Source organism: Podarcis cretensis (genome assembly GCF_951804945.1).
Source record: "Podarcis cretensis genome assembly, chromosome: 8".
Lineage (NCBI taxonomy): Eukaryota > Metazoa > Chordata > Lepidosauria > Squamata > Lacertidae > Podarcis > Podarcis cretensis.
Window position 1 is genome coordinate 56,329,325 of NC_137177.1, and position 60,948 is coordinate 56,390,272.

Genomic DNA, 60,948 nt, shown 5'->3' on the forward strand with positions numbered 1-60,948 from the left:
CTCATTCCATGCATGGGAGAGGCCTTTGTTCAGTGGTAGAGTATCTGCAGGGTAATGCCAACAGTAAGGAAGGGGAAATAGCACAACAGGGGTTTTTTTGGCTATGGAAGTGTGTAGGGCATATATCAGGGCTATAGGACTGCTTGGGGGCAGTATAGGGTTTTTAAAAAAATTAAAGATTTGCCCTAAGGCTTCCGATCAGGAGTTTGCAAGGTGACTGACTGCACTTCATCCCACCTCCTCAGGAGGTCACTACCCAACTTTTTCCTTGGCTCTCTCAATAGACCTTAGGAAAGGATCCCCATGGATTTTGGGTTCTGTGCTATTTCCAGGTCTCACCTAGAATACATTCAGGTGATTCCTTAAAGGCTGAAACGATCAAATTAAACCCAGCAAATTAAACCCCCTTTCTAGGCACAGTCCCAGGTTTTCCAGGTCGACGTCTGAGCTGTTGCTGTTGTTATTGTTTGTCCTGGTGCTTTTCCCAGGAAAACCCAGGTTTTACCACTGGGTTGCTGTTTGCTCCAATTTGGTGGTAAAATGTGGGTTTCCTTGGGAAAATGCCGCGAGAACACACACACACACACACACACACACACCCCTGCTTGGAAACAGACCTGGAAAGTCTGGACCTGTCCCTTGAAAGCATTGAGCAAAAGTAAGGGCTTATCAACACTTACCTTTCCTATACTCTTTCCAGGCATAGTCCACAATTTAAAGCTCTCTGTTCAAGTACTTTTAAAAAAAAATTGCACTAGAGCTTTCCTGGCAAAAACCCACTCTTTAAAGCTCAATCGGAGCAAACGTCAATCTGAGGAAAATCTGAATTGATGTTTGCTCCGATTCAGCTTTAATGAGCAGGATTTGTGGGGGAATCTCTGGGCAAAAAGAAAAAGAAAAACCCACAAGCAGGCCATAAGGTCAGTGTGGATAAGCCCTAAATGTGAATGAATCCACAGTTCATTAGTTCAGCTGTTTCATTCTTTGTGTCCACTAGATGGCATGAGGAAATCATTCTCTTCATAAGAATGCATTCCCGACTTCCTGATTTGACTGCCTTTCAAATTTGCAGACTTTTTAAAGACAAATTAAGTATGAATAGAACAATCTATTTTCCTTTTCAAAATTTTAATTCGTTTTCCTGAAAACTGTAAGGTTCCCCCAAAAAATTATGAACAAACCAATCACATGAGATATGATTATATGCAACACATAACATCTAAAGCTGTTTATGCTGAGTGTATATTGACACGTGAGAGAATAAGGGCAATCATCCAATGAAATAAAAGGTGATCTAACTCACTAATCTATCAGCTGCATTTGCATACGTCCAAAATAAAGACTCTGTAGCAGGGCAACTGCTTTGCATGTGTAAGTTCCCAGGTTCAATCCTCTTGTCCAGGGGTCAGCAAACTTTTTCAGCAGGCGGCCAGTCCACTGTCCCTCAGACCTTGTGGGGGGCCAGACTATATTTTTTTTGGGGGGGGGGGAGAACGAATTCCTATGCCCCACAAATAACCCAGAGATGCATTTTAAATAAAAGCACACATTCTACTCATGTAAAAAACATGCTGATTCCCGGACCGTCCGCAGGCTGGATTTAGAAGGCGATTGGGCCAGATCTGGCCCCTGGGCCATGCTCTTGTCAGCTGGACTCCTGTAGAGAAGGGCATCCCAATGCTGTATCCCATTTGTGGACCACACAATCTTGAGATCATTTTCCCTATTGCAAATCCAAGAGCGATACCAACGGAAATGTCATTGGCAGGTGGTGTTGAAGGAAACTGCAGATGCTCTTTCGCTCATTTCCCCTTTGAAAAATCCCTAGCTTACCAGCTCAAGAAGAAAACCTGGTACAATTGAATTAAGTAACATTGGCAATTTCCTTTTGGACTTTTACAAGGACATATTTAATAATAGAAATAACAACATTTTAAATAAATAAATGTAAGCTCTTCAACAACAACAGTTTCGACCAAGTATCTGTGAGTAATAGCCTGGATTCAAAAACAGAGTTACATAAACTTAAACCTTTGCTTGAGGGGTGTTGAATATACTAGAGCCAAGACTGCATCATAAATGTACGCAAGTACTCAATGTGCTTTGCTTTTTAATACTAGAAAATGAAAGAGGATAAAAAGGAGGAGAATTCCTTTAGATCAAACCAAACCTCCACCTAATATAGCATCCTACCCCAATGTTTTATGAAAGTTCTTGAGGTCAACACCTCTCTCTGGGCAGCTTCCAACTGAATATTAAAAACAATACAGTGTCAGACATTAAAAATTTCCCTAAACAGGGCCACCTTCAGTTGTCTTTTAAAAGTAAAATACATTGTTTATTGCCTTGACATCTGCTGGGAGGGCGTTCCACAGGGTGGGCGCCACTACCGAGAAGACCCTCTGCCTGGTTCCCTGTAATCTAACTTCTCGCAGCGACGGAACCACCAGAAGGCCCTTGGCGCTGGACCTCACTGTCCGGGCTGGATGATGGGGGTGGAGACGCTCCTTCAGGTACTTGCCATTGTTTGCCACCTCTAGCAACTGGTGAAAAGAAGTCTGCTGCCTCTTAATTAGAGCCAACTGGACCCACCCTACAGGAACCTGCGTGATCCACAATTGCAGATTATGTATATATTGGAAACATTTATACATCACCTTTTATAATGAATGTTAAATAGTACTGGGCCTCATATAGATCCTTTTGTGTGTGGTGTGTGTGGGGGGGTCATATTTGGGTTGCACTAGTCTAAACAGAATTCGATAATGATGACAATGATGCAATGCAACAAGAGAAATCTAAGCTGCCACCAGAGGGCACTTCATACTAAGTTGTCACTTCATATTACTAAATCAAAGGAAAGGAAAGGAATGGGAATTGTGATTCTTCTTGGAAATGCTGGAAAGTATTCAGTCCAAAGGTTGCAGCATTTGTGGCTTTTTAGTTTGGGAAGAGGTGAGTAAGAGGTGCAAGGTGTGGAGCAAGTACGGCAAGTAGATAAAAGTTTTTTTTCCTCCCCCCCCCCCTAATACATTGGGAACATCCATTGAAGCTGAATGTTGGAAGGGTGAGGACAGATAAAATGCTCATTCACACAGTGCATAGTTTTGGAACTCATCTCCTGCAGGAGGCAGTGGTGGCCACCAATATGGACAGCTTGAAAAAAATAATTGAACAGATTCGTGGAGGAAAAGGCTATCAATGGCTACTAACCAAGATGTCTACGTTCTTCCCCCATTGCCAGAGGCAGTAGTCATTCTGAATATGAGTTGCTGGAAATTGCAGGAGCAGAGAGTACGTTTCTGCTCAGATCCTGCTTACACGTTTCCCACAGGCATCTGACTAGCCCCTGCAAGTACATAATGCTGGTCTAGGTGGACCTTTGGCCTGATCCAGCAAGACTGTTCTTGTGCTGTTATGATTTTACTAGGCAGCACTTTGTCATTTTAGCATGCTCATTAGCACATGCTAATGCAACCCAGAACTCTCTTGTTTCATATGTTGCTATAGTACTGCAGACGTTTGCGCCATAAATTGAGCTGCACAGCTTCTCAAGCCAATGTGTTGTGGGATTCAATGTTCCAGCAAGAAGCGCTCAGCTGGCAGCGCACCAGGAATAATATGTACACTGAGGGTGGTGCTGCAGCCTTATGAAAACCTTGGACCAGCGAGAGTTTTATATGTATTTTAAAATAACATTAACGTGCATTGAACAACCACCAGAGACTGGCTTGGCTTTCAAAAAAGAAGAAAGAAAAAAGGCTGCTAGAGCTAACATAAATATCTCTGCACATATTATTCAAGAGACTTTGTAACACCTCAGTTACTTGGCCCATGGCCCGCTGTTTAGTTGTTAGACACAAAGGAGTGAGGCATTTTCACTCTGGAATAGGACACGAGCTGATTCCTATTCCTCCAGCCTTGCTGAATCCATGGTGCAAACAGGAACAGAGAGTAACCGCAAATGCCAGGTGACTTGTCTTCGACTCTCCCTCCAAATGGATGACTTGGTGAGAGACCGCCACCACCTCATTTTTCTCTTGACAAAACTGCCCTCCAGTATACTGCAAGGAAACAGCCTTCTGGTTTCCAGCTTACACCACAAAGCATTGTAACTGGCAGCTCTTGGATATGAAATCCTGTTTGGCTCTCTGGGTGCTATACTTATATGTGTGCAGCCGTGAAGAGTTCTCAGGCTCCTTGTGTGAACCAAACCATCAATTTGTAGTCACTTTCTCCTTCCAGGTGCTCTAAACATCTCTCTGCACCCTGTGACAGGGAGCTAAACTTCTGCCAAGAACACCAAGGCAAGTTTGCTCCCAAAGCTTTTAAAAACAGACACATGATTTTCAGCTGGCAGGCTTATGAAAAAGTCAGAATTTCCTGGGTAAAAAATATGTTTAAAATATAGGGTCATCTCCAGCTGAGGGGACCGACTGAAATTAATGCGCCTAAGTTTGTCATGTCTGTTCATTTCAATGAGTCTGCTTTGAGTATTGACTAACACCGGAGACAACACATAGAATATATGATTTGTTACGCCATAACATTCAATCCATTATACATTTTTAGACTATTTGAAATATGACAAGAACTCTTTAACCCAGGGAAAAGGAACATTTTTTCAGCCTGAGGGCCACATTCTCTTCTGGATAACCTTCCAAGGGCCACATGGTTAGGGACAGAAAGACCAAAGGTAAACATGGGTGGGGCAATGAATGGAAATTTTGCATTGGTATAGTAAACTAGCATCTATCTCCCATGTACGGGACGCGGGTGGCGCTGTGGGTTAAACCACAGAGCCTAGGACTTGCCGGTCAGAAGGTTGGCGGTTTGAATCCCCGTAATGGGGTGAGCTCCCATTGCTCGGTCCCTGCTCCTGCCAACCTAGCAGTTCGAAAGCACGTCAAAGTGCAAGTAGATAAATAGGTACCGCTCTGGTGGGAAGGCAAATGGTGTTTCCTTGTGCTTCTCTGGTATGCCAGAAGCAGCTTAGTCATGCTGACCACATGACCCGGAAGCTGTACGCTGGCTCCCTTGGCCAATAAAGTGAGATGAGTGCCGCAACCCCAGAGTCGGCCAGAATTGGACCTAATGGTCAGGGGTCCCTTTACCTTTTTATCTCCCATGTAGACAAACAAGAACACATTCCAGCCACACAGAAATACTCTAGGTGCAGAATATGGTAAGCAAGATGCCTGGCCTGGGAAGAAGATTGTGGTCTGGGCCAGATAAAGAAGTGTTTGCTGTTTGTATAGACTAGACCTCCATCTCACAAGGAAGTGGGTTTCAGACTAAAACTTTATCGTGAAAGCTCAATTGAAGGGTATACATTACATAACAGAACTAAGCAGATAGTCTTGGGATCTAGAAAGAGGAAACTGTTGGAAAATGTCACAGGACGCAGGAAGTCTGAGAAAAGAACTTTTCACTTACTGCAAGCCACCTCATGTGAGCACACTTGAAACTCTATTTATTTATTTTATTTTTATTTTGCTGAGCAAAACTTATAGCCCCCTTAATAATAATAATATAAATATATAGAACAGTATGTACAATGTCCATAAGAAAATCTGGATAGAATCAACAGGATCCAAAAACAAGTAGGGAATATATTCTTAAAAATATAGGTAAAAGTCAACAGAGTTAAAGAACCACTATGCACAATAAAATTACATGTCTGGGTTTGGGATCACTGAAACAAAAACAAAAAAGGAAGGATTTTTGCAGGCATTCAAAAGAACACAATGAAAGTGCCTGCCTGATATAAATAGGTCTTGCCACTAATCTAAAAGCAACAAGGACTTTATTTAATGAAACAAAACACATTTCCTCCTATTTGGGTAAGTATAAGATATCCCAGTCCACAGTTCCATAGAGTTTTAAAACAAACATAATTCCCACCACCTTCTTGAGTGAATACAGCTCAGGGGGGGGGGGGTGAAGGGAGGCAAAGCTTACATGCACACACATCCATGGCTCATACATTTCCAGATTTATTTATTCTTGTTTATTCTTGTAGTCTATACATGTAAAATTAGGATGCTGGAAGATTTTACATGGAGGTTTTTTAAAGGAGTAGAATGACCAGATTTGTCATCTTGAGACCCTTTATTGTACTGGGGGATTTAAAACACATGATTGCGGAAGCCCCAGACAGTATTTTATGGATTATAAAGTTCCCCTTCATTAAAAAAAATAAAAACGGGGAAATGTGTGTAGCTAATGTTTGATCAAAGGTGACGGAAACTCAGTTTTCATGATTTTGTTTCAGAAATTACTGCCCTTGATATGAGCACTCATCAATTTTTATTCTGTAAGTTGAATGGCTTTAAAACTGAATTTTACAAATGTCTTGAAGATGAAGTTCTGCCATGCTTTGATCCACCTCTTTGTTATAATACATTCTATGAATTCATTTGGATGACCTTGATTTCTTTCATCTCCAGAGAGGGCAGATCCCCCCCCCCCCTAGACCTGCCAAAACTCAGTTTTCCTTTCCGACACTTTCTGAATTTGGAATTTTCTGCAGCAGAAGTATTATGAATGGGATGTAGTCAGGTGTGGGCAGATTTCAAAAGCTGGGACTCCTCCCCCATTGCCCAACCTCCAAGACAATAAAACACAGCTAGGTGCAAAATTGTGTTGGGGCTGATAGACCAGAAGCCCGGTGTCAGATGCTATATCTATGCACAGCTTCCCTGTGTGGTGAGCCACTGAACTGCAGGCAGAAACTTCTCGGTGAAGTACTCTCAGGCCCTGGTCTGGCTCCATCCATCCTAGTCACGAGGTCTTCCTGGGAAGGACAGTTGGTTGGCTTCCTGTTCCAGCTGAGCCTTGCTTAAGCAACAAAGTCTTCCTGAGCTCTGGTGTTCCCCTGTATCATTTGTTGTTCTTCATTCATAGTAATAGAATTAGTAATGCCCTTCAGGATCAAATCAAATGAATGGTCCAGCATTCTTTTCTCACAGTGGCCAACTGGATACCTCTGAGAAGCCAACAAGCATCATTCTCCTGCTTAAAAGGTAAAGGGACCCCTGACCATTAGGTCCAGTCATGACCGACTCTGGGGTTGCGGCACTCATCTCGCTTTATTGGCCAAGAGAGCTAGCATACAGCTTCCAGGTCATGTGGCCAGCATGACTAAGCCGCTTCTGGTGAACCAGAGCAGCACACGGAAACGGCGTTTACCTTCCCGCCGGAGTGGTACCTATTTATCTACTTGCACTTTGACGTGCTTTTGAACTGCTAGGTTGGCAGGAGCAGGGACCGAACAATGGGAGCTCAGCCCATCGCGGGGATTCGAACTGCTGACCTTCTGATTGGCAAGCCCTAGGCTCTGTGGTTTAACCCACAGCGCCACCCGCGTCCACTCCAATAGTTCGTATTCAGAGGCAGATTACCTTCACACTGGGGTTACCGTAATTCACAGTCATCCTGGCTAATAGCTGTTGATAGCCAATTCTTCTAATCTTTTTTTTAAAAGCCCTCTAACTTGGTGGCCATCTCTAGACCTTGTGATATAGTAATGACCACCAACTTGGATGACTTTAAAAAGGGATGAGACGTGTTCTGGTTCTTCATGGCTAAACTGGGATTTGAACTCTGATCTTCCAGGTCCTAGTCCAGCTCTCTAACACCACAGCAGCTTCAGCCATTCTTGATATTCAGACTAATATCTCTGAATGTACCAGACTTTCTTGAACGTAAAATTTAAAACATAAAATCAAAGACTACAATGACTGGGTTTTTCAAATGTTGAAATGATGTGATGCAATCTTATGGCTGACTCAGTGAACAACTATGTCTGACACAGGATTAAATGGGATCTAGGCTCTTGGATTTGACTGCTGCATTGTAAAAGTCAATTTTGCTGAAGTGCAGGATTTATATTTCCTAAGAAACATCTTAATTAAAAGCACCTGTGTCCAAACAGAAACCAAGAAGGAAAAAAGACTGAGAGGAACATTTGGTAGGGTCTAGCTCAGTCCCTGCTCCTGCCAACCTAGCAGTTCAAAAGCACATCAAAGTGCAAGTAGATAAATAGGTAGCTGTGCTGGTCCCATGGGTTACCCAAGAGGTGAGGTCCAAGTCTGGTCCGTGGTCAAAGGTGCAACATGGAGGCAGTCCGTAGTAGCTGAAGCTGGGTGCAGGGCAGGGAGTCGGACAAAGTTAGGAACAGGCATGCAAGCAGGGAGCTGGGGCAGGACAGGAGTTCAGGCAGGAAAGCAGGACAGGGTTCAGGCAGGAACTAGCTACCAACAATGTTGCTCCCGCAACTTGGGACTGGGGCTGGCCGACTTTTATCTGCCCCGAAGCATAGGGCGGCCCCGATCCTCTGGTGACTCTGTTGGTTTCTGCTCTCTTCACTGTGCAGCGAAAGTGCTTGTCACGAGACAATGTTTACATTCCAGTCAGAGTTGCTGTTGGAGTTTCTCACGGGAAAGGAGACTGGATGTGACGTACACTGGTTTCCTGTTTTTCACTGTTCTCACAGTGTTCTCTCCGTGCTTTAGAGGAGAGAGGATGCTTTCTCTGCTCCGGCAGAGGCAAGATGTTTTTCTGTAATCTACCAGCTTTGAAGTGTGAATAAAGTAATATAGAGTATGTGGCACGTACTCCTCATCATTCCGCTGTGCTTGGGACACTGCAAATTCAACATTCCTGGTTATGGGCCCAGAAAACGCAGTCATCTTGAGAATGGAATTTAGAATTCGAATCAGAATGCCAGCAAAAGGATCGGAATGCAGAGGGACGGATCGGACGGTATCTGCTCTGCGTGTCAAGATGATTGATGAGGTATGTGCTCATGCTCCGGGCAGCCTGCCAGCTCCTAATTAATGGCTTTATGGCTGGACTTTGAACTTTTAAAGCCGTTTGCCACGGCACAAGCGTAGAGGCTTGGGGGAAACTGAAAGTACCTTTTAAAATTGCCTTTGGAAAGAGGTTTGAAGCAGCTGCAGTTAAGCAGAGTGGCACAGGCTCACAGGCAGAGGTTGGAAATCGAAAGTACTTCTGAACTTGCTTTTGGAATGCAGCAGCTGCAGCTGTACACAGACGCAGCTTATATAAAGCAGCTTGTTTAAAGCAGCAGAGATGATGCAGAAGGCTAATGCCAGAGTCATGATGGCTAGCTGCAGAAGGCTGGCTGATGCTTGTGGCACTCAGATTGCTGTTCATGATACTGCTCAGCTCACAGTAGCCCATGATACTGCCATGATTCAGAATAAAGCAGACCGCCAGGGTGATAGCTGCATGGGTAAGGGGGAGTGTTCACAGACGTCATCCCAGAGTGCAGTGGAACCACCAGATGGCGCCAAAGCTTTGAAGGCAGTGAAATGCTACTCGTGTGGACGTCTAGGCCATATGAAGAGGGAATGCAGATATCCCAGGGCCAAGACAGAGCAGCGCAGCGAAAGCTCATCGCGTGGAAAAGGCCAGAGCAAAGGCAAAGGTCCGGTGTCCAGGACAACGCAGCACAAGGCAATGGTCTCACGCTTCACTCCAGAGGTTGCAAAGGTCCAGAAGACGTCTAGATCTTTCTTCGTTGTTGATTCAGCGGCGACCCATCACATGTGCAACGATAAGCGACTGTTCGTGTCTTTTACACCGCAGGAAGGTGCAATTCACCAGGCGGATGACCACACAATCCCCAGTAAAGGCTACGGAACTGTTGTTCTTCACAGTTTGGACTTATCGATACAGGATGTGCTTTATGTGCCGGATGCCAAACATAATCTGCTCAGCGTTGGACAGCTGAATGAGCGGAAAATTGACGTTTCCTTTAAGAACAAAAAGTGCATCATCACAAAGAAAAATGATTATGTATTGTATGCTGAATATGTTGATCGTTTGTATGTTTTGTATTATGATGATGTTGTGCAGGATGACACTTGTTGCATTGCAGGTTCTAACAAAAGTTTGCATGCAGAATGTATTCACGATTTTCTTCGGAAATTTGGTCATTTGAATTTTGAGGCAGTATCTAAAATGCCTGCCTTGGTTGAAGGTATGACTATTAAACCCTGCAGGTACCACATGAAGTGCAAGGCATGCGCAGCAAACAAGGTGAAAATGGCTGCGAAAGGTAAGGTGTCTAGTAGGCAAGCTACAGAAACATACCAAATTGTTCATGCTGATTTGGTTGGACCACTAGCGCCCTCTTTGGGTGGGAATAGGTACTTCATGGTTCTCATTGATGCATTTTCCAGATATATTTATGTGTACAATCTCAAGCAGAAATCAGAGGCTTTTTCTAGGTTCAAGGAATTCTGTGCTTGGTTGGAAAATGTGCATGGTAAGAAGGTAAAGACTCTTTTCAGTGATCGCGGGGGAGAATTCACTTCTCAGCAATTTGAAGCTTTTCTGACTGAGAAAGGAATTCAACACGATTTGTCTAGTCCTCGCTCACCATGGCAGAATGGACTTTGCGAGAGGGCAAATCAAACATTGCTTCAAGGGTTAAAAACCTTGCTGCATGATGCCAATCTTCCAGAGAGTTATTGGGCCGAAGCTCTCTCATGTTTCACTTACAGTTATAATCGCAGGTTATCTTCAGCGATTGGTTGTACCCCCTATCAGAAGATGTTTGGCAAAAAGCCATACATCAAACACATGAAAATTTTTGGTTCTGACATGTGGGTTCACTCACCACAAAACTCCAAGTTAGACAAGCATGGTTTGCATGGTATCTTTCTAGGTTATGAGAAAGGTTCTTACAGAATAAGGATGACTGACTCTAAGACTATTAAGCTCACAAGAAGTGTTGAGTACAATGCCAAGTAAACCTGATGGATGCTAACCCTGTAGACACACCGATGATAACAGGTTATCAGGTAGATGACACTGAAGAAGCATTTTCTGACACTACACTGTACAGAAGTGTGCTAGGCAAGCTAAACTTCATTGCCAGATGTTCAAGACCAGACATTGCTGTTAGCTGTAATTTGCTAAGCAGACAAGTCAACAATCCTACTGTTAAGGATTGGAAAGCTCTGAAACGCATAGCGCGGTATTTGAAAGGCACTATGCATTACAGACTGAGATTTAACAATCAGAAGTCTGGTGGTCTTGAGATATTTGCAGATGCAAGTTTTGGAAGTGACACTACAGACAGGAAAAGTACGTCTGGAGTTTGCTACATGTACAATCAGGGTCTATTTGGTCATGCAAGAAGCAAACAACAGTTAGCTTAAGTACTTGTGAAGCTGAACTGAATGCACTGTCTTATTCACTCAAAGATTGTGAATGGTTGTTACAATTGTGCAAAGACATGAAAATTCCTGTCAAATGTCCAATCCAAGTTTACCAGGACAACAAAGCATGTTTGGCTTTGCTGAATTCTGAAGGTTGTAAGCAAAGCACGAAGCACTTGCAATTGAAGGTGCAACATGCTAGGGAACGTATTCAGAAGGGACTCGTAACGGTGTCCTATATGCCAGGTAATGAAATTCCTGCTGATGTATTGTCCAAGATTGTATCAAGGGATCAACACTGTACCTATGTGCAGAAGTTGGGTTTGTACTGATATTGTACGAACACGCTGCCCAGTGATGTTCACAGAAAGGGGGAGGATGTTGGTTTCTGCTCTCTTCACTGTGCAGCGAAAGTGCTTGTCACGAGACAATGTTTACATTCCAGTCAGAGTTGCTGTTGGAGTTTCTCACGGGAAAGGAGACTGGATGTGACGTACACTGGTTTCCTGTTTTTCACTGTTCTCACAGTGTTCTCTCCGTGCTTTAGAGGAGAGAGGATGCTTTCTCTGCTCTGGCAGAGGCAAGATGTTTTTCTGTAATCTACCAGCTTTGAAGTGTGAATAAAGTAATATAGAGTATGTGGCACGTACTCCTCATCATTCCGCTGTGCTTGGGACACTGCAAATTCAACAGACTCACCTCTCCTGGCCTGGAGGCGAGCACTCCTCCTGCGGGAACTTAGTTCCCTCTGCCTCTCTGCCCTGAGCCTCTGGAGTTCAGGAGAGGCTGGAGGGTTACCGGACCCAGAGGCAACCTCTGCTTCCTCTGACAGGGCTGAGAGTGGAGCACCTGCAGGCAATGGGTCTTCCATCACCTCAGGATGGATGGAGAGCAGACTCAGCTGATGCCTGCACCTGAGGATCCAGCACAGGTGAGGACCCTTCAGGCTCATGCCCCAGCCCCAGCTCAGGTGGTTCTGGAGGCGGGGAATCCTATGCAGGCTGGGATCCCTCAGGTTCAGCATCCGAGTCCGAATCCCAGGCCATCACAGACTCTTTGTGATTCCTGTCTTGCAGAGGATTGGACTAGATGACCCTTGGGGTCCATTTCAACTCTAGAATTCTATGATTCTATGGAATAGCCTTCTGTATTGGTCTGATGCCAGGCTCGGATCCCTCAGGTTCAGCATCCGAGTCCAAATCCCAGGCCATCACAGTACTGCTCTGGTGGGAAGGTAAACGATGTTTCCGTGCACTGCTCTGGTTCACCAGAAGCGGCTTAGTCATGCTGGCCACATGACCCGGAAGCTGTACGCCGGCTCCCTCGGCCAATAAAGCAAGATGAGCGTCGCAACCCCAGAGTCAGCCATGACTGGACCTAATGGTCAGGGGTCCCTTTACCTTTAGCCTTCTGCATTCATCTTTACTTATATTTACTCTCAGGAAAGCACTGGATATATTTAATGAATGAGAATATAAAGGTGAATGTAGAATGGGGGAAATTATTGATAAGTATCACACAATGTTTTTGAAACATCTGAATGGTTATATCAATACTATGCTGGATTTGCCAGGAAATTATAAAAGAGAAGCAGAGCCTGCAACAAAATGTTGCAGTGTGGAGTGCTCCTGTTCAGAGTTCCAGACAGCCATGCCCTTTTCCAGGAAACTCCATTCCATTTCTCCTTTCCTTGAGTTCCCAGTCCTCTCCCTGACAGTCATCCAGCAATCCACCACTGCTAAGCATGCTCAGTTCTCATTGAACCTGGGTAGGATATCTTCCCCTAAATCAGGCACCCTCAAGCTTGGCCCTACAGATGTTTTGGGACTACAATTCCCATCATCCCTAACCACTGGATCTTCTAGCTAGGGATCATGGGAGTTGTAGGCCAAAAACATCTGGAGGGCTGAGTTTGAGGAAGCCTGCCCTAAGCAGTTCCCACCCCACAAACACACATATCTAAAGAATTTGGGGGTTGTAGTTCTCCAAACTTTGAGATTCCCCAAGCTTCTGCATTAATGGTTCTGTTTTGGCTACATACGGATTAGCTATTATTATTATTATTAACCCAGTCAGTATACATACTGTATTTGAAATTGATTTTATATATTATTTGTTTTAATTACTTTTATATGTGCAATTTGGTTTACATGTGATATGTATATGTGTGTGTCTGTCTGTCTATATCTGTCTATATCTGTCTAACATCTATCAATCATCTATCTATCTATCTATCATCTATCTATATCATCTCTATATTTATCTATCATTACTAGGTGATGCGTCATAGGAAGCAATTCATAAATGGCATTATTATTATTATTATTAGTAGTAGTAGTAGTAGTATGAATCACCATTCTCAAGGCAATTTACAATCCTGAACTAAAAACAACAACAGCTAAAGATGGATTTTAAAAGAATACAAATAAACATCCAAGCCAGAGACCTAAAAGCAAAACAAAAAACCCAAGCTTCCAGCCAGCTGGAAAAGTTTGTCAGAACAATAACGTCTTCCATGTTTTGCTTTGCTTTGCTATGTTGTTGTTTTTTAAGTACAGAGTGTGGGAGCCTGTTGCTTCATATTAACCTATATGTTATATTGAATACAGAGATGGGTGGAGCTACTCTTTTCAGCTTTGGAAAAAGTTCCCCCGCAGATCTGGATTTCCCATCTGAATGCCTTGCTACATCTCTGCTACTCATTCCTGGAAGCCGACTCAAACCCATGTCTGAAAGCTGCTCATTTTGCACAGAACTATAAGCTGTCCTCTGTTCAGGGCACATGAGGCCAAAGACCAACTTTCCGCCAGCAGACGGGCAGACCAGAAGGCTGACCACCAGAGAGATAAGAAATGAGTTGTTTTGAATCAAACTATCAGTCCATCCACCCCTGCACATTCTGACACTGGACAGAATGTAGCTCAGCGGCAGAGCACATGTTTTGCATGCCAGAAAACCGCAAGTTCAGTCTGTGCCCTCTCCAAATGAAAAACAAAACGAAACGAAACAATAAAATCTTGGGTGGCTGGCAAGACTTTGGGGCCAAGATCCCGGAAAGCTGCTGCCTATCAGAATAGGCAGGGCTGGGCTGGATTATTCAGCTTCCTCCAACTAAATATTGGGAATACCTTTACAACAGCAAGAGTTGTTTGACCCTGGAACTGACTACCTTGGCCATGGTCTCTCCATCACTGGAGGTTTTTAAACAAAAGCTGGGTGGTCATCTGCCAAGGACTCCAGTTTCGATTCCTGCATTGCATAAGGTTGGACTAGATGACGACACCTGGAATTCCTTCCAACTCTACACTTCTATTATTCTTTGATTCTATGTGCAAGAAATTGGTTCAGATCACTTTTTAATTTGAATGTACAGTGGTACCTCGGGTTACATTCACTTCAGGTTACATATGCTTCAGGTTACAGACTCCGCTAAACCAGAAATAGTACCTCAGGTTCAGAACTTTGCTTCAGGATGAGAATGGAAATTGTGCTCCGGCAGCGCAGCAGCAGCAGGCGGCCCCATTAGCTAAAGTGGTGCTTAAGGTTAAGAACAGTTTCAGGTTAAGAACGGACCTCCGGAACGAATTAAGTACTTAACCCAAGGTACCACTGTACTGGATTCCTACTGCCCAAAGCAGTATGTGAATGTAAGCACATCCTTTAGAATTCTCACTCCTCAAATTCGCATTCACATTCACATTTTGCAATGTAGTTCTCCAACCCCAGCACCCCTAAAAATTCATCACAAAAATACATACATTAAGGAAAGATGTACAGTGGTATCTCGGGCTACCACTAAGAGCCACCAAGAGGGAGCTCTAGAATCTGACAGCTAACCAATTGGGTAATACCAAACTGCGACCCCTATTGCTGAAAGCAGGTAACCAGAGGAAACGCTTCAGCTCAGCCTTTGCACTGTTGACTGAACACCCCCTGTTGTGCAGAAAATGGAGAAAGCTCATAAATTGTATCCCTTCTTTCATCCTGGCCAACTCTACTATGCTGTTGTAAACCCTGGTGCACCAGGAAGTCAGAATAACAGCAAATAAAATCCACTCATACGTCAGTGACTGATAAGACTTGTCAACCTGTTATTCCAAAGTCTTCCTAGATTATAAAGCTCCAAAATACAGGCCAAAACAGAGCAGGTCTGGAAAGAGCGAGCCATACAATGGGCACCACCACTGAAAAGGCCCTGCTCCGTGATGATCATATGCCGTGTCAATCCCAGCAGGTATATAACAGGAAGACCGATGGCCTGCCCAAGCCGAATTCCCCATCAGATCACATAGCATGTCCATGGCTACAGCCTGCACCAAACAAATCACACATCCATTGTTTCGTGGGGCCACAATGGTGCAAAAACGTGGTTAAAAAGCATGGATCCACATGGATTCTCAGGATTTTTGCATTGGGCTACCCCAAACTCACCGTCAAATCACATATCATGTATGTGGCCACAGCATGAACCACAAAAATCATACATCCACTGTTTCGTTCAGAATATTTTTTTTTCTTGTTTTCCTCCTCTAAAAACTAGGTGTGTCTTATGGCCAGGTGTCTTATGGAGCAAAAAATATTATATATATATATATTATATAATATATATAATATATATATATATATATATATATATATATATATATATGTATATATATATAACCTGAAGCATATTTAACCTGAAGCGTATGTAACACACAGTGGTACCTCGGGTTACATACGCTTCAGGTTAAATATGCTTCAGGTTATAGACTCTGCTAACCCAGAAATAGTACCTCGGGTTACACACACACACACACACACACACACAGAGAGAGACTTATTTTCTTTCTGACAGACCCTCTCAGCCTCTGAGTTTTCACTCAGGGTCTGTCAGACCTCATACAAAGTCTCATAATGAGAAGAGTTACTGGAAATAATGGATATCACCCTAGCCTCTCACTCTAGACCTGCTTTTTATGTGCAGGGCCAAGGTGTATGGTACTTCCTCAGGCTGCCCACAACTTCATCTTATTCAGCTGCACTTTCCACACCCAGTACAGCAGGTTAGCAGATTTCCCAGAGGTCCAAAGGATGTGGAAAGGTCTCCCCCTCCACTCACAGCTCTTTCTTCACTCTCTGTCCTCTCCCTCCATCTTCTTCGATGCTGACTGCTGCTATGACACAGGCATGCATCACAGCCAAGATGGCCTTCTGAAGTTTGACCTCACTTGGTATATAATATCTGAGCCAGAGGAACACTTGCAATCCAAGTCTTCTGAGTGTCATAACCCATCAAGCAATAAAGCAAAGTCAAAAGAATCAGAGCGACAATCGACAAAGCTCTGTGCATCATTAATGAATGATGAGGGCAAGAAGACAGAAGATAACTTTCCATGCATATAATAATGATGGCTTTGCTTGTGATTCTCTGTGTCTCTTCATGTTTAATAAGACGTATTGGAATTAAAAATTTAAAACCTAAGGCCATGCATTCCATAAAAGATGAGGGGGCAAGTTATTCTCTCACCAAAGTTAAGATGTCACCATTACACATTGGATTAAAATAAGGACCTGTATGGAGCACAGGGCACTGCAGACTGGTGCCTGTTGCAACTGGTAGGGTGGTAGGCAGGGAGCCCAACAGTAGGTGGCACCAGAGACAGGTAGAGCCAACTAATTCTGGTTTTGCACCCATCCTCCTCTCTGCTGAGTTCTACAAGGAACAGCACTGAGACTAAGGAGGAGAAACCTGACAGGCAGTGCCACCCCCTTGGCTGGTTGTAAGTAAGAAGACAGGCAGGCAGGTGGGGGCTGACTGAGGGTGGACTGAGGTCAGTGGGGCAGTTCCTTACTGGTCTCAGAGAACCAGGCTCCACTAGCTATTCAAGTAGTACAATGGGATCTGCAATAAGTAGGGTGGGAGTTGCAGGTTTCTCAGACCTGATCACCGAAGGACACACTTTTCTCAATTAAAAATGGAAACGCGATTCCACTCTAGATCTGCTTACTTTTTTATAATAGTTTAGAAGGCATGGATCTTCTATCTCCTGGGTTTGAAGAAGTCCCCCATTTGAATTGAAAGGGCTGTCTGTTCCAAATCCAGTTTAACAGTAAGGAACCATCAGAAGGAAACTGCGTGGGAAGTTACACAGCTCATGCCAGTCACAGTCCTCCCCACTATGGCAAGCAGCGCAGCATGTCTATTTAAGTTCAAGTAACAGTTTCTCGTGCATGCATGCAAATGCTATGCAAATCTATGTCCTTTTTTGGTGGCTCCTTTTCTCTTTTTGTGGCTGCACTACTTGCTGTTGTCACAGGGTGGTCAGGGAATTTTGTTTGGTGGCATCTCACTATAATAGTGACTTGTACAGCATTTGTGGTCAGGGAGCAAAAGAAGGGGGCTGTTGCAACTCACATTGTGCAAGGACCAGATGCCCTAACTCTCCTCCTCTGTGAAGAATATTTGCAGCCTTGAGACTTTTTAGTTTAGAGAACCTCTGTCTGGTTGAGTCACTGCAGCATACCAGAATGAAAAAGGGAGAGGCCCAGTGGCAGTGAGGTCAGCATGGTGCAAACACACTGGCAGAAGTGTAGGATTGGATCTGTCAGTTTGTTTGCACCATGCCAACCTCACCTCTGCCATGCCCTTCCATCGCCTACAAATGCCTGCTGGAAAAGGTGCTTAACCAGCTGCCTAAGACTACAAATAAACGAGGCTTGATATGTGCCAGTGGTGCAGGGGATAAGTTTGGTTATATGTTTTCTTTTTTCTTTATATTTGTTTTCTTATCTTGAAGATCAGTAAAAAAAATTGACTGCCGGATCATTTTGGTAAGGCCCTCTAGGAAATGCAGCCTTCCTGCAAGATGGACTCTGTGCTCCCCAATCTAACCTGGATGCAGTTTAATACAGTTAAATAAACATGGAGTTTAATCCAGCCTCAGTGGAAAAGAAAAAAGAAAAAACTTTGCAACTGGCTGAGGTGAATCTCATGATTTTACCTTAATATCTTAGCTATGCCAGGGGACTCCTAGAAAAACCCTTTGGTGTTGTTCTTGGCACTGACCAGTGTGACTCACCCCAAAGCTATGGTGCATCTGCTCATTTCATAAGCACTTTTGCGGCTGCCTTTTATATACACAGCTGGGGACAATTTCTCCTTTTCCATTTAGCGCTGCGTCTTTTCATCACAAGCTATTAGCCTTGCTGTTTTGATTGCTTCAGGGACAAGGACATGCAATTCTTTTAATACTTATACTTCCAGCACCATCACAACCAAAAGCTTTCATCAGATGCCCCCAAACAGCAGAAATGTCCCTTTCATCAAATGCTCCAAAGTCGCATTGGAGTAATACCGTGATTAAGGCCAATTAAAATGCGAGAATATAGCAAGCAAGCCTTCATGGGGTCTCCAAAACTCTTCCATGGGCTGAATGTTTAGCAAAAGCAAAATAAGAAAAGTGGTGGCAGGGGAAAGAGAGGCAGGAAGAGCCACTCTAGACATCCTTCTTATTGTGCATTCATGATTACTTGTGCTCACAGTGCTGTTGGGGCAGTCCTATGTGAGCCCACTTTCAAAACTATTTGCATCTACAATAGTTTCAGAGCAGGCACACTCCATCCTTCCCTATCGGTGCATGTCCCAGAACTTCCTTCTGAAATACTGTAACTGCTGAAACCACAGATGTTCTGGTTCACTTTCGTTCTGCTTCTGTTGTTCTCTAGCTCCTGGGGCAGCAATAATGTGGCAGCATTGGAGAAGCATTGCAGAACGAAGTAAAGCAGAATGTATTCAGCACTCAGTCACTATTATTGTGTTGCAGACACAGAAGACAAACTCCACACAAAGATGGGGCAAAGCAGGGGTGGGGAAGGGTGTGACTGAGGAGGAGGTGTGTCGTAGGAGAGCAATTAAAGACAGTTCCATATGTACAGTTAAAGACAGTTCCAGTGCAGATGTAGACTTGGATAAAGATCTCTGTTTAAAGCGTTGAAAGAGGAAAGGTATTTATTTGGTACTAAAAAGGCCATAGAGATGGTGCTCTTCTAATATTTAATAGGAGAGAATTACAATGGTAGGTGCAACCACACGAAAGGCCTGATTCCTATAACGTACAGTGGTACCTCAGGTTACAGATGCTTCAGGTTACAGACTCTGCTAACCCAGAAATAGTTTTTGTTGTTGTTGTTTAGTCGTTTAGTCATGTCCGACTCTTCGTCACCCCATGGACCAGAGCACGTCAGGCACTTCTGTCTTCCACTGCCTCCCACAGTTTGGTCAAACTCATGCTGGTAGCTTCGAGAACACTACCTTGGGTTAAGAACTTTGCTTCAGGATGAGAACAGAAATCGTGTGGTGGCAGTTTGGCGGCAGTGGGAGGCTCCATTAGCTAAAGTGGTACCTCAGGTTAAGAACAGTTTCAGGTTAAGAACGGACCTCCAGAACAAATTAAGTTCGTAACCTGAGGTACCACTGTACTGATTGGGCATCCTGATAAGGTAGTATCTAATTAGAGTGCAGTGATTGATTGGGTATATAAGGAATATACCCAAATGTATTACTAATAAGTAATATATATGATTGTGTGAATGTCCACTGACTCTCAACATCCCAGTGCTAAACCACTGTATGCCAATTTCTCTTTGATTAGATTCTCCCCCTCCCCACAGCAAAAACAAGGAAATGTTTTATTATAGATACAGTGGTACCTCAGGTTACAGATGCTTCAGGTTACAGACTCCGCTAACCCAGAAATAGCACCTCGGATTAAGAACTTTGCTTCAGGATGAGAACAGAAATCGTGCGGTGGCAGAGTGGCAGCAGCGGGAGGCCCCATTAGCTAAAGTGGTACCTCAGGTTAAGAACAGTTTCAGGTTAAGAACGGACCTCTAGAATGAATTAAGTTCTTAACCTAGGGTACCACTGTCTGTCAATTCTCCCATTTCCCTGCAAAACAGTTGCAAAATAATAATTCACTTTACTTCTTAATTTTATTCTTTAGTTTCAAAAAATACCTATAACATCGCCACATACACCCACCCCCAGATATGTTCTATGCATGTACAAGGCAACTAATGCAATCAAACATTAAGTAAGTTTGCCAATACTTTAGAATTGGTTACATCAGTTAGGTCTGTTTCTACTCTCCATCTTAACAGATGGTCCCAGAGTGAACCATGGGGAGCTGGTAGTGAGAGAACAACATTGTCCATTCCAGTGTATCAAATAGACATGGACCATGTATTGGTCTTGGTGTTCCTAATTAGATTCTTCACCTACTGGAGGACTCCTGAAAGATAAGGGTAGAGCGGGAGATGACAGAGGTCCTTTTGGTCATATTTGCACCTTGTGACTCCAAGACAATAGGGGAACTGCTTGCCAGAGGAAAAGCAGATTCATTCCTCCCCACTGGCTCTGATGAAGAGTAATTTGCATGCTGTCTGTAACACCACTGGTCAGAGGGAATTGGTTTCCCATCTAAGGCAGAACACTCTTAAATCCTTTGCCATTTCCACTGCTACCCATTTGATTTTAATTAAAGCACTGCCATGAATTATAAAAGAGCAGATCTTCAAAGCCATTAATTACAGCCCCCTTGGTGTCTTTGTGCTAACATTATAATGACAAGTGGGGTGGGGAAAAACACACAGTCTATCAACATGCAGTGGGGGAGATGGCAGCTAGAACTACCCAAGCAGAACTATTATTCTGACATCCTTGGCATTGGGCTTTCTGATTGGGAGAAGAGGCACATCTCCTGTGAATATGGGCAGACCTACAAGGGGGATTCGTTCAGTATGGGAATGGCATCTGCCTGTATGAAGCACCTCTTTGGAAATGGGTCAATCCATGACAGGGATGGGCTCACTTGATTATTGGGGTTTCCCTCAGTTTTTCATTTTTCCACCAGTCTTCAGTTCTCCATATTTCCATATCAATTTGCATTTTTTTTAAGTCCTCATGAAAATTCACCAGCATTTTATTGGGAATTTCTCCCTACATATACCTTTTTTTAACAAAACAATTTCCCCCAAAAATAATACATTTTAATAAGTTGTATTCATCAACATATGCATTTTACCCTAATATATACATTTATGGGGGGGGCTGGAAAACTATGTTGCAAAATTCAGAGAAGCACGAATTTCGTGTTTTCCATTCTATTAAACTGATAAGAACAGATACTACACTTGATCTTAGCCAAAAGGCCAAGAAATGATGTGTTTTCCATTCTAATATTGATTCAGTAGCTGCAAATTGTTGCTGTTGTTGTTACCCACTCTTCCTATCAAAGGAGCACAAGGCAGAAAACAACAAACAATTAAAACATATTTTTTTTTAAAAAAAAATTAACTGGGAAAGATCTTGACTTAAAAGGCTTGTCTTCAGTAGGTACTAAACAGACAACAGTGATGGTGCCTGTCTAATATTCAATAGAAGGCATTCCAAAGGTGCCACAGTGCTACAGACCTAATTCCTACACTGTGTGGAGCAGACCTCCTGATAAGATGCAAGGGCCCTCAGCAGCAGAGCAGAGTGGTGGATCATTATCATATATTTATTTACACTCCACCTTTTCCACTGACAGGGACTCAAAGCAGCTTACAGATAAAAATGAGAAGAGCTTAAATATACAAACAGGATGTATTGGGGTGAGACAATCCTTCAGCTATTGGGCAAGTATTCAGATGAATTAGGCAGGTCCTCCGTTAATTGTGAACTGAATCAAATTCCCTCCCCACTTCCATAATCCATATGCACCTTTGCAGAATGAATCTGGGAAGCAAGAAAGTCAAATAAGACCACATTTGGAGTTTCATTGCTGGCAGTTGCAAGTGGGGAGAGCACAAGAGTGCTCAGCAGTGCCAGATTTATGTATAGGCTAAGTAGGATGAAGTCTAGGGGCTCTAAATCTAGGGGCCCTTTCCAGACTGCCCACTTCCCAGCAGGCAACCTCCCCTCTCCCAAACTTGCAAACCCAAGACTTCATGCAAGGGCAGGGCAACTTAGGCTAGCCAGTGGGGCCCAATTTGAAGAAGTGGGGGCCAACTTTAGTTGTTGTTGTTTTTTGTAGGGCCCCAGTTCACAGCCAAAGTCTGCAAAAATCTTAGAGATATAAATAAAATCCATCTAGATTGCTCTGGTGCGGGGGGCCCCTTAGGAGCGGCAAGCGGGGCCCAATTTGGCCAAATTGCTCCAATTGCATTAAGATCAGATCAGACTGGACAAGCCCTGCACCTTCTAGGTCCCTGGTGTCACTATTCAGAGTACAGACTCAAGGACTTGTTATGGAAATAAAGGGGGGGGGCACTTATTGGAAATCATTTCTGTCACCTCTCCCCCCCAAACCCTGGGATGATGAATCCAGCTACCTTTTATTCACAGTTGCATAAGCACTACACTACAGCATGGCCACAAACCTGTACATTCAACCACTGAAATACACACCCAATACATAGCAATGGAGATTTATGTTACTGCATTATGAATGAACACTGTGTTTTATTAATGGACTCTGTGTTTTTGGAATTACCTAAGAGCCACCAACAGGGAGCTCTAGAATATGACAACTAACCAATCGGGTACTACCAAACAGTGACCCCTATTGCTGAAAGCAGGTAACCAGCAGGAAACGCTTCAGCTCAGCCTTTGCACTGTTGACTGAGCACCCCCTGCTGTGCAGATAATGGAGAAAGCTCTAAAAATGCTTTTGCAGTTAATCAGAACTATCCAGCAATATCAAGTTATAGGAAAACTAGTGTTATTAACAGTAATCCTTCTAGTTGGTTAATTGGTTCAGCAGCTTCCATGCACATGATGTGTGATGCTAATTATTTTCCCCAAGAGTTAAATGATAACTAATCAGAGGCAGCTGCAGTTGCAAATGGCAACAAAATATCTGTGAAAGGAAGAGGAGCAAATTTCCTCAAGTGTGTTGCAGGTAGAAATACTGTTTGTAATGAAATGAGAGCAGTAGTTTACTTGCTTGAATTAACAAATAATAAAGTTTTGAGAATTTAAATTCTAGATTAAAACTGATTACTTAATTCAGAAGGAGATTGTAACAAAAACACTGGAGTGTAATTTGAATAGTAGAGTGCCTGGTATCTGGTGGGCAGACCAAAGCACTTGTTAGGAGAGCTATGAGATTCAGATGAGGGTCAGATGAGGGTCAAATGCCTTGTCAATCCCCGCAGGTATATAAGAAGCCTGCGGCGAAGGCAACAATGGGAGTGATTCCCTATATGGGTGAGTGCTTGACTTAGAGCTAGGTTTGTGGCCGAGGCAGTTAAAGCATCCCTCCACTTATGCAGAGGTTAAGGCCCAGACCTTATTTTAAGAATAACATTACAAGTTCATTTTCCTGAGAAATAATGCTTATTCCACAAAATGTCCTTTAGAAGAGAAATTGTGAATTACAGAATTTTAAATCCCCATCATCATCCTTGGCTTCACTCAATTTTGTTTCTAACATTCTTCCATTTTCTTTTAGTTGGGAGGGGGAGGGGGCCTCACAAGTGGAGTAGCCTAAGGCCTCTCTTCATCTAAATTTGGCCCTGGTGCTCAGGTTCTGTTTTTAGGCCATAGGTATCTGGCTGGCCCCATGAGAATAGCATCCCTGGTCACCCAATGGTCAATCTAACCCAGCTGCCACTAGATCTACAGGTCTTAGGGACAGATCAGTGCCAGACAGCTGCTGCACAAGATCCTTTAACTGGCACTTAGCATCTAGGACCAGCATAAGAACATAATGACTCCATCTAGTCCAGAATTCTCTTCTCCCAGTGATTACCAGATGCCTGTGAGAAGCCTGCAAGGAGGCTATGGGCACAACAGCATCTTCCACTTATGATCCCCTGCATTCAGAGACATGTTGTCTCCAGTACTGGAAGTAATATACAGCCATCATGACAAGCAGCCATTGAGAGTCTTGACCTCCATGAATTTCAGAACCCCAATCATGGCAAATTATCCAGTAAGCCACCCGTCCCTGGTCTTAAGTTCTGTTCTAAGGCATTCAGAAATTTAAGGACATCCTGAACACACTTATCCTACTCCCTGTGGATCGTTGGTATCCTTCGTCCAGCTCTGACTCAAGGAAGGGAGCAACGTCCATATCCTTGGAATGACTCTCCTCCAATCGGAAGCCACAACTCAAAGGACATTTTACCAGTGTGGCTGGGCCCAGCCGGCCTCGTTATCCAGTCTCAGAAATGTTCCTTAAGCCCCCCTCTGTATTCATCTCCTAAACAAGCATATGATTCCTTCAGCAATGCATCTGAGCTGAAACTTTACCCGAGTTGTAGTATGGAAAGGCATAAACTGGTCCGTCAACTCTTGTCTCTTTTTATTTTCACTGTTCAAAGAGGGATCTGTCTGTTGCTACCTTAAAATCTTAGCAAAACACACATCTGGTAACTGCCCCTTCTCTTCTCTCCCCCCCTTCATGTTTCCACTGGTTTTTCAGACTTCCTCTTGCGGTGATTTGGAGACTGCGCATCTGGATTTCTTAAACATACAAAGGAATTGCTGGAGCAAGCAAAAGCAGAGAGAGCCCTGAGGAAAGTTAAGATGTGTTGATAAGCAGCTGATGGGACCTTGCAACTCAAGACACTGACAGTGCCAAGCTCTTTACGAAGACAGGGCTTCAGGGAAATAATACGAATCGAAGCAAAATGAAGATGCACATCTCCTTCAGCTTTGTGGGTTGCATGCTTAAAATCCTTTTGATCCACATCTCCATTTTTCACCCAGCCTCAGCCCCACCACCACCAACTTTGAGGCTTTCAGAAGACGTACCAGGCAGAGAACTGATCCCATCACCCATCATAAAGTTTCCAGGGGACATTTCTCCAAAAACTGACAAAGAACTGGCATTGGTAAGTATGTGTTTGTTTGTTTGTTTGTTTGTTTGTTTGTTTGTTTGTTTGTGCCCCCCAACTTATTTCCCTTTGAATAATATTTTGCAATGTCTGTCTTGCTAATTCTCTGATTCTCTGTAACCCAATAGCTGTTGCTTTCCATCTCTGAGGTTCCTGGGTGGGGAATAGGAGCTGGCAAAATTATCAGCTTTCAAAATGTTGAAGCAAGCTCTGTTTCCCCTCATAAAACTTTTAAAGTCAGGCCAGAAGTCTGTATTTTTGAATGGCTGCCCTCTGCCTCTGCAAACAAAGTTCATCAAATTGCTGAAGATTTAACAGGGGAAGGGGGGGTGGCAGAATTGTATAGAAAGTAAACAGAGGTGTTTTTTTAAAAAAAATAGTTTATGAAGCATAGCTTAAGTATAGCCTGAAAGAGAATTACTGTACACAGGTGGCTTTGTTTTTTTAGCAGATATAATGACTAGTCTCGACCAAGATCTGCTTGAAGCAGTAACTGCCCCTTGAAGCTATTCTCAAACTATGTTCTATCACCATTTCTGAAGCTGCACTGAAAAAGTTTGGGAGGATGTCTGCTAGTTACAGATTTATTTTGTCTGTGTTTATTTGATCTGTCATAAAAAGCAACCTTACAGAAATGAAGATTTTAGGAAAAAGGGAACCATGACATGTGCAATGCAATCTGATGCATTTAACTGAATTGTGCTCCATGGGGCTTACTCACAAGTAGATATAGTATCACAGCCTAACAGGGTAACCCAATGGATGTTTACATGGAAGGAATCCCATTGATCTCAGTGGGGCTTACACCCTAGTACTAAATGTATCTTAGGCTGCAAGTCAGAGTGGTGCAGTGGTTAGAATGTCGAAATAGGACCTGGGAAGCCAGGGTTCAAATCCACACTTGGTCATGAAGCTCATTGGGGCAGTTGCTGCCTCTCAGCCTAACCTATCTTATAGAATCATAGAATCATAGAATCATAGAGTTGGAAGAGACCACAAGGGCCATCGAGTCCAACCCCCTGCCAAGCAGGAAACACCATCAGAGCACTCCTGACATATGGTTGTCAAGCCTCTGCTTAAAGACCTCCAAAGAAGGAGACTCCACCACACACCTTGGCAGCAAATTCCACTGTCGAACAGCTCTTACTGTCAGGAAGTTCTTCCTAATGTTTAGGTGGAATCTTTTTTCTTGTAGTTTGGAACCATTGCTCCGTGTCCGCTTCTCTGAAGCAGCAGAAAACAACCTTTCTCCCTCCTCTATGTGACATCCTTTTATATATTTGAACATGGCTATCATATCACCCCTTAACCTCCGCTTCTCCAGGCTAAACATGCCCAGCTCCCTTAGCCGTTCTTCATAAGGCATCGTTTGCAGGCCTTTGACCATTTTGGTTGCCCTCCTCTGGACACGTTTCAGTTTGTCAGTGTCCTTCTTGAACTGTGGTGCCCAGAACTGGACACAGTACTCCAGGTGAGGTCTCACCAGAGCAGAATACAGTGGCACTATTACTTCCCTTGATCTAGATGCTATACTCCTATTGATGCAGCCCAGAATTGCATTGGCTTTTTTAGCTGCCGCGTCACACTGTTGGCTCATGTCAAGTTTGTGGTCAACCAAGACTCCTAGATCCTTTTCACATGTACTGCTCTCAAGCCAGGTGTCACCCAGCTTGTATTTGTGCCTCTCATTTTTTTTTTTTTGCCCAAGTGCAATACTTTACATTTCTCCCTATTAAAATTCATCTTGTTTGTTTTGGCCCAGTTCTCTAATCTGTCAAGGTCGTTTTGAAGTGTGATCCTGTCCTCTGGGGTGTTAGCCACCCCTCCTAGTTTGGTGTCATCTGCAAATTTGATCAGGATGCCCTTGAGTCCATCATCCAAGTCGTTGATAAAGATGTTGAATAAGACCGGGCCCAAGACAGAACCCTGTGGCACCCCACTAGTCACTCTTCTCCAGGATGAAGAGGAACCATTGATGAGCACCCTTTGGGTTCGGTCAGTCAGCCAGTTACAAATCCACTGAGTGGTAGCATAGTCAAGACTGCATTTTACCAGCTTCTTTACAAGAATATCATGGGGCACCTTGTCAAATGCCTTGCTGAAATCAAGGTAGGCTACATCCACTGCGTTCCCTTCATCTACCAGGCTTGTAATTCTGTCAAAAAACGAGATCAGGTTAGTCTGACACGACTTATTTTTCAGAAATCCATGCTGACTATTGGTGATCACAGTATTCCTTTCTAGGTGCTCACAAACTGTTTGCTTAATGATCTGCTCCAGAATCTTCCCTGGTATTGATGTCAGACTGACTGGGCGGTAATTATTTGGGTCCTCTCTTTTCCCCTTTTTGAAAATAGGGACAACATTTGCCCTCCTCCAGTCTGCCGGGACTTCGCCTGTTCTCCAGGAATTCTCAAAGATGACTGCCAGTGGTTCTGAGATCACATCTGCCAGTTCTTTTAATACTCTTGGATGCAGTTCATCTGGCCCTGGAGACTTGAATACATCTAAACTAGCCAAGTATTCTTGTACTATCTCCTTAGTTATTCTGGGCTGTGTTTCCTCTGCTGAATCATTTGCTCCAAATTCTTCAGGTCGGGCATTGTTTTCTTTATCGAAGAAGACTGAGGCAAAGAAGGCATTGAGGAGTTCAGCCCTTTCTGTGTCCCCTGTTTGCATTTTACCATCTTCTCCTCTGAGTGACCCCACTGTTTCTTTGTTCTTCCTTTTGCTACAAACATACCCATAAAAGCCTTTTTTGTTGCTTTTAAGCTCTCTAGCAAGCCTGAGTTCATTCTGTGCTTTAGCTTTTCTGACTTTGTGTCTACACGTGCTGGCTATTTGTTTGAATTCCTCTTTGGTGGTTTCCCCCCTTTTCCATTTTTTGTACACATCCTTTTTTAATCTTAACTCAGTTAAAAGTTCTTTAGATAGCCACCCTGGCTTCTTTAGACACCTTCCATGTTTCCGTCTCATTGGTATTGCCTGAAGTTGTGCTTTTACTATCTCCCTCTTAACAAACTCCCAGCCATCATGAACTCCCTTTCCTTTTAGTATTACTGTCCATGGGATCTCACCCAGCACTTCCCTAAGTTTTATGAAGTTGGCTTTCTTAAAGTCAAGAAATTGAGTCCTAGTATGCTTGGCTGCTCCTTTCCGCTGTATAGTAAACTTCAGAAGAGCATGATCACTCGTGCCTAATGATCCTTCCACTTCTACACCACTAACCAGGTCATCGACATTGGTTAGGACCAGATCTAAAATGGCTGCTCCTCTTGTTGCTTCTCCCACTTTCTGGACAATGAAGTTGTCTGCAAGGCCAGTGAGGAATCTGTTTGACCTTATGCTCTTGGCTGAGTTTGACATCCAGCAAATATCCGGGTAATTGAAGTCCCCCATTACTACTATCTCCCTTCCTTTTGCATGCTTGGCCATCTGTTCCAGGAAGGCATCATCTATGTCCTCCGTTTGGCTTGGGGATCTATAGTAAACTCCCACAATGAGGTCCCTGTTATTCATCTCTCCCTTAATTTTGACCCAAATGCTCTCACTTTGGCTTTGAGGTTCTAAATCTTGGATCTCTTCACAGGTATACATAGGGTTGTTGTTGGGAGAAAGAACCATGTATGACACCTGGAGCTCCTTGGAGAAAAGATGGAATAGAAATGCAATCAACCCATCTTTACAAGGGTGTAAGCCCCACTGAGCGTAATGGGACTTCCCCATTATGGGGAAGGAATAGGGCAGGAATAGCCAATGTGGTACCATCCAGATGTTGCTGATCTCCCACCTCATCTTTCACTATTGACCATGCTGGCTAGGGCTGATGGGTATTGGGCCTGATCTGTACCATACATTTAAATAACTATGCTACAACTTTAAAGAGTCAAATATTTTCAGGTTCTAGATTGGCCCCACCCAGCCAGGCTGGTAACTGAGCTGTGCTAAGGAAAGGTCAGCATAAGGGCTTCCTGTTCAGGCTGGGACCTTGTCTGAGCAACAGGCTGTCTTCACCCTGGTGTGTTTCTGTGAATCCTTTGGCTCCAATTTCCTGGCTCTCCTTCAGACTCCTCAAAATGCTGGGTTGATTTGGGCTGCCTGAGCCCAAGCCCATCACCACACAAATTGGCTTGAGCTGGTTTGGGATTCAGGCATTGGCTAAATCTGGTGTACAGCCCTACCACATTCCCTTGTGGGCGGCCTTCCAGAAGCCACATACCAGGGTCAAGGAAGATCAGGGGCAAAAGTGAGTAGTGCAATCAATGTGACTCTTACCTTCATACAGCTAGGTACCTTACAGCCATGCAAAAATCAGTGTTTGCTACACCCACCCACATCACCTCTCCATCCAGGCATGATCATGCAATTCAAGCCAGGCTAAAGCACTGGAGGAGACTAAAGAGCTCTGCTGTTGAGGGGTGTGGCTTTGGGCATGGCTGTCCCATCCTTGAGGAAGATGCCCCAGGACATAGAATCTGCAGGCACCCACCCCTTGTCACTTCCAGGGCCCAACAAAATTGTGCGGAAGCCTCTGGGAGATCTTGTGTGGCTCTCTTGTGATCTTCCTGGAACCTGCAACCTCACAACCCTGGTAAGTGAGGCTTTGGCAGGGATGGCAAGCAGGGGTGCACAGGGCAGCACCTTCCCATTTCTCCTCAGGCTGTGAAATGGGAGGTGCTACCACTGGCTTTGGAAGAGGATACAGCTTAAGGAGAGCCCTGGAGTTGGTAGCCAACACTGTCTCCTGTGAAAGTGAGTTCCATAGTTTAATCATACACTGCATGAAGAAATGCTTTCTTTGGGTAAGGAAGTACTGTTGTTGAGCTATGGGCCCATCCAGACTGGGGATGGTTGTTTTTCACAGATGTATTCTACAATATGTCATTGACACAATAAAAGTGCATCAGTGGGGGATTTATACTAGGTAGCCCACACACTTCATTTTGCTTTATTTGTTGTTCTGCAATGCTTCCCCATTGTTGCCATCTGGTGGGACACACTTGCATGCTAGTGCAACTAAATTAGGATGAAACCACAACAACTCTAGTAACAGGATTTCAGTAGGATGTTATAGGGTCAGGGAGAGAGGGGGTTTATTGGTTTGTTTTCTACTTGTTCTTATTTGTATTATATATCTTCTGGGGGTTTTCTTGTATTTTTATGTTGTGAATCCCCCCCAAGATTCACTGATAAAGGGCAGTATACAAGTTTAATAAACAACAACAACAACAATAATAATAATATAGGATATGCAGTGATCATAAGTGAAGCAGCATGTCCATGCCAAAACTTTTGCAGACACAAATGATATTGAGAGCAGGACCATGCATAATTACCCCAAGACCTTCATAAGCACCAATCATCATGGTGGTGACCAAAGTGTATCTGGATGAACCCTACATAACTCAACGTTGGCTGGAGTTGCTGGGAGTTGCAGTCTAAAACTTTTGAGAGGCAATTTGCAAGGCATCCAGGCGGAGAAGCCTGGTGGAAAGCACAAAACGTAGCTTAGTGTTTGGGGGGTGGCTTTGGTAGTGCAACACAACAGAGTTTTTTGGACAAGTCTGGAATGTGAATCCCATAGCAAGTATCTGTCTATTTGTTTAAGGAAGGGAGCATCTGGAGGGGACCACATTGATTGCTTCTGGCTTAAGTTATAAAGCCAAGAAAAACATTACTGGGAGGTGGGCAGGGAGTAACACTGTTTTTCTGGCAACTGTTTGAAAAACAGAAGAACCCAGCCAGGCAAGCTCCCCCCCCTCCTTCCCCTGGTGAATTGGCATAGCAACTCTAATCCCACCCACACTGTGATTAGCAGACTGTTGCCCTGATATTATCAGTGACTCCGAATAAGGTGCAGAAAAGGACAGACAAAATGCTCAGAGGGATGGGACACCTTCTGTACTTGGAGAGGCTAACAGCACAGTCCTATGCAGGTCTACTCAGAAGGACGTCTGAGTATGGGGAAGGGCTGTAGCTCAGTGGCAGAGCATCTGCTCTGCATGCAGAAAGTCTCCAGGCAGGGATGGGAGAGACTGCCTGCCTGGAACTCTGGGGAGCTGATGTCACTCCATGTAGACAATACTGAGCTAGACTGACCAAGGGTCTGACTCAGGACTTAGCTATACAGCTGCAAATAAAACGTTTTAAGTGTGTTATAAAGTGCTTTATACAAATGTGACACTAGATGGCGATGCTGAGCTATGACAAAATCAATATATTTTTCAAAATGTTTTTTAAAAGCATTTTCACAGCATTTTTAATACAGTGGTACCTCAGGTTACATACGCTTCAGGTTACATACGCTTCAGGTTACAGACTCCGCTAACCCAGAAATAGTACCTCGGGGTAAGAACTTTGCTTCAGGATGAGAACACAAATCGTGCCGCGGCGACGCAGCGGCAGCAGCAGGAGGCCCCATTAGCTAAAGTGGTGCTTCAGGTTAAGTACAGTTTCAGGTTAAGAACGGACCTCCGGAACAAATTAAGTACTTAACCCAAGGTACCACTGTATGTGTCTAGATTCTACCTCAGTATAAGGCAGCATTATTTGTCCATATCTTCAGCTGTACTGAGTGGGCTTACTCTCACATAAGCGCGTATTGGGTTGCAGCTTAAAGTATTTGGAACTTTCAAGTTTAGGCTGGGGTGGGTGGGTTGGTGAAGAGAGAAATCCACTCAGTTTCACATTTTAATGCAAACCTACCTAATGTGAAATACAAGCCAGTGCACAAAATGCAGTTATATTTTGAAATTATGCGATGCGGTTCTCGGGCTGAAAACCATGCACGAGGAAGCACAGATGGTGGAGAGCTGTACAAATATGCATGGCTTCATGATAATAATGTACCAAATGCATTGTATTAGGGAGAAATTGCCTGCAAAAAGGTGAGAGATGGGGAAGCTGCATATTAAAGTGTATATTAGCAGGGATGTGCACGAAAATGTGGTTAAATAAACATATAAAAATGGGACACACACACACACACACACACACACACACACACACACACAGATATAGAATTGAGGCAAACTGAGCCCAACAGCTTCTGGAGGGCACCAGATTAGCTACATCTGCTGTCAGTTTTTGAAATCTGCATGAGCATCATCAGTCATGAGCAATATTTCTGACCCCCTTTTCCCCCTCATGCTAATGGGATTGCAGACTAGGCCCAGCCCTGTTTAGACTCCCAGGCCCTATTAACTACTCCCCTCCCCACCACACTTTTCACCTACCATCACCTGTACTTGGACCTTGAATGTTAGTTACATTCATTTAAATGTTTTGCTAGTGACAAGTACAACTGAAAGTGTATAGTCCATTGTGTCCAAAACCCTTGCAAACATGTCCACAATTCATTGTTCCTTTAGAAATATTTACCAGCTCACCTATTCACACATTTTCATTATGTGTGTGTGTGCGCGCGTAACAGCTTAACAATTCCCATCTACAAAAGCTGCCCTCTCTGGTCACCTTGAAATAATTCCTTCTCACCACTGGTGAGTCATCAGACAAGTTTCCAAACTTCATCGAAAGCCTGTTGTGACTGATTGTGCTGTTCTCTTTTCTTTTTGGTTGAAGCAATACCTCAACAAGTATTATGGGTGCCCAAAAGACAACTGCAACCTCATGGTGCTGAAAGATACCTTGAAGAAAATGCAGAAATTCTTTGGGCTTCCTGAAACTGGAGAACTGGACCAAAACACCATAGATACAATGAAGAAACCACGTTGTGGCAATCCGGATGTGGCCAATTATAATTTCTTCCCGAGAAAACCAAAATGGGAGAAAAATCTCGTCACATACAGGTATGCATACATACTATCAGGCAAAACCTTCTATGTTATAGTGCAATCTTAACCTCACTTATCTGGGAGCAAGTCCCATTGAGTAGACAGGCATCATACCTTGGTTTTCCCAAGAAGGAAGCCATTTTATGACTTCTAGCAGTTTAGCAAGGCCTTCTTACCAGGTAACTTTGGAGGGGAGAAGGAGATCTATCTATCAGATTCACTGGTCCCAAGCTGTTTACAGCCTTACAAGTCTACATGAATGTCTTAAAGCTAGCTTGGTTAGCAAACCAGCAGCCAGTATGCTTGTAATGATAATATTATATTGATTTGTTCTTGTTCTTATTATGTATTTTCTGTTCTTATTTTGTACTTTTATGTTGTGAACTGCCCTGTGATCTTCAGATGAAGGGCAGTATACAAATTTTGATGATGATGATGAGAGACAGAGAGAGATAAAAAAAGGAAGTAGATTTGTAAGAGTAGTTTCAAAACATCTCCTCCCCTTTGCTTCAAATGTATAGGAGGAAAAGCAAAGCATGAATGGGTTACCTCTGAGACGCCAGTGTTGTACAGGATAAAGCAAGCCTGGGGTGCAATGTAGCTTTCCCAGAATTGAAATCTCAACACTAAGAGATGTCCTACTCTTGACACAGCTGGAGCAATCCTAACCCTCAATATTCATCATTAAAAAGAGGGGGAGCATCTTTGGCCATTATTCCAGAACACCATGAGTTCTTCTGGGAGAATAATGGCTATCCTTTTCTTTCAAATGCTGTTGTTCCATACAACTCCACAGAACAAAACACCACAGGCTCCACTTTGTCTGCCTCTCTCTCCTTCTGCTTCTTAAAAAATAAAATAAAATGTAGGTTTTTTTAATCTGGCACTTTGAGCTGCAGATATTAACCCCACATCCATGTTATGCCTGCAGAAAGAAAGCCGAACCAAAATTACCCTGCGATCTGGACAGCAAATAGTTTAACAAGCACTTCATCGTCCATTAAAGTCTGGAGGGATAAGTCTTAGGCGGAGGAAGTACAGCAGGGCTCTTTTAACGATTTCCATATCTATTTAAGTCCTGTGGCTCGGCTCAGCTTTTTACTGTGTGCATCTTTTTCCAGTGCCTCGTACAGACAGTGTTGCTGGCCAGAAATTAATAAGGTTGTGTGTGTGTGTGAGAGAGAGAGGGGGGGGGGCTGCAATTCTGTTCAGACTTATTTGGGAATAAGCCCCATTGAACACTGTGGAACTCGCTTAAAAAAAACCCCCAAAGGATCAGGCTGTACATTTCGTAGGAACTTTGGCTTAAAGCAAGGATGGGGAACATCTGTGGTCCTCTAGATGTTGTTTGGCTACAGCTCCTGTCATCTCTGAATTTGGGCTTGCTGGGAGTTGGAGTCAAATAACATATGCATAGACGCCACCAGGTTCTCTATCCCTGGCTTGAAAGGCTGCTTTATGCTTTCTTTCAGGAGCATTCCAGGGACATTGATCCAAGCTTTGGGTCTTTCCTATTAAGCCCCAGATCCCCTGAGCTTCTCTTCCTTTAAACACTTTAAAAGAAATTGTTTAAAGGGGTTGTTACTCATGGTTCAAATTGCCAGTGAGATCCAAGGCACCCCACTATCTTAATTTGCACGTATAAACTAGTCCTGGATCTCTCCAGGTGGACCCAATCTGGCACAACCAGTTCAGGCCAAATCCCAGGTTAACCCCAATCTGCCCAATTTGCTTGGGGATTTGGCTATACAGTAGCTGGTTCACAGCTCTAGTAATATAACCACCACCATCACCAGCAGCAGCAGCATTACAAGAACACTGTGCAACAAGGAATTAGAACAGACATTAATCCTTCACACGCACACACCCCCAAAATGATGAGTCATGTTAAAAGACTGATTAGTTAGCTATAGGGCTCTTTGTATTGCTTTTGCTGCAAGAGACTTAGTGTGGCTGCTATCCCTTTGGCTGATCCATACCCTTCTCTATTTTCTCACCCCATCCCACCCTACTTTTATTGTGAAGGATTTTAGGCTACACCCCAGATCTGGACTCAGAGACTGTGGATGATGCTTTTGCCCGAGCCTTTAAAGTCTGGAGTGATGTCACACCACTGGAGTTTTCCCGAATTCATGATGGTGAAGCAGATATCATGATCAATTTTGGACGATGGGGTAAATATCTCCATGCAGCATTAAGGATAAGGAAACCTGAGGGACAATACAGCTCTCTGTCCATTTCTGCCTTCTCCCTTCTGTAACTATGTTGGTCTGCACAGGGGATTTATTACCTGGTACTTTACCCTTTCCCACCAGCTCTCTTCCAATGCATCAATACATTCAGGAGATATAGGTATGTAGACCACCCACCCACAGAGCACTTGACTGGACCAGTCCAATAGCATATATATAGTGCACTTCAGTTGTCCTTACTAGAACCCTATGAGAGAGGTCAACAATCCTATTGTGCTTGAATTGCTGAAGCTGACAGAACATCAGGTAGCAGAACTAGGAATTCTCTCAAGGGGAAAGGAGAAAAGAGTAGGGCTAAGAGTGGTTTGGGATGGCTCTGAGGGCTGATCAGAACAACTGGGGGAAGGTTTAGAGGCCATGACCAGTTCAAAATCACCATCATGATTGGTGGGAGAGAGACAGCCACTCCTGTCTTTGAGGCCCTCCAAACAAGTGGGGCATTTTTTGTGGGTGTCTTCTGCAACGTCTTTGATGCAATAATAAGGCATCAGTGGTGGATTTATACTGGGTGTCATTCCACCCTATTCATTGTTCTGGATTGCTTCTCTGGTGTCCATCCATTGTTGCCATTTGGAGGAGAACTATAGTGCAACAAAAGTGGGATAATACCACCACCACCCTGGAACATTTGGGGTATAAAAAGTTACAGGATTTCAGGACGAAGCTAACAGGACATGTAGCAATTGGAAATGAAGCAATATCTCTGCCTTGAAACATCTGCATGCTCAAACAGGACTGAAAGTGAGATTGCCTAAAGCTGCCCTGATGCCATCCTGACCACAAATCCTCATGAAGGAACAATGAAAAAGGATAACTGGGGGGGGGGGACTTTATTTCAACTGACCTGAACGTGGGCACTTGGGCACATGCAGACATACTCACCCAATCAGGACCATTTTGTTTGTTTGGTCCATTACAATGGCATCATAGAATTGATGATTTGGAAGGGATCTGGTTGTCCACTGTGAGAAAAGGATGCTGGACTAGATGGGCTTTTGGCCTGAACCAGCAGGGCTCTTCCTATAATATTAAGTCTGCTCCATTCTTCTGGGATTCTGCTCTTCTGTCCCTAGGAAGGGGTTTCACTTCTCAGCCATGCTCTGCCAGTGTGCCTCCGGCTGGCCTTGCTCTAACCTAAGGTACACATAGCTGAGAACTCAGGGTTTGGCTGGGAGCACCTGACATTTGTTTCCAATGGCAAGGGATCAAACCCAGAAAGTCCTCAGTGATGCAAAAGTGGTCACCGCAGGCAGTGTCGTTGGCCAGGCTGCTGGTGAGAAACTGATGAATAACAGGGTTATGCCCTTGCCAGGAGGTTGCGTTTCCAAGAAAAGCTTTCGGTGAAATAACGGGAGAAGCCAAGAACTCGGCCTTCACCCGAGGAGGAAGGAGAGACTTGAAATGACTTGGTGCAGAAAACACACACAGCTTTATTCATAGAAACCCAAGGGGAGAGAGAGAGGGAGAGAGAGAGAGAGGGAGAGGGAGAGGGAGAGAGAGAGAGAGAGAGAGTGAGAGTGAGAGTGAGAGAGAGACCCTGAATAGCTCCAAGGTAGAACATCTGCTTTGTATGCATAAGGTCCCAGGTTCAGTTCCTGGCATCTTAGTATAAGGCAGTTTCCTATGTTGGTGGGAAGACCACAATAAAAAAGGGAAAAAAGGAAAATGCAGTGTTTATTTATATATTTCAGAGGTGTGTTTTCCCGCTACTGCCAATAGGTCCCAGAGAAGATTTTTCATCAATAAAATGTAAATCACCACAAGAGATTAAAAATCAAATATAATAAAAAGAATTCCTTAATTCAAATGCACACAAAGTAAAACAGAAAGGGAAGCATTAAATGATTCATCAGCCCATAAAAATTGTAGAAAAAACACCCTAGCTATTTTAAAGAGGGCATGATTATTCAACCATTTTAGATATTTGTTTTCCTGTATTTAATGCCACTTGATTTCTTCTTTCTTCTGCAGAGCATGGTGATGGGTATCCTTTTGATGGCAAGGATGGTCTCCTGGCTCACGCCTTTGCCCCTGGGCCTGGGGTTGGTGGGGACTCCCATTTTGACGATGATGAGCTTTGGACTTTGGGTGAAGGACAAGGTATGGCAGCTGCTGATTGATTCAAAACTTCGCTGAATGTCGACTGTTACCAGAAAGACTGGACAGCAAATCAGTGTAGATCAGCTTTCCCCAACCCAATACTATCTAGATGTTGTTGGACTCCATCCCCCACCATCCCTAACCACTGACTATGCTAGCTGAGGCTGATGGGAATTGGAGTCTGAAATATACAGAGGACACCAGATTTGGGAAGGCTGGTGTAGATTTAGGGCTGATCCCTCAGAATTACCTTCAGGTGACCATTGGCAATGTTGGCTCAGGGTGATAGGTGTTGGAGTCCAGCAACATTTTCATATGCTAATATTTAGGAACTTATGCAAAATACTATAATTTAAATGCATCTCACACCAGAGTGGGGAAGATTAGAACCAGGTGAACGGTGAGCACCAGCTCACTTTGCTGTCCAGGCAATAAATGTTGATGGGCAACTTCAAGGCATCTGAAGGCAGGAGTAACTCACCTAGTTGGCTCCTTCCTTCTGCCCTGCCAGTCTTGAAGGGCTGAAGCCAACACTGCCACTGAGCAATGGCCAATGTCAGGAAGGCATCAGATAAACAATAAAATATATATTTTTAGTGGGTCACATAAGGTCTTCACAGATTAGCTTACAATAAAAAGCTTCCACTGTTTAATGTATTTCCAGGTGACTCTCCTGTAGTTCAATGTCTAAACAAGTTCTGCTTTTAGCTACAGTGTTCTTTGACACCCCACTCTAGAAATTCTGCTGAGAAACTCACATTTATATTTTGACCCCTCCTGACAGAGTCTCTCTTCTTTCCCTTTCAAGTTGTTAGAGTGAAATACGGCAATGCAGATGGGGAATTCTGCAAATTCCCATTCCTGTTCAATGACAAAGAATATAACAGCTGCACCGATGCGGGTCGGAGTGATGGATTCCTTTGGTGTTCGACAACATACAACTTTGATGCGGATGGCAAATACGGATTCTGTCCCCATGAATGTAAGCTGACTGACAGAAGCAGAGAGCTGCGCTTTGTTTTAATTTGGAAGCATATTGTGGCCTTTCCCAGATGACACGTATGATGTCTTTAGTTTCTCATTGGAAATATGGGGTCAATGGTTGTATCAGTGTGCCTCCAATTGTGTAAGCTGGCCAGGTCCCTTCCATGCAAAATCCCTTTGAAGACATCAGAGTGCTGGTCTGGACATGATAGTTTTGGGGTGCACTTGTGGTATAGTACTTTAAATAGAAGGTACAAATGTGGCTGAAATCTCACCGCTATCAACATGAAACCAATCAGCTTTTTGCTTTTAAGATTTTTGCCCACTCCATCCCACATATTTAGCAAAACTAGAAAAATGACGTATTTAATCTTGTTTTGTTTGTTTGGTGTGTTTTTTTCAAGGCTATGTTTCCCCATAACCTTGCCACACAAGGGGATCCCACCACAGGTGATAAGATGTCCCCTGGTGTACTCCAAGAAGCCAAAAAAATTAGAGACAGGCTCTTACTCAGGGGTCGGCAAGGCTTACTGGGCATGGGCTGGATCACTCCCGCAGAGATCCTCCGTGGGCCGGGCCGGTGCAGCGCTATACCACAAATCACTTCTGTGCATGCCCAGATGCTGAAAATAGCACCTGCGCAGAAGCAATTTCCGGTGTTGTGGACATGCGCAGATGCAATTTCCGGTGTCTGGGCATGTACAAAACTGATTTCCAGAGCTGTGGAAGAGAGTCCCCACGTCACTTTAGCGCAGCACGCAAGGACTCGCTGAGCGGGCATTTCATGGGCTGGTTAAGCGACCCTCATGGGACACTTCCGGTTTACTGGAGCATTATGCCAACAACATATAATTTGGACTTGTGAATCCCCACAACTGGTTTTCTGAGGCAAACCTCATTCGGCAGTGGTGTTGCTAGTAGCCATGATGGCTATGTACTCCTGGATAGTTTTATCCCCTGTGAATTTATCTACTCTCTTTTTAAAGCCTTCCAAGTTGGTGGCCATCTTGTGGCAGTGTATTCCCTTGTTTAAGTATGCACTGTGTGCAATGCTAAAATTGCCTGGTCTGAATCGCTCACCATTGAACTTCACTGGATAACCTGAGTTTCTAGTATTATGGAGAGGGAGAGAGAGATTACTCTTGGCTTGCTCTTTAATTCTTTTTTAAACTAGAATGGATGGAATTTGAACCACTTGTGTTCAAAGCATGCATTCTGCCACTCTCTCTATGGAAGTGGGTCTGGAACCTGGAGAATGGTGGTGCTAGCACATCACACTAATAAAATCTCTGCAAAATAAGAGCAGTGCTTTATCTTGGGCAGGTACCAGGAAATAGACCCTACTCATTTTAAGTACAGTAGAAAAATATGAGATGCGCTTTGATGAGTTGCATGTGTCCACTTCCATATTGTAAGACAAGAATTATAGAGCTCTTATCGGTCTCTCAGAGAGATATAACTGTATGTTGCCAAAGATAGGAAAAGTGAGATGAGACCATTAGATCCCAGTTATCTTCGTTCTGCCACATTTTGTTGTATGGGAAGCCTTGAAGCTTTTAGAGGCAGAAAATGATTTTTAAGCTCAGCAAATATCTTGGGGCTTTTCTTCTTCTTACAAAGCTCTTCAAGCTGCCCAATTTTTAAGCAGAGAAAAAGTGATGCTCTATACTTTGAGAAACCGCACATTCAAATACTGAGGGGAAAGTTCTGTGGAATCTGGCAAGCTGACTATTTGGTTCCTTGCTCTTGCTAGCTGTGGATATAGAAAGCCAAGATTTACAGACAATTTCTCTCTTTGAAATTTGGAAGGAATTCTTAAAGGGGAAAAACTTGTTCACAGATTGTAAAATTGGTGCGGTCTGTTGTTCTCAAGCCAGGATGTCAAATGTGGAGACAATTTTTAGGAAGGAGGAAAGTTAGATGCTAAATATATATGTATCTACTTTCTCTCTGCCAACACACTTCGCTCCTCCTAATAAAATATCTCTCTGGCTGGCCCTGTAGTAGGAAATGATGTCCCTGTTCTCTTCCAGCACAACGTCCTTCTATTTCTTATACACTAGCAGCATTGTCAGATCCCTTAAACATCGAACCTGCCACCTGGGAGGTGCAGCCTTGGAACTAAAAGGTGATGCTTGGCAGAATTGGGGGTGGAGACTGGTGAGAAAAGGTGCAGCCTAGTGGTACATGAGGAGCACAGAAGGTTGGACCATGCCTTGTACCAATGCACCACCTACTAAGCTACCAGGAAATGACAGCACAAACAATACAGAGACTGCAGAAGGGGCAGAGAGAGTTTGAAGGAGAATGCAAGCTTGTTTAAACGTTCTTCATTTTATATTACTCTTGCTTGATTCTTAATGATAGCTCACACCACCTGAAAAATGGCTGACACCTCCAAATGGAGCCTTGTGGATGAGGTGAGGTGGAGAGAATTTCAGAAGCAAAGAAGTAGCTTGCTCACTTGAATCTTTCCGCTCATCTTGATAGCCTTCCTCCATCTTCCATGGAGGCAAACCAGTGGCATTATCACAGTTCAGGTACACATTCAGGCAGGCAAAAGCACCTGAGGAGGATGCAGAGCAGGGTTGGGGAGTGTGTGGTCTTGGAAGAGAGGCATGGTCAGAAGAGGCCTAGGGACAAGATAGAAAGCCCTGTGGAGCCACATCTGGTTCTCAGGCCTGAGGTTCCTACCTCTTTTTAAATACTAAACCCCATGGCCCTTGTGTTTCAAATGAGCACGTTCCAGCTTGCATCCTGACCAGGGCAGAGTGACTTCTTTCTTTATGGTTGTCATACCACTAAAGACTTCTCTGCTGTTCACACAGCAAAGAAGGCTAAAGAAAATGGCAGAAAGACAATGGACTGTTTAACTTTTCCCTGTGTCTTCCTGTGTCAGCCAGGAGCCTACAGTCACTCCAGGATGAAGCAACATTGTACTCAGTTTCCATATGTTTGTGATGGATTTGGGTTTGTTTTTTTGCAACTTGTACATGGCTAATAAAATGTGCATTTGAAAATGTGGAGGCGTATAGCTGGAAGAAGCTTAAGTAGGAAGCAAGTGACTCATCTTAGCTCACTCACCTTTTTTTGTTTGCTCCAGCAAAGATACTTTTCAGAAAAGGAATTCAAACACAGGCCTTTGGATAACATTTCTTCTCCTGCTTTGCCCTAGATCAGGAAAAGTGGGGAACCTCAAACCCAGGGGCCAAAAGTGTCCGACTTGTGAGCAGAGGATTCCCTCCTGTGGTGCATTTGAGGTCTTCCCTTGGTGCTCACTCTCCCCTCTCTGCCCCATTGGTCATTGAGCTGAAAAAGAAAGAGTTGAGAGAGTGACTCTCTTTCCCACTTTCCCTTTCAGTTCTGTGTGCATTTCAAAGCTCAGAAGGGCCTTGGATCTTACTTTTGCCCAGATCTCTTGGGAGAATCTGTGTGTGTGTGTGTGTGTGTGTGTGCACGTGCGCTCACACACACACTTTCTCTCTTGCTGTCTCTTGGAAGGGAGTTGATCTGAGGAAGAGAAATGATCAAAGGATGTGGTGCCCTCAGCATTCACTCCAAAATCCAAATGTGCCTACATTGAACTAAAAAGGTTGACATCCTCTGGTCTACGATGTTTAACTGGACTTCCTGGCAGACCAATAATGATTCATGGGCTGCAGGTTCCTCATTCCTAGAAGGTTGCAGGTCCAATCCTGGACAACCACTCTCAGTCAATGTCAGCTGTGCAATGGTAGCAGCCTTCCAGAGTTTCAGGCAAAAGTCTTTGCTAGCAATACCTGGAGATACCAGAGACTAAGCCTGGGACTTTCTGCACACAAGGCACACATTCTACCATTGGGCTTGTATCAAGTTACATAGCGGCAAATCCAGAAGTGCCGGATCCCTTCATCATTGTTGCAGGCCAGATTATACAGCTTTCTAAGATGATAGAATAACCTTACAATTATACAACAGTAAGGGGTGCATTGCAACAATCAATGCAGATCTCCATGTGTTGCCTTTCAGCTAGATCTACTATTTTCTGTGCATGTACATGGACAAATGTTTTTGAGTGCTCCAATATCTTCTTTTGGGGTGACTTGAGTTGTGTTTTCCTTGAAGTTCCATGGTATGTAACAGAACTTGTGCACTGTCCTTGTGAAACAGAAGCACCTTGTATTTTCAGTGTTCTTAAATGTTTAGCTTTGGAGCAGACAGAATAACCCTGTGGTGTTGTTCTTATGTGCCTTCTCCAGAGTGACCCCAGGAGCCAATCCTCAGTATCCAATCAGAACAAAGAGTGAGAATACTTCTTCTCAGTGGCTGCAAAGCTCCCCTTTCGTGCTGATTGGGCAGCTCTAGGAGATGGGGACCCTACTGCAGAAGTAGTAATAGGTCTTGGCCTCATCACTGATTCCAGACCACTATACCTCTGGCCACGTAGCCATATGTGCAGTGGATTAAAGTGCAAATGATATCTTCCAAATGTTTGAAATGTCTTCCTCCTTCTTCTGCAGTGCTATTCACAATGGGTGGAAATGGTGATGGGCAGCCGTGCAAGTTCCCCTTCAAATTTCAAGGCAGCACCTATGATAGCTGTACCACAGAAGGAAGAACAGATGGATACAGATGGTGTGGGACCACTGAAGATTATGACCGAGATAAGAAATTTGGATTTTGTCCAGAGACAGGTAGAGTCGCTTTGCCATTGCATGGGTAGATTTATGCCAATGAAAGCAACCTCTCCCCTATGACATTGGTGGCTGTGTATTAATGCTTCTTAAATTCTTATTCTTCTTCTCTTTGGAGAGAGGACCTTTTCAGGTTTCTTAATCTCCTAACGATGGGAAGATGGAAAGAAGCACTTGTTACTTTTTCATGCCAGATGATGATGTATGGCAGTGGTGGCAGGTGCTCTTTGGGACTGGTGGGGTAGAAGGCCCAGGGACCATTAGTGGGCACGAGAGCCAATGACGGGCAGAACCAGAGTCATCTTGTTCCCTGCTGTTGTCCCTCTGCAGGGGTAACACTGCAAAAAATAAGATGTGGATAAACTGAAGGAACCAAAAGCTGAAACAAACTAGCATTCCAGGAGCACAGACAGAATGGCAGAGGGAATTTACAAAATAATGAAGGGACTGAATGGGAAAGGGAGAAATTAGCTCTTATTTTTGCTTCTTCTTTTCTGCAGCAATGTCAACGGTTGGTGGAAACTCTGAAGGAGCACCCTGTGTTTTTCCTTTCATATTCCTTGGGAATAAGTACGAGTCCTGTACCAGCTCTGGGCGTCAGGATGGGAAGATGTGGTGTTCCTCAACTAGCAACTATGACGAAGACCGCAAGTGGGGATTTTGTCCAGATCAAGGTAGCTCTTTTCCTCATATTTATTATTTATTATTTGATTTAGAGCCCGCTTTTTCTCCAAGGAGAAAAAGCATACATGAATCTTCCTCTCTTCATATTATCCCCACAATAACCCTGTGAGGTAGATTAGGTAGGCTAAGAAGTTGTGACTGGCCCAAGGCCACCCAGAGAGCTTCATGGCCAAGTGGGGATTTGAACCCAGGTCTTTCAGATTCTAGTGTAACTCCCTAACCACTACACCACACTGGCTGTCATATATGCATACTAGCTCCAGTTCTCTAAAGTAGGAATTGGGGATGCACAATGACTCTAGTTTCAGCATGGATAGGGATAAATTTGACACAGCTAGCATTTAAAGGTGAACCTACATATCTTGCCCTTTCTCAAACAATATACAAATTGAATCAATGTCATCCTTCAATATTTGCACTTCTCTGAATTTTGCATTGTGGTTCTCAGTGGCGTAGCGTGGGTTGTCAGCACCCGGGGCAAGGCAAGTAATTTGCGCCCCCTAACCCGTGGATTTGCGCCCCCTAACCCTAACCCCCAGATGTTGCGCCCGGTGCGGCCCCCCCCCCTGCACCCCCCACGCTACGCCACTCCTGGTTCTCCCATCATGTAATGTATACAAAAATGCCAGTGCAGGGGGTAAAGTGTGCATACATATACATATCTTTGTGAAAATAACATACAAAAATATATTAGGGGGAAATTACTTTGCAAAGATATGTATTCTGTATTAGGCAAAACTGCACACAAATGTGTGTGTTAGGAAACATTTGGAATAAAATGGTGGTGGAAACGGAGGTGGAAATATGGAGAACTGAACTTAAAAGTTGCAAAATGAGAAACAAAACTGCTGGTCTCCTCCCACCCCTAGGGAGGAAATAACAGTGCTGCCCTCTGGGGTCTCCTGGGCTCTACACATGCCTGGCATGATTCGGGGGGGGGGGGGAGGCATTTTGTGATTCACCTCAGGTGCCAAAATGTCTTCAGCCAGCCCTGTTTGTGCACTATGTCCCTGTGTGGATTTGGTTAGGATGATTCCAGGGGTTCCAGGGAAATCCTAAAAAAATATGCATCTTAAAACAGTCACCTGAGCAAAAAAGCAAATTGAGGCGTACTTATGAAGCATACTGAGAGTTGTTCTGCATTCCTTCGTCTCCTTAGTCTTGCTTTTAACAGCATATAGCTGCTTGGAGCAGCTTCTGAATGTGGCACCTCAACAACGGCAGATAAAAATTATTTCAAGAACAGTGCAGGAAGTGACTGTGCACCATTTTCTTCTCTTTTATTGTACATACAACATACCTTCATGCTTTACGGCTGGGTGCAGCCATTTTGCTGTGCACACAACCCTCCCTTTTCTTAAACATGTTGGTCTTGGGGGAAACTTGCAAAACAGATCAAAGGTCCAGATTGTGGTTACGTTTGTCCTTGGTGAATCAAAACATCTCACTTAGGCACTTCTCAGAAATACGACCTAGAATATTATGTAGAATAGATTGCAAAACAGCAAAACATAAAACAAATGAGTCGCCTTCACAACAGGAAGAAGAGTTGTCTCATGAAATTTCCTAAGTGATGACCTCTGAAGACAGGAACAAAGTTTACAAGCACAACTGTGGTCACATGTGGTTATTTCCATATTAAATTGAACCCTGCTTTTTCAGTAATTCTGATAATGTGGAGTGAACCTATACATGTTTCTTGTTGTTGCTGCTGCTGCTCCTGCTGCTGTTCTCATTCTTCTTCATTATTCCTTGCAAAATTACAACATACAATGTTAAAAACAGTTAAAACTACTTTCAGTCATGAAAATAGGGTGGGTCCCAAAATATACATTTGTCAAAGGCCATGGTAAAGAGATTTATATTCAACATCTGACACAAAATACACAATGAAGGTACCAGATGCACCACCATGGGGAGGGAATTCCACAGCTTAGGGGCTACTACCAAAAACGTATGTAGAGAAGGAGGTGGTCCTTCAGATATTTAAGACCTAAGTTGTTTGTGTATGTCAGAGGCCAGAGCACACCACAAGATCCCACTCTGCTTTCCACACCCATTCAAAGATTTCTGAAAAGAAGCTATAACAGTTGAATGATACTGTAACTGCAATGCTACCTCTTTTCCTTTGTGCCAACAATGCAGAGTCACCTGTCCCCAGGCTTTCTATGCTGAACACCTGGAATATTTTTAAACACTCCGTAGCACTTCAGAAGCTTTGCTAGCACAGCAAGGCTATGTCTAATTTCAGTACACAGAAGTCAGATCTCTTCCAGCCCCTAGTAGCAGAGCTTTTTGAGGAATAGTCAAATTGGCTCTGCAATTAAATATATAGATAGCATTATGTTCAAGCTGCCCCAAACCCAGTTTGTTTTTCTTTCAGGCTACAGCCTTTTCCTAGTTGCTGCTCATGAATTTGGTCATGCCATGGGACTAGAGCATTCTGAAGATCCTGGAGCACTCATGGCCCCCATCTATACCTACACCAAGAACTTCCGGCTTTCCCAGGATGACATCACGGGAATCCAGGAACTTTATGGTAATGTTTCCACTTGTCCAAAACACATGTACTACATTTTGGCCTATAGCAGAACACATACTGTCCAAAGAAGCTTAGCTGATACAAAACCCCCTGAGACATCTCAGGTATTCTACCAGCCAGGCTGCTACAGATAGTGTTTAAATAAGACTGAATATCCCTTGCCACAGGGTTGGCCCTACCATTAAGCTGAGTGAGGCAGACTCCTTGGGCAGAGAATGTTGAGGGGCAAGAAGCAGGGACAAGGTGCTGGAGGACAGATCTGTGTGCCTTTCATTCTGCCCTGGGGCCCATAGGCTCTAAGCTGCAATGGGCATATGAACCAAGGGACACAATAAGTTGCCTTATACTGAGTCATACCTTTGGTCCATCTAATACTGAGTGGTAGCAGCTCTCCAGGGTTTCAGACAGGGGACAATCCAAGCCCTACCTGGAGGTTCTGGGAGTTGAACCTGGAGCTTTCTGAATGCAAAGAAGATGCTCTGTCACTAAGCTGCAGCCCTTCTTTTTACCACTGGATCATGACGCCCCATTTCCAATGCTAACATAAGATACATCTGCAAGTCTGGTCAGTTTCTATCTATGGAGCAAGGGAGTAGTCATTTGTCCTTTGCCTTATGCTTCAAATGGTCACCCCTTTCCATCCACCTCTATTTGTTGCCCTGATCCCCAGGCACTACATTTTACTTTCACCAGAAATAAATTTGGAAATGAAATTGTGTTGTTGTCCTCTTGTTGACTTCTCTTTTTTTTAAAAAAGGAATAATCACATAAAGACCTCATTCCATTATCAACCTTCCCTTTATTTGCAGGGGGCTCTACTGATGTTGGTCCAGGCCCAAGTCCAACACTTGGGCCAGTCACCCCTGAGCTATGCAACCAAGACATTGTATTTGATGCTGTTGCTCAACTCAGAGGGGAAATCTTCTACTTCAAAGACCGGTAGGTGGGAGGAAATAGCCTGTTTTACTCAAGTTATCTTGTACCAAAGCGAAAGCAGAAGCCGAGGGCCTATGTTGTTGTTGTTTAGTCATTTAGTCGTGTCCGACTCTTTGTGACCCCATGGAGCAGAGCACGCCAGGCTCTCCTGTCTTCCACTGCCTCCTGCAGTTTGGTCAAACTCATGCTGGGCCTATGATCAAGTGTTATTCATGTTTTGGGGTTCTGCGGGGTCAGTCTGGATGATGCCTTGAGTCAAGTGGTATAGATAAATAAATGAAGAAGAGGAGCAGCATTTGTTGAGCTACATTCATTGAAGGAAGGGACTCTTGGAGATAAACTGAAGTTGGCATGTTTGCCATATCTGGGACTTCCTGTCTCTTCCTTTAATTCTCTACTTAGACTAGCTCTTGTTTTGCTATGGCAATAAACATGTTAAAAGTATTGTCAGCAGTACTGCCAAGAGAAGGAAAACCCCAGTTCCAATGTTACAAAACTGGCAAGGACGAAAATGTCAGTGGATATTGCATTGTTCCAGACATACAAGAACTGTGTACATTTTTAAAATGACCAGATTTGTTCCAACAGTTTTGGAAGCTGACCCAGTTATGTGCAGCGCAGAAACATGAGAGGCTTGGATGCTTTGACTTAAACCAAATAACCCATCCGGGCATGCTCAGGAAAAGGAGCTTTCAAAATCCAAGCCACATAATAGTTGTTGGTGCCGGCTGCATGCCCAGAAATCTCTCCCCTGTTGAATTTTTCAGCTGGAATTCTCTTGGATTTTCCTGAAGTACTAAAATGGCCCTTTCTAACTTGCTAACTCTGGCTTGAAAAAGAAAGGCCCTGTTATCTTGTCTCATCCCTCCCTCCACTGCAGAGAGACAGAATTGTTCCATACCTGAGATCAGGGACTGGGATCCTGTGGCCCAGCAGAAGTTTATGAACTGCAGCTCCCATCCTCCCTGACTATTGGTCATGCTAACAGAGGTTGTTTGGAGCTGGAGTCCAGCAATATATTGAGGGTAACAAATTGCCATCTCCTCTTAATACAAGGCATTCAGTAAATTAGTTGCTTGTGAGATTAGCTCACTGGTGTCAGCTTCCCTCCTCCCTTTGAAATATGGAACCTTAGATGGAATAATATCTAAGGTAACTTTTCTGCTCTGTCAATGGAAAAACTTATAGAGCTGTATTCACTTCATGGTATACTTGTTGTACTGGTGAAATGTCTTGCAGTGCAAGAGACTGCTTGAGCAGATTGCTGGTAACTTTGTTGCACAACAGATGGCACAATCTCTTGTGCAATGAGTTTCTGCCAGTGCAGCTGTTGTCTGGGTTTCATCTACTGTTGAACATTAAAATTAACCCATCCACTAGCACCATCCTTGCAGTAGTGAATGGAGAACACTGGGTACAACCCAAAATTTGCTTCCCCTGTGATAACATGTGACCACTGACCTATGATAGTATCTCATGCATCTTGGTATGCTCATGAACACCAGTATGGTCTAGATGGGTCTATTGGCACAGGATGTTCAACAGCTTCTGTTCTGTCCAAGTGACAAACCGTGGAAAGGTCCTATGTGATTACTTCTGCCCATGTGGCTGTAATATTAATTGTGCAAAGAAGACCACATTTTGCACATAAATTGTGCTGGGAAGGCCACCTAAGTCCATGTTCCAGTTACAAATCATGACTGTTCTTTTTCACTCCTGCTGAAATCCAGCCTCCATTCCACAAATGCAAAGCTGGATAATGCTGGTAGACAAGGTTCTAATACAAGCAAGGAATTTTCTTGACGTTCAGCAAATTGCAGCCTCATCTTTTTGGGAAGGGTTCAGCAAACTTGTTGCCTACTAAAATGGCCAGCTGGTACAAGGCCATTTTGTGTGTGTGTCCTTTGAATAAAATGAACTGCTTATCAAGCAAAGTTGGGGGGGGGGCAGAGAGAGAGAATCACAATGGTGCTTTTGTTAACATCTTGTGCTTCTCCACTCCCTTTCCACACACACAATCAACCGCCGCCGCTGAAATCAAACTGCAGTTTTTTAATGCTCATAAATCGGAAGGAGGCACTGCCTTATACATAAAACAGCTCCTAAATTACCCGCTTTATTCCTCTGATGAGTGGTTTAAATGCTCCAGGCTTCATTTACAGCCAAGCTGTTTGATAGATGATCATTAGATTTGATCTTTTTGGTTGCTACAATCATAATCATCCAGAGTAATGCACCCAATACAAATGTTGGCATTTGCCAAATGCGTATCCATCTGTTCAATGTGAAGCGACGGGGATGGTTGAAAGGGTTTAAGTGCCTTGTAAATGGGTTTATTTGCTGGGATAATTGAAGCACCAAATACATTCTTTTTTTCTGTTCTGCGGTAAGAATTAATGTAAGTGCTAGAGAACTTGTTATAAACCATCAACGGCTGTGTGCGGTGCATTAAGGTGTCTATGGGACAAAAATGACTCCCAAAGAAAGGAAGGCTCACCAACCTTTGATACATTTTTGTTAAAAAAAAATCCTAATCATTATATGTTTGTGTTGCTGATGGATACATACACACACACACACACACACACACACACAGGCACTTAAATGCGCACACACACCTTTGCCAGCAGTGATGAGAAACAGATGTGCCAATGAATCAGCCCTTTGTAAACTCACTGTGATTTTTCTGCCTAGATTCATCTGGAGGACGGCAAACCAACGAAACAGGCCAAGTGGTCCTTTGCTGATTGCTACATTCTGGCCAGAGCTCCCAGAAAAAATTGACGCTGTCTACGAGGCCCCTCAAGAAGAGAAATCAGTCTTTTTTTCAGGTAGGCTTGGCTGGAAGATGTACAGTAAGCACAGTTTGCAGAAGTATTACATTCTGTATCATTTTATTCTGTAGACCACCTTCTTAAATGATAAACTCAGGATAGCTAGCTTGGGGCCAGTTGTTGTTAGACTGCAACTCCCATCATCCCTGGCCAGTGGCAAAGCAGGCTTGGGCTGATGGGAGATGTAGTTAGGCAACATCTGGAGGGCTATCCCTGACTTATAGGGGGAAAGTCATGATGCAAGACAATTCATGCCATCAAGAAATGCATGAAATACCTTAAAAAAATTAATAACAGATCAGAATCCTGGTGGTGGGAAAGGGAGCTTTAACCGTTTAACCCATTATAGTCCTGTGCTGGGACTTCCTCTGCCCCTTCCTATGACTGCTGGTTGTTTTCTTCTTCTTCTTCTTCTTCAATAGCAAAGTGCTTCTATCTGAAAGTAAAAAATACAGCGATAATAAATTAAATATAAAAGCACTGCATGCCCTTTTGTGACTCACAAATCAGCTGGTTGTGGCAGCAACTTCCTTCTACCTAATGGCAGGGCTGGACCTGTGACTTGGGCTTTTCATATTTTGCAGCAGCAACTCCCAGCTTGCTGTTAGGATAATGTGAAAAGGACCCCAGAGTTCTGGGACAGACCAACAGGCCACTTCCTGTGAAGAGGAATTGACTATTAAACCTATTGTGTTCTGTTTTTGTTTTTCATTTGGTTTCGGGTTTGTTTGTTTGTTTCAAAGTATTGTAATTTTTTCTTGATTTTATTATTTTATCTTTTTGTAAATCGCTTTGAAGGTTTTCCTTTTTAAAAACCATCAAACAGTGCATAAATTTTAAGAAATGAATAAAATAAACCACCAGGAACTGTAGCTCTAGGAGACGCTCAGCACCATTAAGAAATCTCAGCTCCCAGGATTCTCTGGGGGAAGCCATGACTGTTTAAAGTGGTGTTATAGTGCTTTTAAATATATGGAGTGAATATGGTCTCATGGGGCAATGAAAGCGAGGGAGAGATTGCATTTCCTGTTGACCATTTATGTGTCTGCCTATTGATATCAGCTGCAGTTGTGCTGGCTGACCTAGTGGAGCTGGGAGGTTGTTGTCAATGTTTTGAATAACTGAGCCAGCAAAAAAGAAAAGTGTGTTGTTATCCATTGCAACATGACTAAACATCTCCAGGCATGCTAAAGGGAAAAAAGGGAGAAAAAACCTATGGCTAGATGCTGCTCAACAATTTCTTTAAAGGGAAGGGGGAAGTCTTATAATGAATTCCACATGGCTGAAGGGCTGCTGAGTTTGAATTCCATGATAAACTGGATGTAGCCAAAACACCTCATTTGTCTGTGTCCAAGCATTATATCCCCACTCCCCCTGTGGGACCGTAGGGTGAAGTAGGGTTTTAAATACTGTTTGCCGAAGAAATTTACCGTAGTTAGCTCACTATATGGAAAAATGCAAAACAATGCAAACTGGCAAATTGCTAAGAGTCAGCAAGCAAATCTCTGTGTTCCAAATGTTATCAAACAAAAACACCCCCAGTTCCCATCTCAAGTGAGTAAGAGCCATGTGGTGGGCCTTTGCCCGATTTAAAATAATGTACAGGCTAACCTAAAACTAATAAGATGACTTTGTTTTCTTTAAAAAGAATGTGCATGCATAAACATTCTAGTTGCTTGGGCACATGGAAGCTATAAAGTATGTAGGCTATACCAGTAAGATGAAACAATAATGGGTTTGAGTTCTTGGTTTCTGTTTATACCATTTGCAGTGTGGCATCCATCTCTGAACCACTCCTAAAAGTGCAGGCCTCAAGCATGCTCAGTTCCAACTTTTCTAAAGAAACGCTTTTTCCCTGTTGCTCACTAGGTCACCGCCACATATATTACAAAAGCCTCTCCATCTCTTCCTGGAGGGTGACAAAAGGTCAGAGTCAATGTGGCTCACTCTCAAGGAGAGGACTACGCTAACAGCACCATTCAAACTCAAGATCCACCAGGCTGAGAGGGTTTGGATTTGGCTAGTCTTGAGCTTTCCCAGCTCAGCCAAAGCTATACTGGCACAGGGGCAGACTTGGGTCTTTCAGATTTCAGCAGCGCCCTGTGCAAGGCCAGAATTCAGTGCCCTCCCCATGCCTCTCGCCTTCCATTCTGCTCAATTCACTACATCACAGTTGTGACGCCCCACAGTGCCCCTTAGGCTTGGTGCCCAGTGTGGCAGAACCTGTAGCGATGCCCCAAATCTGCCTTTAACTGGTGTAATTCCCTTACCTCAGCTGAGCCAGAGATATGCTGGTGCAAATCCCTCACCTGGCTCAACTTCAGCCAGCAGAATTTACACCAGTGTAAATCCCCCCAAAGTGCCATTCCAGGGGTGTGGCAGCAGCATGGCAGGGACAGGACAGAGCAAGGAGAGACATCTATTCCAAACCCCTTTCGGCTTGGTCCTCTGAGCTAGCAGCCCAATGGATATTAGCCAGCAAAAGGGGTAGTGTAAGTGAAATTACAACTGAAAAGAGTTTGGGATAGGGACAACTTAATCTGGTGAAAATTACAGTGGTACCTCAGGTTAAGTACTTAATTTGTTACGGAGGTCCGTACTTAACATGAAACTGTTCTTAACCTGGAGCACCACTTTAGCTAATGGGGTCTCCTGCTGCCGCCGTGCCGCCAGAGCACGATTTCTGTTCTCATCCTGAAGCAAAGTTCTTAACCTGAAGCACTATATCTGGGTTAGCGGAGTCTGTAACCTGAAGCGTATGTAACCTGAGGTACCACTGTACATTGGATTTTTTTTAAAAAAATGGGTTGCTCTGTTAATTTGTCTCTCTGATACACAAACTATGGTTGCTTCCAGGTGAGTGTTCTGTTGAGAATTCATCTTGCTTCCTTTGCACAAAGTTTGAAGGGAAGTTATATGGCATTATGTTAAGCAATTGTTTAACAATTGTTACCCCATACTTTCCAGTGACTATCCCCCATTGTTGTCCTTACCGGACAAAGTTCAGCTTTTCTGGAAGCAGGTTAGCTGCATCAAAATGCCAAATCCACTTCAGTTGCAAAACCTAAATTTGCCAGGATGCAACTGTGTATCCCATTCACAAAACAGAAGCACCCCCGAGCCCCAACTTTTGAGCTGGAAAAGTTCTGAAATGAACTTTTGGCTCCTCTCTACCCATTCCCCCTTTAGCTAAACTGTGAGGAAATCTGAGAAGCTCGGATCGAGGTAACCCTTTTCCCTTCCCGCTAACCTCATTTGTAAGTGAGATCATTATTAAACTTGATGCTTTTGTTTTCACAGGAAATGAATACTGGGTTTATTCAGGCTACAACTTGGAAAGAGGTTATCCAAAGAGACTCACCAGTCTGGGTTTACCTCCTGATGTGCAACGTGTCAATGCAGCTTTTAGTTGGAGCAAAAACAAGAAGACCTACATTTTTGCAGGGGACAAATTTTGGAGGTAATACCTTTTCAGCAGGCAACCAGTGGCTGGACACTACAATGCTGGGCACTTATTCCCTGCTAAGATTCAGATTTCAAGGCATTTTGCTTTTGCTTTAACGGAGACCAGAGCATCTCAGTTGCAGGAGAGTCAAAAGCAATTTAGATTAGGGATATACAGTTGCTTTGAATGAATCCCAAATCACATGTAGAAGTTGGGGATCTGTGCCTCAGCAGAGCAAAACTGAGTTCCCATGATGCACACAACAAGACAAGATGGGGATTTAGGCTGATCCATGGCTCTCTGTTGACAGTGGCTTAGAGAAAAGATAAATAAATATAAACTAAACCATATGGAGGAAAATGAAACACTTTTATTTCCTTCTCCCCAACCAACCCCAAATGGCATAGAACCTGGATATGTATTCTATTAAAATTAATGGGCTGCCCCCTAAGATTGCAGTCCTCAAGCTTCTTCTCAGGCAGAAACCTTTTCCCAGGCTTTCTTCAGTGTTACTATAGGCTCATATGAAGCTGCCTGCTAGTGGGACAGACCATTGCATCATCTAGCTCGGGGATAGCTGATATGGTATATGCTACCTGTTGCTGGACTCCAGCTCCCATCAGCCTTGACCAGCATGGCCAGTAACCAGGGATGAAGGGAACTCTAATCGTCAACAACTTCTAGAAGGCACCTATTGGGCTACCCCTGATCTAGGCCATTATAGTTTCTTCTGAGCAGTGGTGATACAGATGGGCTTCGTGGAAGACAGCAGCTTGTGCCATTAGGTATTTGGTATAACCATTGCAAAACTCTGCTAATATTTAATATTTCACAGGTACAATGAAGTAAAGAAGAAAATGGACCCTGGCTTCCCTAAATTAATTGCAGATGCTTGGAATGGTGTTCCAGACAACCTAGATGCTGTGTTTGACGTGAGCGGAAGTGGTAAGTTGCCATCTTGTTCCTAGTGTCAGTTGCTGTTGCTGCTGCTGTTGTTGCTTCTGAGGTCGATTGCTCCAGTCTGCTGCATGAATCCTCAGAGACATTCCCTTTGGAGGTGGTCACCAAATCGGCCGATGGCTTGGCGTGCCGTCTGCAGCCTCAGAACAGCTTTTCTCTTCAATTAAAACGTCCCACTGCTGCAAGGAAATTTAGGAAGCCTGACCTTTCCTGAACTTTTCCGGGCTGTCTAAATAACTCATCTCCAGCAGAGTAATCAAAACCACTTTTAATGCAGCACAGATTGTGGTTAAGAACTGCTGCATTCATTGCTGTGCCGGCAACCAAGACTCCCCTTGAACTGAATCTCCTGAATAACTAAAGATGGGGGTGGGAGGGAAGAAAGATTAGACTCTGGTTCAATTTATATCAATTTTCTCCTTTAAAATAATAAAATAAAATGGTAACTTAAAACCAGATATATATATATATATATATATTTGCTGCAAGTAAATTCTCAAATAGAAATTCTCAGCATCCCCATAGAATCACAGTTCCCACAAAGCATATTTTATGTGGCTTATATTTGTACTTCTGAAGCAGCTTAATAATGATTTTTCTTAATTATTATTATTGGGGGAGGGGGTTTCCTAACCCCACAAGGTGTAACTCATTGGTTTCCAAACACAATGGTTTGGGCCACCGTGCCATTGGTTCTGTAAACTCATATCCTGTGCTCCCTACCCTACAAAAAGCATTACAGTGGTACCTCGGGTTAAGAACTTAATTCGTTCTGGAGGTCTGTTCTTAACCTGAAACTGTTCTTAACCTGAAGCACCACTTTAGCTAATGGGGCCACCCACTATCGCCGCGCTGCGCTGCTGGAGCAGAATTTCTGTTCTCATTCTGAAGCAAAGTTCTTAACCCGAGATACCATTTCTGGGTGACAGCGGAGTCTGTAACCTGAAGCATATGTAACCTGAGGTACCACTGTATTCAGTTTGCATGGCCCACTAACGAAGATAATAACACAATAAATTTCAAAACAGTAACAATTAATTGCATGTTTGTTCAAAATACAGTTAAAGCTATGTAGCTTAATTCATTCAACAAAATAGATGAATGTGATCCAGCGATACCAGCTTTTCAAGGTCTGATAATTCTTTACACCTCCGTTGCCCCACCCCAGCCACCCACTTGCCTCTTAGCAGTCTCCTAGGCAATCTCATTGCTCCCCAGGGGACAGTACCACTCATTTTGGAAACCACTGGTGTAACTGGATATCACATAGCTTGAAAGCCCCGGGGTTAACTAGTCATAATAGTTGTTCTAGACTGAACAAAGTTCAAAAGCCTCCAGCCAACTTCAGAATCATTGAGTTGAACCCCTTTCCTTGCTTTGCTATGGTTTTTGTGAGTCCCATAAGTTTGTTTTACATGACAATGAATTGAAAACACTTACTTCTTCTTTACAGGCCACAGCTATTTCTTCAAGGACTGGTATTATCTCAAAATGGAAGACCAGAGTCTAAAGATTGTTAAAGTTGGCAATGTGAAATCTGATTGGCTGGGTTGCTAAGCAGCATGTCGTCTTAATAATGTCAACTACAGCAAAATCTACACTTTTTTGTTTTTTGTTTTGTAAAAGTCTTATGTCTTACCTGCAATTAGAGATAGATCTGTATGCTAATTCATGAGCCAGTCTGGTACTGGCACCAAGTCACTAAGTACCACTATTTGACAGAACTTTGTTCTATTATTATGAAATCATTTTGTTTAAGCATATGTACTTAGAAGCAAGTTCCATAAAATGCATGGAATTTCCTTTTAAGTAGATGCATATAGAATCGAGGCACAGTAGGTCTTTGTTTCTTCCTCTCTTCATTCATTAATTTAAGACTTTTGCAACTTTTTGGCATGCAAGTTATGTTTACTTATGTAGCCTGAAACACTTGCTACATTTTTCTGTGTGTGCAGATTGGTGCTAAGGACAGAACAGCAAACTCTGAAGGAATTCTCACCTGAGCAGAGATCAGATGTTTGAATGTGCCTGCATATAAATAAATAAGTCCCGCTGTACATTGAAAGCTAGCATTGCAATGAGAAAGCTAGGGTCAAACATTCTTCCTGACATGCTAGTTTTCCAAGTGCATGGAGGTTTGTTTATGTATATGGGAGAACATTCAAACACTTGATCTCACAGCTGCAGTCTGAAGTGGTGACATCTGGCAACAGATACTTCACATAGAACTGCTGATTATGTAACTTAGTTCTTAGTCACTTGATAGTCAATGGATTTCAACAGGTCTTGGTGAGGCCATAGTAATGTACACTACTGGAGCCAAAGTAAAATTGTACTGTCTTTCAAAATCCAGCTCCATCCCCCCAAAAGAAAATACTCAAAATACTCGAGTACTTGAAATGGTTGTTTGCCATTTAAAACATATCAGTGCCCAAATATCCACCAAGAGGGGCCCTCAAAACTATAACTTGGATTTCAGAATAAAATGTTGACACATGTCCTTTCTGAGCTTTAATGTGTGTTTTCTGTTTTGTTTTTAAACCCAGCTTCAGTTCACGTTTGCCAAAGAGTTGTATGCAATATTCTTTCTACTCAGAGTTGACCCATTAAAATAGATGTACCTAAGTTAGTCATGACCATTAATTTCAACGGGTCAACTCTGGGTTAGGACTAATGTTGCATCCAAATTATGCTCACTATCTAAGAATACTTCTATTCTTGTCATTCCCTGGAAAACGTCATTTTTTCTTTACATTCGCATTTCTTCACACACCAAAGTGGAAAGACTGACCAAAGGGGCACGGGATGCCTAGGAATTGGTTGGAACAGGATGGGATTAACAGGGACAAACTTGTATGAAATGTATTGTTTTAAAGTACTTTTTACTGGAATGGCTTTACCTTAAATTAGCAAACTGCTTCTTGCACTTTCTTTCCTATTACAACCTCCCCCTCCCTTTCTTTTTATACGGTTATATCAAGGTGATTCCTCTTCTCTTTGGCTTCACTCACACAGCAGTCCATTCCATTTCCCCAGCTGTTAATTTCCACATTATATTTCGGCTTTCACGTGACACAGAAAGCCACCTAAAGAAATATAGTGATATATTCAAGTTTAGCAATTTGCTTCATGGAAAAAAAAATGTTTGCAAATAACAAGAAAGTTGCACAATATTCTGCTGTATTTCCAGAAGTAGCATTTATGTTATGTGAAGGCTTAAATATAATGCAGAAATTAACAGTAAGGAAAAGTGGAATAAATTATTGTGTGAATGCAGCCTCCATCTCTCCCCTGCTCCTTCGTTGTTAGATTTAAAGCATTGGGTGACGCCAAGTGTTCACTGTACAACCTGATGGAATATTTTATGTTCATACAGAAAGATTTTTTTAAAAAGGGAAAGTAAGTCTGCATACATGAAATGTCAGTGGTATAAATAAATAAAAGAAAATAACAGTTCCAGTTCACGTGTGGTCAATTTCTGAACTGATTTGTATTTTGGGGGAATCTGGATAGCTTATTAACTTGCCCAATTCTCAGGAAGGTGGTAAAACTGTGCCTGGGCTCACTGGGGGAGGAAGGGGGTGCACTGGGTGTGCCCCGCCCCACAGTTCATCCTTGAGGGTGGGTGACATCACTGCCCTGCCCCACTGGGATGCTCACCGCTCGCTGGAGCAGCTAGCTCTGCCTCTGCCTGGTGTGCTGGTCCTGGGGGCTACTGAGAGGCGAGGTCCGAGTCCAGTCTGAAATTGATGGTGCGGTATGGAGGCTGTCCGTCCAGGCTGTAGCTGGGTCCAAGGCAGGGAGTCAGGTGGGGTCAGGAACTCTGGCAGAAGAGCAGGACAGGGTGCAGGCAGGAACAGGCTAGCAACAACGTTGCTCCCGCAACCTGGGACTAGGGCTGACTGGCTTTTATCTGCCCCGAGGCATAGGGCGGCCCTGGTCCACAGGTGACTCGCCTCTCCTGGCCTGGAGGCAAGCACTCCTCCTGCAGGAACTTAGTTCCCTCCACCTCTCTGCCCTGAGCCTCTGGAGCTCAGGAGAGGCTGGAGGGTTACCGGACCCAGAGGCAAGCTCCTCTTCCCCTGACGGGGCTGAGAGTGGAGCATCTGCAGGCAATGGGCCCTCCATCACCTATGGGGCCAGAGGAGACTCAGCTGGTGCCTGCACCTGAGGATCCAGCACAGGTGAGGATGCTTCAGGCTCAGGCCCCAGCCCCGGCTCAGCTGGTTCTGGAGGCGGGGACTCCTGTGCAGGCTGGAATTCCTCAGGCTCAGCCTCTGAGTCTGAATCCCAGGCCATCACACCTGGGCTGTGCCATGTCAGACACTGAAACTGTGACTAACTGCATCAGGTTATACAGTGGTACCTCGAGTTAAGAACTCAATTCATCCTGGAGGTCTGTTCTTAACCTGAAACTGTTCTTAACCTGAGGTACCACTTTAGCTAATGGGGCCTGCCATGCTGCCACTGCACAATTTCTGTTCTCATCCTGAAGCAAAGTTCTTAACCCGAGGTACTATTTCTGGGTAAGCGGAGTCTGTAACCTGAAGCGTCTGTAATCTGAAGTGTCTGTAACCCAAGGTACCACTGTACTATAGTCACCCTTTAAGCCTCAGAAGTGTCTACATAGGCTGGCAGCAGCCCTCCAGAATCTCAGCGGAGGTCTCTTTCATCACTAAGTCTTTTAATTGGAGAGGCGCCAGGATTGGTGAGGGTAAGGCTCCTTTAAGAGATGGGATGGAAGACACAGCCAAAAGGATATTAGAAATGAGGAGTGTAGCCAACAGGAGGGAGAGTGGGTGCGTGGGGGGCAGAGAACAAATTGGAAAGTTAACTAAGGGGGAGGTCTCTGGTGCTAAATCACTGTGAAATGTTGGTTGTGAGCATACAGCTGTATCCAGCATCACTTCGTAATACAGAGATGGAGACCCAGGGAACATTCCAAGCATATACCCTACACAGAGGCATCCCTTACACCCTTAGCAAGGAGCTGTAACGCACGCACACCCTGAAAAAGTCACTTTACTGCAAAAGCAACATTAGAAATTACTACATTTTACCCGACTCAAGTATCACTCAGTGTCTGGAGTGAGGGTGAGGAAAGGAGGAAAGGTGATAAAAAATCACAAGCCTTTCTCTTGTGCGTGATCCCAGCATGACAGCAGCGGTGCATCACCACACAAACAAGCACTGTAGTCTTCATACTGCCTTGCCATTTCTCCTACCGCTTAGCTGCCAGCTCTTGTTTAAACTCGTGGCCTTTACGCAGATAACTGGAGACAGATTTCTGCGGTGATTTTTGCATACCCGCACCCAGACCTACACCCTTGGCAGGGACCGATTTGGCTAACTCCTAGGTAGGCCTCTGTTTCTACCACTGTCCCTTGCCTGTGCTTAGTCCCAGCTGCCCTATTATCTGGCATAAATGTATGTACAAAGGTAACTATATAGGCATGATTCCACTTAACAGTCTAGAGATCAAGGAACTGCTCAGTTTCCTTTTTGCCTTCACTTTCCTTTTTACCTGGAAGAGCTATTGCAAGGATGAGGAAGCTATGCCCCCTGCCTGGCCAATGGCCGGAAATGGTGGAATTTGTTGTCCAGTGATATCTGGAGGGCCACGGGTGCGCTTCCTCTGCATTGTTGGGCTTGCCTCTGACTTGATAGACACTTGCCAGCTACCTCTGAATGGCAGGAAATTCAGGGCAGCCTTTCTAAGGTCAGACATCTTTGAAATGGCATTAGTCAAGATGCAATGGGTGTTTAGTGAGTTTAACTGCTCTCATTTATGAATGGGGTGGGGTGAGAAACCTGGGGGCTCTAAAAATGTTGGAATCCATCTCTCATCAGCCCTGGACATCATTTCATGACTAATGGTCAGATAATTATGGGAGTTGTAGTCCAGTAACATCTTGATGGACACAGGTTTCCCACCCCCATGGGTTAGGGAATTTTGCTTAAGACTACACAATGTTGTAAGGGACGCGGGTGGCTCTGTGGGTTAAACCACAGAGCCTAGGACTTGCCGATCAGAAGGTCGGCGGTTCAAATCCCCGTGACGGGGTGGGCTCCCGTTGCTCGGTCCCTGCTCCTGCCAACCTAGCAGTTCAAAAGCACGTCAAAGTGCAAGTAGATAAATAGGTACCACTCTGGCGGGAAGGTAAACGGTGTTTCCGTGTCCTGCTCTGGTTCGCCAGAAGTGGCTTAGTCATGCTGGCCACATGACCTGGAAGCTGTACGCCAGCTCCCTTGGCCAATAAAGTGAGATGAGTGCCGCAACCCCAGAATCTGTCGTGACTGGACCTAACGGTCAGGGGTCCCTTTAGCTTTACCTTTTACACAATGTTGTGCAAAAATTTGTATGTAGCATAGCTTTTCCAGGCTATGTACACACTCTCATTTACTCTGCAACTAGCATGCTCCCACTACTGGTTTGGAGAGCCATATACAACAAACCAATAGCCACGATCTGTATCTAGCCTTGTTGTTTCTTATGGAGTACTGTGTTTAGATGTGTGTTCCCACAAACCAGTTCTGAACAGAGAAAAAAGAATGGCACAGCTGCATCTAAAACTGGTAATGTGTACGCAGCACCAGTCCTTGGTAAAAACAAAAAACAAATAAACAACCCTCTGCTGGCCAGATCATTCCTTGTTTTCTCTCAATGCCAGCCACCTTGAAGGA

At 43.8% G+C, this 60,948-nt stretch overlaps 1 protein-coding gene across 1 annotated transcript; it reads left to right on the forward strand.

The window, feature by feature from the left end:
* Positions 1-24,656: 24,656 nt before the first annotated feature.
* MMP2 (matrix metallopeptidase 2) lies at positions 24,657-57,723 on the forward strand. The gene is made up of 13 exons (XM_079988794.1): positions 24,657-25,058; positions 32,643-32,869; positions 34,880-35,028; positions 37,078-37,206; positions 38,015-38,188; positions 42,690-42,863; positions 43,364-43,537; positions 45,931-46,086; positions 46,899-47,028; positions 49,720-49,856; positions 53,160-53,319; positions 54,140-54,249; positions 55,718-57,723. The coding sequence occupies exons 1-13, from the start codon at positions 24,855-24,857 to the stop codon at positions 55,819-55,821; spliced, it is 2,028 nt and encodes a 675-aa protein (XP_079844920.1). The 5' UTR covers positions 24,657-24,854; the 3' UTR covers positions 55,822-57,723.
* The last annotated feature ends 3,225 nt before the right edge of the window (positions 57,724-60,948 follow it).

Coding starts and splice junctions, on each gene's coding strand:
- MMP2 (XM_079988794.1), top strand. CDS start 24,855: ATGAAGATGCACATCTCCTTCAGCTTTGTGGGTTGCATGCTTAAAATC. Junction 32,870..34,879: donor AAAAATCTCGTCACATACAG/GTATGCATACAT, acceptor TTTATTGTGAAG/GATTTTAGGCTACACCCCAG. Junction 47,029..49,719: donor ATCTTCTACTTCAAAGACCG/GTAGGTGGGAGG, acceptor TTTTCTGCCTAG/ATTCATCTGGAGGACGGCAA.